The 72,089-nt window shown below is 37.3% G+C and overlaps 3 protein-coding genes across 9 annotated transcripts in view; all 3 read left to right on the forward strand.

Annotated features, from left to right (window-relative positions):
* Positions 1-14,984: 14,984 nt before the first annotated feature.
* ogt.1 (O-linked N-acetylglucosamine (GlcNAc) transferase, tandem duplicate 1) lies at positions 14,985-38,781 on the forward strand. Of its 5 annotated transcripts, none has more exons than XM_056472862.1 (23): positions 14,985-15,432; positions 16,839-17,019; positions 19,764-20,007; positions 22,308-22,376; positions 25,552-25,668; positions 25,750-25,829; positions 25,915-26,110; positions 28,481-28,621; positions 29,089-29,189; positions 29,285-29,438; positions 29,524-29,625; positions 29,708-29,887; positions 29,965-30,123; positions 30,200-30,289; positions 30,572-30,697; positions 31,163-31,333; positions 31,439-31,555; positions 31,646-31,810; positions 32,433-32,480; positions 32,703-32,855; positions 33,982-34,234; positions 37,743-37,866; positions 37,943-38,781. In XM_056472862.1, the coding sequence occupies exons 1-23, from the start codon at positions 15,396-15,398 to the stop codon at positions 38,121-38,123; spliced, it is 3,189 nt and encodes a 1,062-aa protein (XP_056328837.1). In that variant the 5' UTR covers positions 14,985-15,395; the 3' UTR covers positions 38,124-38,781. The 5 variants fall into 5 exon arrangements, with proteins under 5 accessions (XP_056328837.1, XP_056328838.1, XP_056328839.1 ...); XM_056472863.1 differs by having other exon boundaries at positions 16,869-17,019; XM_056472864.1 differs by lacking the exon at positions 32,433-32,480 and having other exon boundaries at positions 14,986-15,432.
* A 7,204-nt stretch (positions 38,782-45,985) lies between these two features.
* Positions 45,986-66,410, forward strand: LOC130241127 (UDP-N-acetylglucosamine--peptide N-acetylglucosaminyltransferase 110 kDa subunit-like). 3 transcript variants are annotated; one of them, XM_056472859.1, is made up of 23 exons: positions 45,986-46,092; positions 46,338-46,398; positions 48,320-48,500; positions 48,803-49,046; positions 50,369-50,437; positions 53,894-54,010; positions 54,092-54,171; positions 54,257-54,452; positions 56,056-56,196; positions 56,284-56,384; positions 56,490-56,643; positions 56,730-56,831; positions 56,914-57,093; positions 57,171-57,329; positions 57,406-57,495; positions 58,273-58,398; positions 59,099-59,269; positions 59,403-59,519; positions 59,629-59,793; positions 62,207-62,359; positions 62,599-62,851; positions 65,444-65,567; positions 65,644-66,410. In XM_056472859.1, the coding sequence occupies exons 1-23, from the start codon at positions 46,090-46,092 to the stop codon at positions 65,822-65,824; spliced, it is 3,168 nt and encodes a 1,055-aa protein (XP_056328834.1). In that variant the 5' UTR covers positions 45,986-46,089; the 3' UTR covers positions 65,825-66,410. The 3 variants fall into 3 exon arrangements, with proteins under 3 accessions (XP_056328834.1, XP_056328835.1, XP_056328836.1); XM_056472860.1 differs by having other exon boundaries at positions 45,989-46,092; positions 48,350-48,500; XM_056472861.1 differs by lacking the exons at positions 45,986-46,092; positions 46,338-46,398; positions 48,320-48,500; positions 48,803-49,046; positions 50,369-50,437 and adding an exon at positions 50,448-52,774.
* A 1,282-nt stretch (positions 66,411-67,692) lies between these two features.
* gcna (germ cell nuclear acidic peptidase) overlaps positions 67,693-72,089 on the forward strand; it is an 18,210-nt gene continuing 13,813 nt past the window's right edge. The window contains exons 1-7 of the mRNA XM_056472993.1: positions 67,693-67,786; positions 69,011-69,124; positions 69,210-69,381; positions 69,454-69,520; positions 70,049-70,098; positions 71,318-71,384; positions 71,483-71,559. Of these exons, the coding sequence (XP_056328968.1) occupies positions 69,035-69,124; positions 69,210-69,381; positions 69,454-69,520; positions 70,049-70,098; positions 71,318-71,384; positions 71,483-71,559 (523 nt within the window). The 5' untranslated portion in view covers positions 67,693-67,786; positions 69,011-69,034. The remainder of the gene's footprint in view (positions 67,787-69,010; positions 69,125-69,209; positions 69,382-69,453; positions 69,521-70,048; positions 70,099-71,317; positions 71,385-71,482; positions 71,560-72,089) is intronic.

The raw sequence follows: 72,089 nt of genomic DNA on the forward strand, positions 1-72,089 counted from the left end.
ATCCAAATTTTGCGTGATACTGGTGCTAGTCATTCAATTTTGCTTGCTGATACACTTCCGACTGATGAACAAACCTCAACTGGTTCCAGCATATTAATGCAAGGAATCCAGATGGGAGTTGTTAAGGCACCCGTGCACAGAATTCATTTACAGTGTAAACTTGTTAATGACTTTGTGTACGTGGCAGTTCGACCCGTGTTACCAGTTAAAGGCATTTCTCTTATACTTGGTAATGACCTTGCTGGTGGCAAAGTGATGCCAGACTGCGAAGTTTCTGATAACTCTCCTGTATCATCGATACCCGATGAACTTTCAAAAGCATTCCCTGAAACATTTTCTGAATGCGTAGTCACCCGAGCTCAGCAAAAGCACATAGACAAGGAATTTACTCTGGCTGATTCATTCATGACTTCCGATGACATATGTAGTGATGTGACAAATGTTGTTGATGAAAAGAAACCTGTGTTTGAAAAGTGTGTGTCTGATAATCTGAACCCTAACCTGAATTTGTCTAGAGAACAAATCATCAGTGCCCAGAAAAAGGATCAAACATTAGCAAAATGTTTCAAGTCAGTGGTTCCTCGAGAAGAGTTGGAAAGGAAACAAGTGGGTTATTTTCTTGAAGACTCCCTATTGATGCGTAAGTGGAGTTCAGCAATAGAGCAAAATGCTGAACTGAGTACAGTATGCCAGGTTGTAGTTCCTTCTGTTTACCGACAGCAAGTGTTGTTTCTTGCGCATGATCATGTGTTGTCTGGTCACCTAGGTATCACAAAGACCTACCACAGAGTCCTGAGGCATTTCTTCTGGCCAGGGTTGAAGCGAGACATTGCCAGATACTGCCGCACCTGTCGGACATGTCAGTACAGTGGTAAGCCTAACCAGGTAATTCCACCTGCTCCTCTCACTCCAATACCTGTCATGACTGAACCATTTGAAAGGGTCATTGTTGATTGTGTAGGTCCGTTGCCAAGAACGAAGGCTGGTAACCAGTTTCTGTTGACAATTATGTGTGCTGCCACACGATTTCCTGAAGCCATACCGCTACGTAAGATAACTGCACCCGTAATAATCAAAGCCCTAATTAAGTTCTTTGCTACATTTGGTCTTCCCAAGATTGTACAAAGTGATCAAGGGACGAACTTTATGTCGAAGGTGTTCAACCAGGTGTTGGAGACAATTGCTGTTCAACACTGTGTGTCCAGTGCTTACCATCCGGAAAGCCAGGGAGCACTCGAGCGGTTCCACCAAACTCTTAAATCCATGCTGAGAAAGTACTGTCTAGACACTGGCAAGGATTGGGATGAAGGCGTGGCTCTGATGTTGTTTGCTGTACGCGAAACGGTACAAGAGTCCCTAGGTTTCAGCCCAGCTGAGCTTGTGTTCGGACACACTGTCCGTGGACCCCTTAAGGTGTTGAAAGAACACATTGTGAACTCTGAATCAGGTAGCAAAACGAATATTTTACAATATGTAAGTCGATTTAGGGAACGATTACACGATGCTTGCTCTATGGCACAACTTGCACTCAAATCTACACAGAAAAAAATGAAAAAACGATTTGACGTAAAAGCCACAGCACGAGAATTTAAACCAGGAGACCAGGTACTGGTGCTTCTTCCTGTAATAAATTCCGCCCTGTCTGCACGATTTTCTGGACCTTATGTAATTGATCGCAAGATAAGTGATACTGACTATGTTTTACGCACACCCGATCGTAGAAGGAAGACCCGTGTTTGCCACATTAATATGCTCAAAGCATACCTTGTTCGTGAACGTAAGCTTGAAGAATCCCCAAAACCAATTGTGCTAATTAATACTAATTCTGCAATTTCTGTAGATTTGGATGAGGATGGCTTAGTATTGCGCAATGCTCCACAGCAGTGCGTTTCACTCCAAAATTCTAAGGTTCTTGAAAATTTGTCTGTGCATTTGATTCACTTGACAACTTCTCAGAAGAAAGACATTGAGAATTTGATTGCGAAGTATCCAGATTTATTTCATGACACTCCAACACAAACTTCTGTAGTCCAACATGATATTGTAGTTCATAACTCGACTCCTATTAAACAGCATCCGTATCGTGTTAATGCTTGTAAGAGAGAGATTATGAAGCATGAGGTGGAGTACCTTTGTGAGAACGGACTAGCTGTGCCAAGTTGCAGTCCATGGAGCTCGCCTTGTATTCTTGTCCCTAAATCTGACGGATCATATCGTTTTTGCACTGATTACCGTAAAGTGAATGCAGTGACAGTGCCTGATTGCTATCCCCTACCGCGCATGGAGGACTGCATTGATAATTTAGGATCCGCTCGTTTCGTAACAAAATTGGACTTACTGAAAGGTTATTGGCAAGTGCCTCTGACATCTCGTGCATCAGACATATCTGCCTTCGTAACACCTGATCACTTTATGCAATACAATGTAATGGCCTTCGGACTTCGCAATGCACCTGCGACATTTCAACGCTTGGTAACTACTGTGCTGGCAGGTGTTGAGGGATGTAATGCATATCTGGATGACTTGGTGATCTACTCTTCAGAATGGCCAGAACATATGTCTCAGTTATACACTGTGTTTGATCGATTGGCTAAAGCAAATTTGACATTGAACTTAGCAAAATGTGATTTTGCCCAAGCTACAATTACATATCTTGGAAAACAGGTTGGTCAGGGCCAAGTCCGACCAGTTGATGCAAAAGTAACCGCTATAACAGACTTCCCAAATCCTAATACCCGACGCCAACTGCGTAGATTCCTGGGAATGGCCGGATATTATCGAGGATTCTGCCGAAACTTCTCGAGTGTCGTGACTCCATTAACAAATTTGTTGAGCCCGTCGAAACAATTTAAATGGTCACCGGAATGCCAGCATGCATTCAACAGTGTTAAAGCACTCCTTTGTGAGACTCCAGTATTGGCAGCTCCAAACTTTGAAATACCTTTCAAAGTGGAGGTGGATGCCAGTGCTGTAGGTGCTGGTGCTGTCTTACTGCAGGAGGATGCAGAAGGAATTGACCACCCGATATGCTATTTCTCACGCAAGTTTAATAAGCATCAGTTAAATTACTCCACCATTGAGAAAGAAGCTCTTGCTCTGTTGTTGGCTCTACAATACTTCGAAGTTTATGTGGGCTCCAGTTCAACTCCAGTTGTAATCTACACTGATCATAACCCACTTGTTTTCCTGTCACGAATGTATAATCAGAACCAGAGGTTGATGCGCTGGTCACTGATTATACAGAACTACAACCTCGAGGTTCGCCATAAGAAAGGGAAAGACAATGTTGTGGCTGACACTCTGTCTCGACATGACTCGTAAGTTTGTTTTTCTTTTCATTTCTTAATTTTGTTAATGGAATGGAATTGACTGTTTTTGTGCATGTCTAGTTTTCTTTATTTCATTAGCAAACATATTTTGATTATATGTTTGTTCTTTAGTGGGGGGGTGTTACATGCCAGCACTTATTTGGTTATTTTATTGTTCATTATTGTGTCTCATCATGTGTTTCTGTCTGTCACCCAGTCCACTTCTCTACTTGCTCCGCCTACTCCCATCTCTGATTGGCTGTTTCACTTGTTGTTGCTACAACCAACCACAACTCCCCTGCTACCTGATTGGTTGCTACTCTGTCCAAGTTCCAGCCAATCCCGGCATGACACCTGGCCTTTAAAAAGGGTTTCAGTTTGTTAGTTCAGGAGCAGAATCTCTGACTCTATGTTTGACACTTTGCTCGACACTTTGCTCTTTTGATTGTTGTATTGTGGCTTGTTTGTTCGGTGTGCTTGGTTAGTGTTTGATAGTTTGTTATCCCCATTTATCAGTATTGTTCGTCATTGTTTAATTTACACTCTGTTATTGTTGTTCAAGTTTGTTGCTGTCTGTTCTCACCTTTTGATTCGCCATATCTTTCCTAACCTCATGTTTCCCTGTGAGTTTAGAAAGACTGGTAGGTAAGTACGTCACGTGACATACATATCAACAAGTAGATTAACATTTGTCTAGACACACCAGGTAAGAGGGTGTGTGCCAACCAGTGTATTTTTGGTTTAATGTGTTAGTCAGTGTAGATTAGATAGGACGTCATTGACGTTGAAGATTTCTTTTTCATATTTTTTTGTTTATTAGATTAGGTTTAGAGGGGATTTGTTGTGAATATTAGTAAGACTGTTTGGTTTTGTTTGGTTCTTTTATTTAGCACCGCCCATATAGCCAGTCTTTCTAACATTTCATTGTTTATTGTCTTTAACCTTGTATATTTTGTAAATACCTCACTCACTGATTCACCCTCAATTTTTGTAAATAAAATCACATATTTCTCCACTTATTTCTGCTGTCCATCCTTACTTTGTATCACAATTTGATTTTGAGTTTTGCAATAACCAATTCCTCAGTTAAATGTGCAACCCCACACTCCTAGACAAAAGGGGTTGTAACATAGCCACTAAACTGTCAAAATGAAAAAAATACTTACGTTTTCTCGTGAGATCAGGCTGCACTTTTCACATTTGGTAATTGCTGCACTGTATAAAATATCCATAAATGAGCAGTTGTCTGTATTTTGTGATTTATGCTTTTACTTTTTTATTTTTCCCCATTTATTTATGCTTCGGAACTACACTGTAAAGAATTTCTTGTTAAATTAACAGTAAGTTACTGGCAACAATTATCCAGTAACATTACTGTAATACTAATTACAATAGTATTAGATTTAATGTAAAATGTAATACATCATTTTACCGTTGTAGTTTTTTACTGAAACACTTATTACAGTAGAGGTGCGCATATTGCAAAACTGAAAACAGTATTTTACTGTACATTTTTACCATTCAGAACTACGGTATTTTAACGTTACTTTCAATATTACTGTATATTATTTTACAGTTATTAAATGTTATTTTATTTTATTTAATAGTGCTACTTTATAATGAGTAAAAATGTTGAAAAATTGCACAAGTGTTATTTTAACTGTTCAAGAAATACAAGAAAAATAAAGAAACTGAAACTTTAACTTCACAATTAAAGTTAATTGTGTAAAGCATGCTAAAACAGTGGCAATAATTCAATATAATAAAGCAACAGAACACTAATGAACAACTGATAATTAAAACCAGTGAACAATTAATGCATCAAAAAAATATTAAAATTTTAAAAACAGGTGAAAATACTGCTACAAGACAGAAAATGATGAAGGTCAAATGATGTTGTGGACAAGGGAAAGTGAAAAAGGGGCAGCAGCACTTCTGATGATCCTGTAAAAATGACAAGCAAAATTAATCACTGGAGTAAAAACTAATCATCCCTCAAATGATTTGAGTCATTCAGAAACAAAACACCGCACTGCTGTTTTATATATATAACATCATTTTTTATTGTTTTTGTTGGCAAAATACAGCTTGTTGTCAATTCACAATTACACTAACGTTAATGGGGAAAAGATCAGCGGGCATTGTTCTGGAAGATCGCTAGTCAAGTGTCCACACAGGTGTATAAAAAATAAAGTCTCATCTTAACTTAATGTCTGACTCTGTATCCCTTGCATATCTGATTCCATGACCACACTACTAGCGTTTCCACAAATAAAATTTAAAATATGTTTTTTTATGTTTAAAATAATGTTTATTGAATAAATACTTGCTTACCCATATATAGATGCAAAAAGTAACCAAAAGAAACTATTTTTTTAAATGTGAGGGATACTAAGCGTGTTTGGTCTCAGAGAGAAGAAAATGTTTACTTTAAGCATTGATCCTAATGAATCTATTTCTGAACTACATCCAACCTCGCCTCGGAAACAGCATTTTTGAGCTTTTAGACCAGGGGTGCTCAACCCTGTTCCTGGAGATCTACCTTCCTACAAAGCTCACCCGCAACCTTGATCAAACACACCTGTCTTTATTTACCAAGTGCTCCTTCAGATCCTATTTAGTTGCGTTTGATCAGGGTTGGAGCTAAACTCTGCAGAAAGGTGGATCTCCAGGAACAGGGTTGAGCACCCCTGTTTAGGACAATGAAAAATAAGACATCTAGATGAAATTTTATTTTCAATCATTTGCTGTAAAATTGAAATGACTTCTATTCATTGTAAAAATGACTATTTTACAGTAATGATTTATAATACTGTAAATACATATACATTCAGATAAATGGTGCTGTAAATGTAAATACATTTTTGCTGTAATTGATTTACAGTAAGTTACTGGCAAACTGAAAGGTAATATAAACGGATTTTTACTGTAGGACAATTATGCAGCATGTTTCTACATTTTAAAGATGCATTATAAAAATTACTATATTTTAAAGTAAAGATATATAATACTGTAAATATGTATACAGTCAGATAAATGGTGCTGTAAATGTAAATAAATTTTTTGCTGTAATTGATTTACAGTAAGTTACTGGCGAACTGAACGGTAATATAAACTGAATTTTACTGCGGGACAACTATGCAGCATGTTACTATATTTTAAATATGCATTGTAAAAATGACTGTACATTTTACAGTAAAGATATACAATACTGTAAATACATATACAGCAGGATAAATGGTGCTGTAAATGTAAATAAATTTTTTGCGAACTGAACAAAGACCTTGTAATAAACTGCCAGTACATTTTCTGTTAATTTAGAGACTAATTTGTCTATAATTTCATATGCATTATATAATTTCAAACTGCAAAATTTAATTTTAATTAAAAGTTCCTTTGTCCCTTTTCAACATCAAAAGTAGACAGAGCCGAGATCAAGGTCCCATAATGCAATTCACAACCATAAATAGACGGAAAACTTTGGGGAAAAAAAAAAACTGAAACTGTAATTAACAGATATGTTTAACAAACGTTTAACAATTTATTATTTTTCTTACAATAACAGAGATGAAAGTTTGATCTTTACAAATGCAGACAACACTGCAATTTGTGTAAAAATGAATTAAAAAAGTGAATTAACTTGGCTATTTGCCTGTCATCATTCTTATTCAAAGATACAGTGCTCATCATATACGAGTACACCCTCCAAAAATCTCTCATTTAAAGTAATATTTTCTATAGGTTGCTTTACAATATTATATTTGTGTATATACATTAGATTAGTCAGTACTGAAGCCAAATCTTTGAGCTTATCTAACAAAATAACTTACAATAATGGTTCAAAAATTAGTAGGCCAAATGTATATGTAAGGGAAAAATATCATTCATTCATTTTCTTTTCGGCTCAGTCCATTTATTAATCCAGGGTCGCCACAGCGGAATGAACCGCCAACTGATCCAGCACATGTTTTACGCAGCGGATGCCCTTCCAACCGCAACCCATCTCTGGGAAACATCCATACCCACTCAATCATACTTATACACTAAGGACAATTTAGCCTTCCCGGCATGTCTTTGGACTGTGGGGGAAACCGGAGCACCCAGAGGAAACCCACGCGAACGCAGGGAGAACATGCAAACTCCACACAGAAACGCCAACTGACCCAGCCAAGGCTCGAACCAGTGACCTTCTTGCTGTTTGTAATAGTTTGTAATATTTTTTTGTGCAATATTTTGCATGAATTTAAATGTATTATCTTTCCATTTCTAAATTTGTTTTGTGACTAAAATATTATTTTAATAAATATATCTGTTTTGTTCAAATGCACCAATATATATTACCCATATTTACTGAGAAATGGATAAATATATTCATTTTCAAAATGGGGTGTACTCATATATGCTGAGCACTGTACATGAGACATGCATTTATTTAATAAAAAATATTTTACACCAATTTGTTTCTACATCACCAAAAATGTTGTTCCTACATTAGTCCTTGAGCACTGTAAAAGCAGAGAGAGTACATGCTTTATAGACCCAATCAAAATTGTTCATCTAAATAAGTCTGGAGTCTAGACACTTAAATGCTTGAACAACTGCTTGGGGCAAATCTACATTACAACCTGTGCCTCTAAAAAAACATCACACAGTTTCCCATTCTAAAGCAATAAAAAAGTGCACTTCAAGAAAAAGCTTGAATTTAAAAGGCTGCCTTTTCCTACATACTTGTGTTGTTCAGGCAAACAAAATTCTAATAATATGAGGCTATAAAATGAGTAGACAGGCTGACATGTACATTAACTAGAGGCTACAGGCATGAATCAAACACAGAGCACCTGGTATTTAAGAACTCGCAGCTGGCAGCTGCTGTGGTTTTGCTTAATTTATTCCTCCTCTCCTGTAACAGTCTGGCACAATGAGAGCAGACATAATGTGATTTGTCAAGTTAAAACATGACAGCTGAATTACAGCTATGACCTTTAGCTGACTGTAAGTTGTGTTAATGAACGAGTTCAAGTTGTACATTGTGTAAACAGTTTATAATATTAAGTGATCCACCCTGTTATTTTTACATACACTGTAAAACCCAACAGTCAACTATAATCAGTCTACTATAACTCCAAATGAAAGGAGTGTAGTTAACTCAAAATTTACTGAAAGTTAATTTTACTCATTTGAAAAGAGTTTTGAAATCAGCGTTGAAGGTAATGAGTTAATTAAATACATCATTAATTCAACTTAAATGGAGTAAGTTCACAGTACTAGATACATTTTTTAACACAAATGGTTTGTAGCAATCGGTTTCCTCAAACAGTTTGAGTTGCCTTTACTTATTCTCTTCATTTATTGGGTTTTACTGTGCTCAAATTGCTTCATTTACTCAAATGGATTAAGTTCACAGTACTTATTAGGATTCGTTTCTGAACTTAAATGGTTTGTTGCAATTGGCTTTCTCAAATGATTTGAGTTACCTGAACTTTTTGGGTTTTACAGTGTAATAATCAGCATCAGAGCTTTTTTTTTTTACACAATGAATAGTTGTAATAGAAATGATTTGAGAATTGTTTTACAGAATTAAGACTGACTTTTTTTTGTCTTTTAGGTTTTTATTTTTTTTTTCAGAAAGAGTCCATAAAAGTCTGATGAAGCAGATATTGGGAGGGGTACACATTCCCAAGACCATGAGAGTAACATCACTGCCGCATGAAGTCATAAGTAAACGTTTTATTAGTGGGGTTTCACCAGACCCAAAGTATTAAAAGATTTTAGCTATAGTCATGATGATTTATAAAACAGAATTGATGCCTTAAAAAAGATTAGAAACATAGAGGCTTGAGGGACAGGAGACTCTTGTGACCATTTAGCAACCACTTTAAATGAATAAATTAAAGAACTCTGAACACATTAAGATTGTTTGCATTTCATGCATCACACATTTCAAAACATAAAAAGTTAAACCCAAAAAAATTCTGTTATCATTGACTCACCCTTTGTCAAACTGTTTGAGTTTCTGTCTTCTGCTGAACACACACAGACAGACAGACAGACAGACAGACAGACATAGATATTTTAAAGAATGACTTTCATAGTTGCTTTATGTGTAACTGGTTTACAGCATTCATAAAATGTCTGTTTTGTGTTCAAGACAAAAAAGAAAATCATAAGGGTTTGGAATTCTATATAGAATAACTAATATGCGAGTCATTTTTTATTTGTCGGTGAACTATCACTTTAACAAGATCAGTTTTCTATTTGCAAAATGCCCAGAGTTGAATATACCTGTGGTACAGCATTTCACATGGTTGGAGAACAAAGGATAATTATGAGCATTTTCAATAGTCCAGTTGCTGCCAAAACCAAAAACGCATATAGGGAATGGAACGCTCTTTAATAACGGGTCTTGTCAGTAGACGCCATTGCAAACAGCTGAATCAGAGGATCTTCAGAGGATCACTGCCGGTAAAAAAACAGCAGAGAACATCAGATTACAAAAAACATCTAGCATCATGGGTAACATAAGACTTTTATGATTTTCTTAAAACACTTACTGTCTATGATATTTTTTTCATTCAGTTGCACACCAGGTTAAACTCATAATAATAATTAAAAACTCACACACACACACACAATTACAACTTAACACAGCAAATTATTTAAAGCATCTTGCATTCTTGTAGCAGAGACAAGTTACATGCAAGATGAATAATTAAGTAAGTGAGGTCTTTTCATCCATATTGAGAAACACATTTGAAGTGTAACAGATTAAGAAAGGGAAAATGTAGATATGGGGGATTTGTTTTGTACATTTTTGATGGGATAAAGTCAAAAGAAAAACATGTAAACATGAGAAAGTCAATGCATCCCAGAAATTTTTAAAGAGAGAAACTCGAGTGGTGAGTAAATGATGAGGTAAACAAAATTTTGGGTGCATTATCCCTTTAAAGGGCCTTCAAACAGCAGAAACTACCAGCTTTATTTGCACAACAGGAACTGCAAAGAATTTTAATTCTAGAACTAAATTACTGTAGCTCCTACTTGGAGGAGGGTCTAGCTGTAGGGTCTAGGTGCAGATGTAAGCTGAGCTGCATGCAATGCTTTTAATGGGCACATCTAACCCCGCCCCTAACCCTACCCCTCACAATGACATCACTAGCTCCACTGAGTGCATTGTGTCTGAGATTGCATGTCTGAGACTTCGTCTCTTATCTTGCATATGCGAGTCTGCAGTCTGACACTTTTCCCTACTTGAAGGATGGTCTAACCACAATAGTAACTGCAGTGACATGTCATGTTATGAGACATATTCCCTTTGCCTGACCGTTGTGTTCATATCTCATCTTGTAGCACAAGTAGGCAATTGAGTAATCATTTTAGCTGTTTCAAGCACAACAATTAGAAATCTATGGTACATTTTTTATAAAGAATCCCACAGCACACAAGGAAAACAATGCCACGATCATGGCATTCTCTATATAATTGTTAATTTTGCTGAATGCAGTGCTTGATGTCACATCAGTTGCTATACTGATGATGGAAATGATATAGGAAAATGGACTGGGAAAGCCTGGTGTACCCATTAAATTATGCTACCATTCGAATGGTTCTGATGTTGGGGTAAAGGTTTAGGTGGGGTGATATTACATCTGCACATCCCACCTACATCTCATCTACATCAAAACTTACGCTGGTAGCACAAACTGATGGGTAGCATACAGGGCATCTGGAAAGTTTTCATAGCACTTTTTTCCACATTTTTTTGTTACAGCCTTATTCCAAAACAGATTAAATTAATTTATTTCCCCAAAATTCTACACACAATACCCCATAATGACAATGTGAAAAAAGACTTTTTGAAACTGTTGCAAATTTATTGAAAATAAAAAACCTGAAAAATCACATGTACATAAGTATTCACAGCGTTTGAAGCTCTAAATTGAGCTCAGGTACATTCTGTTTGCACTGATCATTCTTGAGATGCTTCAGCAGCTTAACTGGATAACAGATAATTGGACATGATTTGAAAAGGCATACACATGTCTTTAAAGGACCAAGGGTTGACAGTGCATGTCAAAGCACAAACCAAGCATGAAGACAAAAAAATTGCCTGTAGACCTCCGAAACAGGATTGTCTCGAAGCACAAAGCTGGGGAAGATTACAGAACAATTTCTGTTACTCTAAAGTTCCAATAAGCACAGTGGCGTCTATCATCCGTAAGTGGAAGATGTTTGGAACCACCAGGACTCTTCCTAGAGCTGGCCGGACACCTAAGCTGAGTGATCGGGGGAGAAGGGCCTTAGTCAGGGAGGTGATAAATAACCCCATGGTCACTCTGTCTGAGCTCCAGCATTCTTCTGTGGAGAGAGGAGACCCTTACAGAAGCACAACCATCTTTGGTTCAATCAATCATCAATCCACCAATCAGACCTGTGTGGTGGAGTGGACAGACGGAAGCCACTCCCATCCTGGGATTTGCCAAAAGGCATCTCAGACCATAAGAAACCAAATTTTCTGGTTTGATGAGACTAAAATTTAACTCTTTAGAGTGAATGCCAGGCATTACGTTTGGAAAAAATACCATGCCTAAAGTGAAGCATGGTGGTGGTAGCATCATGCTGTGGGGATGTTTTCCAGAAGCAGGAACTGGAAGACTAGTCAGGATAGAGGGAAAGATGAATTCAGCAATGTACAGAGACATCCTGAATTAAAACCTGCTTCAGAGTGCTCTTGATCTCAGACTGGGGCGACGGTTCATCTTCCAGTAGGACAGTGACCCAAAGCACACCGCCAAAATATCAATGGAGTGGCTTCACAACAACTCAGTGAATGTCCTTAAGTGGCCCAGCCAGAGCCCAGACCTAAATCCTATTAAGAGATCTGAAAATGGCTGTACACCGTCGCTTCCCATCCACCTGATAGAGCTTGAGAGGTACTGAAAGAGGAATTGGCAAAATTCCCTAGACAGGTGTGCCAAGCTTGTGGCATCATATTCAAAAAGACATGAGGCTGTAATTGCTGTCAAAGGTGCATCAACAAAGTACTAAGCAAAGGTTGTGAATACTTATGTACATGTGATTTTTCAGGTTTTTAATTTCAACATAAAAAAAGTGGAAAAAGTGAAGCGCTATGAATACTTTCCAGATGCACTGTATTCCATCATCAAGATGTGCTACGTATAGGTATACAGTATGTAAAGTGAACTGTTTTGAACAATTATAAAAATAAAATTATTTTTTGTCCTTTATGACCCCTACTAGAGTATCATTTAAAGCACATGGGTCTTATTGTAAGGGAACACATAATGTAGGCATAAGCAAAACTTAAGCAAACAGTTCAAGCAGAGGTCTAGAGATGCACAGAAATGGTGAGAAACTGTCTGTTTTGGTAGCACACATTTGCTCTGCTCACACTGTAGTAACCATGACAATGCAAATATCAAACTCTAAATCAACAGTTTACCTCACCTCACACAGCACAATAAAAAGTCTGGTTAAAATCTCAAACTGAAATAGATGTGGTCATTGTTTTATGGGCACATTGAGCTGATACGACCTGAAATATGTGGGTCGCCAAATCTGAGAGCAAAACAAATGCTGGAAAATGGCTTTGCTGTATTAAATACTGCTTGGCCAAAACTCCACTTTCATAGAGGCGACTCAATGAATCACGAGTGACCCTCTTTCCATTCACGCGTTACTTAAAATAGCAAAAGGCTGTGTGAAAGCCTGTGGATAAATGACACCGGACTCTTTAACAGGAGATCTAACCTGCCTCGGCCAGAGCTGGGCATGCACAAAGATAAAAGATGTCAGATACAATCGCTGAAAACACGGCCATGACATCACTCGTGCGCAACAGCTTTTCCCAAGGCAACAGCCAAGCACTATGACAGGGTAAGTGGGGCAAACTCGCACACTGAACCAACACACTCGAAGCAGCCTTTCTAGCAATGATGTCAACCCTTTCCCATACAGATCGGCCCCAGACCCTTGAGAAAAAAAGTTAATGAGCCTCACATCACAGACTGAGCTCTGTAGACATGTCAATCAGTCAGAGAGGCTGGGGCAGGATGTAAGGCTGAATTGATTCGGCTATGTTTACTTCCCTTGTTTTTGGAAGACATAAACCCTTGTCCACAGCAACAGAGGGTGACTTGGGCACAAAGTCAAATTAAACACAACAAACTCACAAAAGATTTATAGAAGCAAATCGGCATAGCAGGCTGAAATAATGATATAAACACACACACACACACAGAAGCTCTGATCACCCTGTCGGCAGAAAATTTTCTCTTATCCAGATATTTACACCAGTGCCCTCTGCTGTCTGCTTCCACTGTTACTGCTCCTTCACAATTTAGCCAACTTTGTGGAGATTTTTCTGTCAGGAACATACACATTTAGGGGTTGGACAATGAAACTGAAAAAGGCCATTTTATAGTTGAAGTGTTGGATAAATTTGACCAGCCTTGATTGAACATTTCACCAGCAAGAGTAGCAGAGTAATGCATACAACATTAAGGGTGATATCAGAGTTCAAATAAGGACAAATTGTTGGTGTGCGTCTCGCTGGCGCATCTGTGACCAAGACAGCAAGTCTTTGTGATCTATCAAGAGCCATAGTATTAAGGGAATCAGCATACCACCAAGAAGTTCAAACCATATCCAACAGTAGTAACTGTGGATTCAAGAAGAAGCTGTCTGAAAGGGATGTCTAGGTGCTAACCCGAATTGTATCCAAAAAACACAGCTGCCCAACTCACTAAATATTTAAATGTGCATCTCAACTCTCCTGTTTCCATGAAAAATGTTCATTTGGAGTTCCACAAGGTCAATATAAATGGCCGGGCTGCTATAAACCTTTGGTCACTTGTGCCCATGTCAAACGTTGGTTTCAATGGTGCAACAACAAAAAACAGACTGCTGCATGCCCAGAGTGAAGCATGGGGGTTGATCAGTGCTGTTTCAGTCTGCAATATCATGGCATTACCTAGGCCCAATACTTGTGCAAGATAGGCTTGTCACTGCCGCCAAGGACTACTGAACTATTCTGGAGGACCAATGGTCAATGGTTCAAACATTGCATGCTGAAGTCTGTGCTGTGTATCAAGTTGATAATGCACTAATATACATAGCAAAACCGCAGATAGAGTTGTTTGATAAACATGAAGGTGAAGTTGAACATGGCCTGCACAGTCACCAGAACTAAATATCAGTTAAGGATTCATGAAGTGCAGTTGTTTCACTGCTCCAGTAAAGCAAGCCAGTGGACAAATACATTGTCATGTACACAAGCATATATAGTTAGCCCAATTTACAAACATAAAATTTGTGTAGACATGCGAGTAGGCCTAGTGTAAACAGTTGCCGCCTAAACAATTTTCCCCATACACCCGTCCCACACGCCCAACTAAACGCAGCCATATTAAATCTATAGAGGAGGTCGCGTAATGATACAGTGCAAACAACACCAGTCCATTTACAGATTAAACAAATTAGTACTCGGGTTCTAGAATGCGAGTATTTTGTTTATAGCCAACATCATAACGCACAAAAATCGAAATTTAAATATAACATTTTTGTTTGATCGAATTTTGCTTAATTTCTCCCATGGGTCTACTTATTTAAAAAACATTCCAGCCCCTCCCTCCCCGAAAAAGTAGTCCCGGTCACGTCCGCCATTTCGGTGGAGACTGGAAAGCCATTGAATTGAACAAAAATACCGCAATGATAAAATTAAATATCGCACTCAAATCGGCAAGTTTCATTAGCTCTCTAGATTAAATGTTTAAGACTTGAACTCTTACTATTTGAGGAAGCGACGTCGAAGAAAAAAACAATTGAGTTTTTGCGCGTCAAATTCCGTGAATTTGTCCGCATCTTCATGCACGCTAATGTGTTAGCCTAGTAACGTTAACGTTAGCAGGACGACCACACGCTGTTTACCTAAGATTTTAGCTTTCCGTAGACTAAAACTAGAGTCTATAAATAAATTGAGTACATTTTGGGGCTTTTATCTTTCGCGTTTCCAAAGAAATCGCCACACTGTCCGCCGTTGCACAGGATCCAGTAAAGAGTGAAGGAGACATGGCGAGCTCGGTGGGGAACGTGGCTGACAGCACAGGTAAACGTGACAAAAACTAACGTTACTTCTTGGTTTTAAGTTAATATAAATATCGATGCAATGATCAACTACTTTTTAAAATTCGCCTATTGATGTATTTATTTATGACGTTGCAATACTGACCCCCTTCTCTCTCTGCATGCGTGTCATGAGTTACGCTGTGAAATTAAATGCCAAAGTAGTTTTATATCCAAATATGAACTGTATTAACAACGGTAGTACCATTAAGGTAGTATCATCTTTCATGTTTTTACCAAGACTAGGTTGTTGTTTACGGTCATCTAGTATTACAACGATGGTGAGTCAGGTGTTCTCGTAGAGGATGTCCATCCTCCTGCCTCTTCCATTTCATATGCTGTTTTCTTATGGATGTCGCTGTTGCAGTTTCTAAATTAGGTCTGTGCGCAATTCACAATTGAAGTAGCATTTGAAGAGCATAGCATAGCAATTTGAATGTAATATTGTGTCATAAATTCTAATTAAAATAATTATATATTCCTTACTATTGTACTTATTTTTAATATACAGAAGACCATTGCATAGTATGTTAAGTCGCCTAGTGTACGGGATATTTAAAGAAACAAAATGATTTTAATAACAAGTCAGAGTTTGAGAATTTTTTTTGTTCCAAATGTGCACATATAATTAATTTTGCAGGTCGTGTTGGGCATCTCATAAAAAAGCCCATATACATTTACTGCTTCTTGTCAAACTAATTCATAAATGTATGTAACAAGAGGAAATTCAATCATAACTTTACAATAAAATAACTATTATAACACTAATTATTAATATGTTGAACTTATTGGATTCTCGGAAGCTATGGAAATGAAAAACTTAAAAGAGGAAGTATTTTAGGACCATTGTTATTGTTTACATCTCTCAAAATGGTCTATACTCATGAATTGAAAGGATGCCAGTTTCTAAATTCTGAATTTTGCCCAACCCTGGAACACTCCTATGTATGTTTATCTGTCTTTGCATGTTCATATCACATCATACTCATTTATACCAAACCTCATCTGTTTTTTATTTTCATTCCAATTCATTCTTTAACACTTGCATTCAATATTTATAGCATTTAAGTTCTTAATTATTCATCGATGATTTAAAAACTTTAAATCATCAATTTCATTCACTTTAGATAATCAGTTGCTAGATAAATTACTTTTTATTTTTTTTAAATGATGACAGTACTTTGAGAGTGAAATCATCATTACATGAACCATCAATGTCAAAATAAACACATAAATGGTTCCACACCACTGTTAATTTTTAAACAGTACCACTGTTCTTATCTTTTTATTTTTATTTATTTATTTATTTATTTATTTATAATTTTTCCTCATTTCCATTTCTTCTAACGTGTTGTTTCCCCCCTCCTCTGGGTTGTGTTGGTGCTTCAGAACCAACCAAACGTGTTCTTTCCTTCCAAGGGTTGGCAGAGCTGGCGCACCGTGAATATCAGTCAGGAGATTTTGAGGCAGCAGAGCGCCACTGTATGCAGCTGTGGAGGCAAGAGCCGGATAATACTGGTGTGCTGCTGCTGCTCTCATCTATCCACTTCCAGTGTCGCAGGCTAGACAGGTGAGATGGACAACTTTGCTCTGTTGGAGCACGGTCTGTGGGTCTTCTTCACTGCTTCTCTGTGGGAAGATAGAGTGGTGGTCTGGTCTGGTGTTAAAGGTCAATTGATTGTTTTTTGGTCTGTTGTACTAATTCGGCATGCTTTCTTTGCTCGTTTTTTTTTCAAATGGTTGCAAGCCTTTTAATTAAAAATTAGGATTTTTCCTGGCTCAAAAAATACACTGTAAAAATTGATTAGTTAATTTTTTTTTTAATACTTTATTTAAAAGGATTTTTTTATACATTTGCACAAAACAGAAAAAAACAAAGAGTCAACAACAACAAAACAAAATATACAAACAAATATCCCCAACCCTACTTTCCTTTTTGTGGCTATAACAGAAGATATACATAGCTAACAGTCTGCAAACATAGTCCTCAAGCATCACACAAATGCACAGCAAGTGTACGTATAGGGTGCATACTCAATGTAAAAAACTGTAAAAAAAAAACTTGTAAAATCAATTAAAAATAGTAATAATAAAATTATTGACCTCTCGTCACACAATGAAACATTAACATTACCAAGAGCACTGTTTTATCCTAATATGAACACTTTCAAACAACGATTATGAACTAGATTAACAGGTGAATCAGTTTTTGAATTGTCTGTGTAATCACTAAAGTGATTATGTAATTGAGAATATGTTTAGAAACATAAGCAGTTACGAAGCAGTCTACTATGAGACATTTACAGCTGCTTGCTTATCGCAAGTGGCAAAACCTCCTGAACGAGTTTAGTAGCTTGCTGAGGAGAATCAAAGAAATGTTTCTGACACTTATGGGTGACTCGTAAACGTGCAGGGAAGAGAATACCGAATTCTAGATCGCTTGAGATTCCCGCTTTTTTAAAGATAAATATATATATAACATTAATGCACATCAGTAACTCGCCAGTAACAGAAGTTTCTCTGCCTGTAAGAAAACGTAGTAAATAATTGGAAATCCGGCGACCGCACTAATCAAACCCTTGGGAACAACTGTGGTCGGAACCAAAGTTCTCTGAACTCCTCTCAAGCGGTGGACTTCTTCATTCTGATTGCTTGCCGCCGAACCTCGTCATAGCTCATTACCATAAAGTTGACTTGATTTCAACTCTCCTCGATGCCCACACCGGCGAAGACGCGCCGCGCTGCTCCTCGCCGATTAACGCCACTTATCGCCGCCGGCTCTCATTGAAAATGAATGACTTCCGGCTACTTTGACGCTCTCGCCGCTTTCAGTGTGAATGTACGGTTAGCCACCTCCGCGCTCACGTCTGGATAAAAGTGAATCTGAAAGCCGGTGTAAAGAAGCTGTCCCTTTTCTCTTGCGAGGCTAAGGATCAGTTCACTCATTTGAAAGTGATGAATTCGAACAATAAAGGGTCTCGGGGGGTTGGTTTGACTTTGGTACGGGAGCCAGGGAGCGATGCACCCTACCACCGAGGGCTTGGGAAAACTGTCCTTCCCGAATACTTTAAGTAGAAGTTCTTTAATAAATGCAGTTGGACATGCGCCCTCAGTGTGCTCAGGAATACCAATTATTTTCACGTTGTTCCTTGAGCGATTTCCTAAGTCGTCGAGTTTCATTTTCATTCGTTCGTTGTCTTTGGTCAAAGCTGTGCATGCAGTTTCCAAAGAAGTGATGCAGCCATCTACGCCGGTTAATGATTCCTCGACATCTTTCAATTTTTCCCCCTGGATTTGCAGCTATGCTTTCACAGCTGAAATGAAAGTTTTTGGCTTGGAAAGCATCTCCACTCTGAGCTTCGACGTCTGATCTGATGCCCCCGAGAAGCTCGCGGTTGTCGTCTCCCTGTGTCGAAGCCGCCATACCCGCTGCTTGCACCTTATCCTCAGTTATTTCAGTGTTATTTTTTGTATTACCTCTCGGCATATTAGGTTATAAGCGCTGTCACAATGTTTTATCAATCTTGTGTAAAATATCAGATGCACTTAAAGCATGTAGAGAACTCAGATTAATCAAAGTGAATGAAAGTAATATTCAGAGCAACTGTGTGCGACTTCTTACTCCTCCATCATTCCGGAAGTCCCAATTAGTTAATTTAAATGCGTTTATGAGCTTGTGATCCCCTGCCATTTGTCAAAATAGTTCACCTATTGCCAATGTGTGGATTAATACTTAATGTGTGTCATTGTTTTAAAGGGCACCTATGGTGAAAAATCTACTTTTCAAGCTGTTTGGACAGACATGTGTGCATGTATGGTGTATAGACCGTCATATTGGGGTGATATAAACACACCCAGTCCTTTTTTCAATTTATCAACAAAAAAACGGTGGACCAATTTTAGCGGTTTTCAGATCGACCGCAACTTTAGGTAGGAGTGTGGTCCCCCCACCCACCGAATTGATTGATAGCTGCACGTATTAACATGTACCGGTAGTCACGTGTATAATCATAACAACAAGACCAGACGTACTGTTTTTATTTAAAAAATAAAATAAAATCATAAGAGGTATGATAGACTTTGCAAATCAAATTCAGTTTGCAGACATTTGTGGGTACAGACATCCATTGTGTGCGTTCTTGGCAGTTTTTTCCTGGATTTTTAATATTGTCCATATCGATATCGGAATTATGTCGTATTAATCGAAATTAAGAATTATATCGTGATATAAATTTTTGCCATATCGTCCAGCCCTAGTGCATTATAATGAAAATACGTTCAGTCTCATTCTTAAAATGTTTGCTTGATATACAGGTCAGCTCACTTCAGCACACTGGCCATCAAGCAGAACCCCATGCTAGCTGAGGCCTACTCTAACCTGGGCAACGTTTACAAGGAACGAGGTCAACTGCAGGAGGCCATTGAACACTATCGTCACGCTCTTCGTCTCAAACCAGACTTCATCGATGGATACATCAACCTGGCAGCTGCATTGGTGGCAGCAGGGGACATGGAGGGAGCAGTTCAAGCATATGTGTCTGCTCTTCAGTATAATCCTGTGAGTCAAGTGTTCTTCTGCAACTGACCATTCTTATCCAGGCAAACTAGCTTGTCAGAAGTAACTCATTTAGAAAACAAACATCGCACCTCAGGCGTTTGAGTTGCTATGTGCCGTTCAGTTTTATATTTAAATTTTCACTGTAATGTATCCATATTGAACTGTGGAGGTTGTACCGAACAGTTTAATTTTATACAGAGTAATGCAGCATCCCTATTATCTACATATCTTATATAAACTGCTGGCACATGATTTATTTCCATGCTGGAGAAATACTGAAAGGACAGATTTACTTGCAGTCTCATATACTGGGTCTCTTTCTCTATTGTATAGTTTTATACTATCTTGAATACACAGAAATGTAGTGTGATGTTATTATATTTTTAAGGGAGATCACCATACAGTCCCTGACAAAAGTCTTGTCCCTTGTGTACAAATTGACTTGGAAGTGTCACTGAAATATATTTCTTATCAAGATTTTTTTACAAGATATGGTACATTTTATTCCCAACAGCTTTTGTAATAATGTTTCAGTGCAAAACGAAACTGTCAAAAAGTATTCTAATATTCCCAGCTTTGTAAAGCCCATTGAGTCAATTTTTGCAAAGACATAAGTGTTGTCGCCTTGTCATATGAGCTTCACCTTTGACTAATAATGGATCAATTAGGTCTCAGGTGTGTATGAAAAAAAACCCAGTACACTAGACCTTCACATCAACTACAACTAGACCTCTGCAAACATGCCTAAGATTCACCCTGAGACTAAAGTGTTGATTATCAAGAGGCTAAAGACCAGATCCACTGCAGATGTGGCAGACACCTTCGAAATGTCTCGACATCAAATACAGAGGATAAAAATTTTTTTTTTTTGAGAAGCACAGGTCAGGCAGGACCAGCAAGACAGCTGCTCGAGAGGACCGTTTGTTGGCTCGAAAATCTAAGGCCAGCCCATTTTCCACTGTTGCAGAAGCTCCACGAGACCTGGTGACCTGAAGTCCTTGTGTCAACCAGAACAGTTTGTCAGAGTCTCGAAATGGCCTCCATGGCCGAATCAGTGCCCAGAACCCAGCACTACACAAAAGACAAATGAAAAACCGTATGGCATTTGCCAAGGCCCACAGCCTGCTAAATGGATGGACACTGGAAAAGTGGCAGAAGGTGGATTTTTCAGATAAATCTTCTTTTGAATTACACCACAGTTGCCGCAAATATTGCAGGAGACCTACTATCCAAGCCCGCATGGATCCGAGATTCACCCAGAAAACAGTGACGTTTGGTGGTGGAAAAATCATGGTCTTGGATTACATCCAGTATGGGGGTGTGTGAGAGATCTGCTGGGAGGAAGGCAACAGCAATAGTCTGAAATACCAAGGAATCTTAGCTACCTCTTATACTCCCAACCATAAAAGAGGCCAAATTCTGCAGCAGGATGGTGCTCCATCGCATACTTCGATCTCCGCTAAAAAAATTCCTCAATGCGAATATGATCAAGATGCTCCAGGATTGGCCAGCCCAGTCACCAGAATGAACATTATTGAGCATATGTGTTGTAGGATGAAAGAAGAAGCATGGAAAACGAAACCAAAGAATATTGATGAACTCTGGGAGGCATGCAAGACTGCTTTTTTTGCTATTCCTGATGACTTCATCAAAAAATTTTATAAATCCTTGCCAAACCGCATGGATGCAGTTCTTCAAGCTCATGGAAATCATACAAGATATTAAATGTGGATCTCACAGCACCACTACCTAATTTACTAACATATTTTTGTATTTGCAGTAAATTTGTTCAATTACCATATAGGCTACAGAACTTTTGTCTCGCCAAAATTTTACTTTTCTGTTTTGATTAAATGATAAATCTTGTTTCAGTGAAACTAATTTATTTCAGTGCATTAAACATCATTTGGGAAGCTTTTCGCTTTTCAAAGCTCTTCCTTACACCAATTGATTAATTAAAAGTCAGGTTAATAGCAGGTGTTTTCTACAAAATAGATAAGCGACAAGACTTTTGTCGGGGACTGTAGACAATGTCATAATTCTCCATCTAACTCAAGTCCTATATTTATTAAGTTTTTTTATCTTATATTGCAAATGTTGTTTTTTAAATAAATGCAATATGTTGTTTATTTTGGTGGGTTTTTTTTATATGAAAATGCAGTCTGTGTAAATATTTAGATTTGAAGTATGAAATGAGTATGCAGAGAAGTCTAGAAAAGTATGACATTTTGCATTAGATTACATATATGAATCCTGTTGTAAATGTTTGTATATTGATTTTCCCCCATCTTTTATTACAGGATCTGTATTGTGTACGGAGTGACTTGGGTAACCTGCTTAAAGCGCTTGGGCGCCTTGAAGAGGCTAAGGTATGTTTAAAGATGTCGGCCCTTGCACGTTTACTTTATGATTTCTTTTCTTTTTTCTTTTTAATTTTAAAACCTTAGCTTAACATCATAATCCCTGCCAGACTTTGTGTATCTGGCTTTTTTTTAAAGAAAGAGTGCTGCTCATTGTATTTTCCCACATCAGCATTCTTTATCATCTTACAGGTCTAGCCTAAGCATTTAACTAGAGCAGTGTGTACCCAGATCCATCAGGTCACCTGCTTTCACCCACCTAATCAATGCAATTTTTAAAAACATTTAGTAGGGTTATGACCCTTTTACTCTCCTCTCACTCATTTTGTTTTATTTTGTTTTGCTCATTTAGATGGCTAGATTAGAGACATGCCCACTTTGTCCAACCCCCTTTTTGCCCTCTCACACTTTAATGCTTTTCTAAGTCTGATCACTGCCCGTTCAGCCCGCGCTCTCCCACACAAAGGAAGAAAGGCTGGGCTCTTCTGTTTCTTACCAAAGGGGGGTTTTAAAACACATGCTGCAATTATGGCATTTTTTTATTCCCTGTAAAATCTTGGAGGGCTTTTCCTGGCATGGTCTTAGATAAATGAATGGACTGACAAAGGTAGTGATCTTTGTATGCAAAGAATAAGATGGCTTCTAACCCTAACCTTGCGGTTTTGGTCATTGACCAAGACCATTTATTTGCTTCAAAATTTGAAGAGTGGCCTTTTGACTGTTTGGATTTGGCTTTAGTTTGCCAGTATTATGAGGCCCTAGTTAATGCCCTTTTTGTGGCAGCAAGGCCAGTTGTGGTTTCAGTGGGTCTTTGGGGAGATAAAGTTAATGGTGTAGAGAAAGTTTTCCTCTTTTTAGTTAGAAGCCTTCTTATTTGGTTCCTCAGGAGGGTGAAGTGGGGTAGAGTCGAGGGTGCCAATGGCCCCCCACCAACTCTGTCGCTTCTAACCCCCCACGCGCTTGCTCAGGGCCTGTGGAGTGTGCGCGCTTTGAACTGTCTGCCTGACCCCTCAGTCAGCCCAACAAATGCTTATTAAGGGCTCCACAGTGCATTTGACTAGAACCCATAAGACATTGACCCTTGTTTTTCCACATTTCAACCTCACAATCCCCTGTCTTTTCCTTCAGATTGAGCTAACCGGGTTTGGGAGGGTTTATATGTTTCCAACACTGCATGAGCCCTGGACTGTGTCAGGCAGACAGATCACTATTTGCACTCCACTGCACGCGTCAGATATGATAGAGAGAGAATTATACACGCGCAGCAAAAAGCGATGACCTCTTTATTTCAGAGCTGTGGAGGCTTCTAGATGATTATGAAGTTCTTAAACCCCAAGCTTTTTTCCTTATCCATTGGCCAGGACTCAAGAAGGCAGGACAGGAAAAAGCAAACAAGTTATTAAACCATGTAAACAAAGAGTACAACAAAGGAAAATAAAAGATCATTGATTCCATTTTTTTCCCCCTGGATGTTATGATTATTAATAATTATCCCAGAGCAATGTGATCAGTTCTTTTGGGTAAGATCAAGCCAGTTCTCCTCCCTCCTGTACCTGAAAATGTGACTCTGTAATGGAAAGTTCAAATCTGTTTGTAAAACTCAACTGAAAGCCTTTCTTCACTCTTGACCCCTTGCAAACATATTTCTGTTTTTGAAACTGTAAAATCCCTTTCATTGCATGGGTTTAAACTTAAATCAGATCATTTTTCTTTTCTTTACTTTTTTTTGGACTTGTTTTGCTTTGTCAATACAAGTGTTGATGTCCATATGAAATGTCTTAATTGCCAACTTTTACTAACGCTCTTGTTTTCTTATTTTGTCTCTTTTGGTTTTTCCACCACTGATATTGTTATTTAGAAGGTTTCAGGTGGGTGACACTATTCCTGCGTAGGTGCGGTCCGGTGGACAGGAACACTAGGGCATCATCAGTCTTCTCCTCTTCCAGCTGCGGCCGCCCCCAGACAAAGTCCAAAAATATGGTAACGGGTTTGTAAGAGAAAAGAAAGAAAAACATCTACTCCAATGCCTGAGTTCTGTCTTGTGACTTTCTTTGAAGAACAAAAACTAGCCAAAAAAAAAAGTAAAATATAAAAGAAAGAAAAAGTTTTCCCCACTTAATTAAATAGAGAAATGGATTGGATGCTGTAAGCAAATAAAGCACAGTAAGAATCCCTCTAACTCTCTTACTTGTTGATTATTTTTTTTTCCTGTTCCTTTGGAATATGATTTATTTTTTCTCCTTAATTTGGAGTTGCAGCGTTCTGCTGAGCAGATGATGCGCTGTGAGCCTGCAGTGACGCAAGGGCTGCGCAGCGACAAAAAGCCGCGATGGAAAAGGCGCGCGCTTGAACTGCGATTTTCCCCTCCCCTCGACCCTTGGCTTACAGGTTGCAGACCTGCACACCCTTCTTGCTAGCATGGCACCCAGTGGCTACCTAACCCTAAATATAACATCACTGTAAAGACCAATTACATGATTATATTTCTTCAGTGAGCTACCCCATATTTCATTAATGGATTTGGCAGTGGGACCTTTCAAACACCCCAAAGGCTTTTATAGAGGGTTTTATAGTTTCTTGTGCTATTCTGGTGAGGAGTAAGATTGCTCCAGGTCTGCAGTCTGTGCCCAGAGCTTGTGTTGCCGCTGCGAAATGTGGGCGCTAGCGAAAAATGCGCAAGCCGTGACCATAATGCAGGTCACCCGCGTAGCGTTTTGCGCTTGCATTACAGGGACCTCCACCTGCATGCTGCACTTGCATTTAAGGTTTTGAAATACAATTTTGTCGTGAGGTTCTGTGATGTCAGATATCTACGTCATGGGACTTTTCTCCATGGTCAGTATGTTTTTATTTTTAAGTACAACATTAGAATTACAAAGTTCATTAAAAACTGCGTAACTGAAGAATGTAAGTTGGCGTGTAGGTGTTGGTTGGATTTGCGCAGCGTAGGAAAAGTGTGCAGCTTAGCGCGGCAGAAATTTGCGCATGCGAGCCCATGCTGTAGGCTCACTTTTTGCTTTTGTGAGAGTAGATACTAACTTTCTTTTTTCATCTGCCCTTTTTCTTTCTTCCATTTTATTTGATATTTTGTTTTGTTTTTTTACAACCCCTCCTCTGTCGACTCTTTCTTCTTCTTTCTACCTACTTTTCTTCCTGTTTGTTTTAAACTGTAAACCTGTTAAAGGCTTGTTACCTGAAGGCAATCGAAACTCAGCCAAACTTTGCTGTGGCCTGGAGTAACCTGGGCTGCGTGTTTAATGCCCAGGGTGAGATCTGGCTGGCCATCCATCATTTTGAAAAGGTTGGTACATATAACAATCTCACTTTGAAAAATAATAGGATTTAATGTAATGTTCACTGGGGCTCTTCAATGGGTTTACAGGCAGTGACACTGGACCCAAACTTTTTGGATGCTTACATCAACTTGGGTAATGTTCTGAAAGAGGCTCGTATCTTTGACAGGTAAAGGGTCACTTCTTACATCGTTATATTTTGATATCATATTCATTTACAGTCAGTCTCATGCTTGTCATTGGTTTCTCTGCAGAGCTGTTGCTGGGTATCTGCGAGCCCTCAGTCTGAGCCCAAACCATGCCGTTGTTCATGGAAACTTGGCTTGTGTGTATTATGAACAGGGTCTGATTGACCTGGCCATTGACACATACCGTCGTGCCATTGAGCTGCAGCCACACTTTCCTGATGCATACTGCAATCTTGCTAATGCTCTGAAGGAAAAGGGCAATGTAAGAAACTTTAGTACACCATTTTGTGCAATGACTGCTATTATGTTCTTAAGGTTTGGTGACATTATTGAAATTTAGCTGTTTAACCGCTGTTTCCATGCTGCACTGAAAAATGCAGCTCTGAAGCCCACAAATAGTCAGATAAAGAAATAGTCGGAGTTAAGTTTTAAATTAGCCTCATATACATATTTTAAACTCCCTTAAATGTACATTGTACTGCACAACATTTGGATTCATTCAGTTATCAATTGCCAGCGCTTGGTGAGTTGCATGGGAAAAAAAAAAATATATATATACTTTTTATTATTATGACTGAGTCTGCGGTTGAACTAAAAATGTACAAGATTCAATATCTTGGGATTCCTACTGGATATACAATATAAAATACTTTGGATGCTCCAATATGGATTTTTTGGATAAAATATTGATATCCGATAACTCTTAAGATTTGGAGGCCGATAGCCAATGTACTATAGCCGATAAATATAAATATTTCAAAATGTTATATTTTTATACAGTGAACAACTGATTTTATTTTTAAAACTTCAGAAAATTTGAACTGATCTTATGAACTGAATAGTCTACTCAAAGCAAAAAGAAGCAATAATTTCAAAATTGCAAGGTGATTATATAGACCTATATTCATGATTTTACATAAATTAGCAATCCATAAATAAATTATTTCTTTTTTTTTAAATGAAAGAACTTAGAACTGAAACCAGCTCAAATGTTTTTGAATAAAACGTGTAATGTACATATGTACAAATGTGTAATGTCCAAAAAAGTCCTTTGAGAGCCACCGTACAAGAAAACAGATTTACTTTAGTATATTTAATATTTAACATATTTTATTTATTATTTACTTTAGTAAATGCGGCATAAATTTGTCCCATGTGGCGTTTTAGATCATTTTGCTTAATCTAATATTTATTTTTAGGTGCTGCTTGTCAATCAGACAATGCTTCTATGTTCATTCTTGATGTCAATTGCCGGAAAAATGATAGATGAAAGGTTTATGACAAACCGCTGTGAGTTTGAGATTTTAACTGTAGGCGCTGTGTGACGTGTCATGCACAAGCATGCAAAGCGGAGTCAGATTTTGATACAACACCTGAGCATTGAGCACACATGACTTTGACAAACACAGTGCATAATATAAAGACAGAATGTTGCACAGGGTTGAGAACCGAGATGCTAGATACAGTGACTGGTGCACCTCTCGCCTGTTGCTGTAAAGGCTCTGACTGTGTGCGCGTGGTAAAACCCATCACGTGTGTGTGTTATAATCATTATAAATATGCCGATCAAACTGAATACAATCTTACACCCCCAACACATGGTAGGCAACATGTTGATAAGAACAAATAATCATGTTAGATTACTAACAACCGAACAAGTTGTTCAGCACCCCTTTGGTAATAGCATCTCTGCTATTATGTTTACACATGCAATATTTTTCCCGAGGTGATTTACACCAAAATACACAATGACACTCTATCAAACATATCTACAATGATAAGGAATATGGTTACTTACTGTGTTATTAATGCACAGCAATACCACACAAACAAAGGACAGACTTTAAAGGAATAAACAATGTGAGGAAAGCTCCGTTATAGTGCACTGGACAAGTCTGAACAAGTTTGACCAGCTTATGCACGAGGCAGGCAGTTCTCTACAATTATCTAACCTATTGGCTTAAAGATAATGGCAAAATTTTGATATTGGATCGATAACGATAACATTAAAAATAGCATTTATTGGCCGATAGCAATATGGGCGGTGATATTTCGTGCATCCCTATAAAATAAAGTAAAACCTTTTTTTTTATAAACAACGCTTTATAAGCCATTCTGGTTGATGTCTAGCGGAATGTGTTATTCTCTACCACAATAATAATAAAAAAAAAACCTTAAAAGGGACTTTGAAAGCTTTTTTATCTATTTAAATGTTGCAGAACTTTGGGATTATTAATAGTGAAATTTAGCATAATTTTTCTCTTTTAAGAGCATGACTAAACCATGAAAGTGATAATGAATGTAATAAAACAGAAGCTTGTTTGTACAAAAAAATGCCATTTTTTCTTCTTGCTTGGACTGACAAGGTTTCAAGGCAGGTGGTGTATTCAGGTAAATATGTAGTAAGGGCTATTTAGCAGTTCCCTCTATGTGAACGTTCAAAATGGAGGGGTAGGAGCAAGTGGAAGGTTAAGGGGCAGAATTGGGATTGGGCTTAAAATGATTGCAAAATCTTTAACATTTTCGCCCTTATTGAAATGGCTTTATTTCAGTATTTAAAATTTGCAGAATTACATTAAATATCACCACATCTTTTAAGTCATTGTTCGCTGATTATTTTTTTTCCTGTTAGGTTTCTGAAGCTGAGGAGTGTTACAACACTGCTCTGCGTCTGTGCCCTACCCACGCTGACTCCCTTAACAATCTGGCCAACATCAAGCGTGAGCAGGGCAACATTGAGGAGGCCGTGCAGCTCTACAGGAAAGCACTGGAGGTGAGTGGACTAATGAAGTTTGATGACTGCGTTTACATGGACATTAGTAATCTAATTATTTGCCTTAATCTGAATATGACAATAAAATGATTATCGTGTTTACATGAGTTTCTTTTTTTAATGTTCCTTTCATGATCCCATTTTACATCCCCATTTAAATGCCTGACAACTGCCATGTGTGCGTCCTGTCATAAAATGTTGCAAAAAGTACCACAAAGTGGTAATAGTTTGATTAAGGTGTTTGAATGTCTGTAGTGCAGTTCAATTATGCGACTAAAATAGGAATACTCCACATGGTATAGTTTGATTAGGACTGATTATGGTGATCAAAAATTGCTTTTTGCGTGGTAGACTTTATTATTAAAATCAGAGTATTGGTGTCCATGTAAATGTACTCTGTGAGACCCTTGCTTATTCAATTAATTTTGCTAAATATGTTGCACATTTTATTTTTGTTTTTTGTAAAGGTGTTCCCAGAATTTGCCGCTGCCCATTCAAACCTTGCCAGTGTCCTGCAGCAGCAAGGAAAACTTCAAGAAGCCCTCATGCACTATAAGGAGGCCATCAGGCAGGATTTTTTTTTAGCCACAGTCTTGCATGATTTTTTTTATTGGTGTCTTTTAAAGATTTCTTACTGTCTGTTTGTACTCAAACCCCAAACAGAATCAGCCCTACATTTGCGGATGCTTACTCCAACATGGGCAATACTCTGAAAGAGATGCAGGATGTTCAGGGGGCGCTGCAGTGCTACACTCGAGCCATTCAGATTAACCCTGCTTTTGCTGATGCTCACAGTAACTTGGCTTCCATACACAAAGTAGGTATCTGGTATAATACTCTTCATTTAAAGTTGTTTTTGTGTTGTTGTTTTGAATACAAATGGCAACATTTCTCCGTTAAAGGACTCTGGGAACATTCCTGAGGCGATTGCCTCTTATCGCACTGCGCTGAAGCTCAAGCCAGATTTCCCAGATGCTTATTGTAACCTTGCTCATTGTCTACAGGTATGCAGGCTTCATAAACTTGTAGATTTTTACTGCACATTTTGTGTCTTTGTATGATTTTGTGTTGTTCTCTGGTCTTCAGATTGTATGTGATTGGACTGATTACGACGAGCGCATGAAGAAACTGGTGAGCATTGTTGCTGATCAGTTGGAGAAGAACCGCCTGCCATCAGTGCATCCGCATCACAGCATGCTATATCCCCTCTCTCACGGTTTCCGCAAGGCCATTGCAGAAAGACATGGCAACTTGTGTCTTGACAAGGTGTGTTTATTACAAATCTTGACATTTATCTTAATTTTCTAAATGAGCTACAGTGCTATTTTTTCTTTGTTCAACAGATCAATGCTCTTCATAAACCTGCTTATGAGCATCCAAAGGACCTGAAAGCCAGTTCAGGCCGATTGAGAGTGGGTTACATTAGCTCAGATTTCGGGAACCATCCCACTTCCCATCTCATGCAATCCATCCCTGGCATGCACAACTCTGAGAAGTTTGAGGTGAGCAATAAGGTTGTTAATTTAATCGTTCTGTACTGTGGTGACCTTGTAATCTCATACTGTTATATTTTTGCAGGTGTTCTGCTATGCTCTCAGCCCTGATGACGGCACCAACTTCAGAGTTAAAGTCATGGCCGAGGCTCATCACTTCATTGACCTCTCACAGGTGAGGATATCTGTCCTGGGCTAATTCTAAGCAAAGCATTTAGCTTAAAATGGACAAGAAACTAGACACGAAACAAAAAACACGTACAATCTTATATTGTTTACAATGAAGACATTACAGAACTGCCTGAATCTTCCACTGTGATTGTACTTGTTCAAGTTTAAAAGAAGCTGATTCACTGCAATTTAGGAATAAGATAATGTGAGGGTTTTGTCTAGATATATAATTATTCACCTTTTTTAATAGGGTCTGTTATAATATTATATTTCCTGTTGTTATAAGATCCCCTGTAATGGAAAAGCTGCAGACAGGATCCATCAAGATGGAATCCACATCCTGGTTAACATGAATGGTTATACTAAAGGAGCACGCAATGAGCTGTTCGCATTGCGCCCAGCACCCATTCAGGTTAGTATTTGAAAGACAAGTTTTATTGAAGTCTTATTGAATATGTTTATTTAAGTTTATGCTTATACTGTTTGATTGAACTTTTTTTTTACTTGGTGAGTTACATGCTATATGCTGGAATTGAGAGGGAGACCTGTTCTATAGTTGGATGTAGGAGCCATTTGCAACATATTCCTTAAGTTCAGTAAATCCTTAGTAAATGTTAAAATGATCATTTATTTGCTTTGGACATGTTGTCAAACTCCTGGCCTCAGAATCATAAAGACAGCCAAAACTCTCTCTGTCATTGTGTATTACAGTTGCAATGTAAAATGCTTCCTTTATTCAATGTTTATTTTAAAATGTAATTTAAGATGGTATTACTTCAGTTGTCAGTGTTGCACGATCATTCAGACATAATTCTAATTTGGTTTTTAAAATATGTTTAAATGTTTAGTTGAATTCAATGTTTTATCAAACCTGTAGGCCATGTGGCTTGGATACCCGGGCACCAGTGGAGCTCCATTTATGGACTACATTGTCAGTGATAAGGCAACGTCTCCCATTGAGGTTGCTGAGCAGTACTCCGAGAAACTGGCATACATGCCGAATACTTTCTTCATTGGAGATCATGCTAACATGTTCCCTCACCTTAAGGTATTCAGTCTCTCAGCACTTACTAAAAAGCCATTAACATTAATTGAGTCTTTCAAATAACCACATGGTTAATTTTGTGTGTCTACATCTTTTCCCTCACTATAGAAAAAGGCTGTTATAGACTTCAAATCAAATGGGCACATTTTTGACAATCGCATAGTGCTGAATGGCATTGATCTGAAAGCGTTCCTGGAAAGCCTGCCGGATGTCAAAGTTGTGAAGGTTAGCAAAAACCTTTTTTTTTTTACCTACCATTCTGTTACCATGTAAAACAGACATGCTAATGTTTTCTTATCATTTCCCTTTTTTCAGATGGAATGTGATGGTCAAGAGGTTGCTGATAGTAATGGTGCCCTTTCCATGCCCATCATCCCTATGAACACGGCAGCTGAGGCCATCATTAACATGATCAACCAAGGCCAGATCCAGGTCACCATCAATGGCTTTACAGTCAGCAATGGCCTGGCCACCACACAGGTATGGCCCTCTAAAGGCCTTCAACGCTGGACTTCACATGGCTGAGGAGCTTTTTTCAGTGCTTTGAAATTTGGGTTCTTCCTACAAATCAAGGCTTTGGCTTGCTCTCAGACTGTAATTGGGTCCTGTCTGTGATTCTTAGTATAGCAGTTTGGTGCATAATTGACCATGATTAAAGACATGTTGTTAAGCCTTCAATAGTGGAAGGATGTTTACATGCATACACACATTTCCAATAAATTATCCTTTCAATTGCACAAGCACATATTGAAATGAATCTTCTGTTGATGTTGAACAAAATTCTGACCTACAAGCTGTTTTAATTGTTGTCGTTTTTTGTAGCTTTAACATCTCTTTTTATCTCAGTGCCCAAAGTGACAGCGTATAATTACATAAAGATATAGTTGTGCCTTTTTTTAATCGGAGATTGGTGATAATTTTGGCGTTTTTAATTTGCATGTGAGAGCCTAATAGAGCTATTGGTCAATAATTGATTCTAATCAGCCCAGATGAGTTTTCTTTTTTGATTATCTCCTGATTTATCCCATACTATGAGCAGATGTGGCAAAAAGACATTTTATAAGTAGGCAGAGTCAGAATATTACCACTTCTTGTTTTTCAGATTTTTACAGTGGAGGAGGTTGTAGTATCTGGGACTGTAGCGTTGCAGGTATGGCTTACTTAAGCTGGCTGAGAACAGCTTGCTTTGAGACAGGATGTGCAATAGCCATTTTTCCCTTCACTTTGGCCTTCACACTGCTGGTGTATGTGGCACAAACGTGGTGGCGGAGAAGTTGATCAGCTTGTAGGGATGAACAACACTGTTTTAGGGAGCATGCTTGTTTTTCTGAACGTAAACTAGTAATGTCTGTGTTTTAATTTTTCGATTTAGATTAACAATAAAGCAGCAACAGGAGAAGAGGTTCCCAGAACTATTGTGGTGACCACCCGCTCACAGTATGGCCTTCCTGAAGACTCTATTGTCTATTGCAACTTCAACCAGCTCTATAAGATTGACCCTCCAACCCTGCAGATGTGGGCCAATGTAAGACTTTTTTTCAGAATTATTTACAAAATAGTTGGCTGTAGTACATCATGACATTTGAAGGTATATGTGTGTGTATATAGGGCAGGCATGAAGCTTTACACTGATGCGATTGACATGACAATGACAGCCAATCACATCCAGCTTGCATTCATTCATTCATTTTCTTTTTGGCTTAACCGCTTTATTAATCAGGGGTCGCCACAGCGGAATGAACCACCAACTTATCCAGCAAATGTTTCACGCAGCGGATGCCCTTCCAGCTGCAACCCATTACTGGGAAACACTCATACACTCTTAATCACACACATACAATACGGATTTAGCTTGCCCAATTCACCTGTACCGCATGTCTTTGGACTTGTGGGGGAAACCGGAGCACCCGGACGAAACCCACGCAAACAAGGGGAGAACATGCAAACTCCACACAGAAATGCCATCTGACCCAGCTGTGGCTCGAACTAGCTACCTTCTTGCTGTGAGGCGATAGCGCTACCCACTGTGCCACCGCGCCACCCCACCTTTTATCCTGACACAAAAAAGCACAAAAGTAGTATTATATAAAGATTGGTCATAAAGCACAGGGTGATTACCAACCATGATTAATATTTGACATACTGCTATTCTCTGATACTGCATGAATGGGATTGGCTTGTCTGCACTTGTATTTTCATAAAGTGACCTGATTGGTTGACACCTGCATTGGTCCTTAAAAGTTTTTCAACTTCTGCAGTGAGCAAAGGACACAAACTGACAGACTCAGAATTCAGTTTGCGTCACTCAATTTTGGCTCAGATCAATGTTTTTGTATGTAGTAGTTTAATTTTGTGGCAATATGTGTGAAGGATTTTTTTAAACATATGTTTATCATACCTGATAACCTGATTTATATGGAATTGTCATTGGCAAGTAGATTCAAAATGATTAATGTGAAAAAAAAAACTAATTTGCAAAGTTAACACATTGAATCATTAATTGGTGTTCCTACATATCTCTAGTCAAAACACATTTTTTTATTGATGTCAGTTCAAAAAACCCTTTTTACTCTAATTCTAGAACAGCATGTACTCATTGTAAAACTGATTCTGCAGCAGCTCTACTCACTGTGCTCTTAATTTATTATTAGATCCTGAAGCGTGTGCCCAACAGTGTGATCTGGCTGCTGCGCTTCCCAGCCGTGGGTGAGCCCAATATCCAGCAATACGCTCAGAACCTGGGCCTGCCTGCTTCTCGCATCATCTTCTCTCCTGTGGCTCCCAAAGAGGAGCATGTACGACGTGGACAGTTGGCTGATGTGTGTTTGGACACCCCGCTCTGTAATGGCCACACAACAGGCATGGATGTGCTCTGGGCTGGTACCCCCATGGTTACAATGCCAGGTAATACAAGCTTAAACCACACTGAAACACTTTAGTACTGCATAGCAATATCATAGCAACCACCCAGATGACCCCAAAAAGCCTGAAGCATACTTTATGGCTCGTTTCCACTGACTGGTACGGTACGGTACGGTACGGTTTGGTATGGGTCACCTTTATCAGGCTTGCGTTTCCACTAACAAGGGTACCCTTTTGGTGGGCGTGGTGTATGACAGAAAGTTTCAGTCGACGTCATTCTCGCTCGAGGAAATGTCTACAATAAAGCTGTATGGGTCACTTACATATCATATGAGAAGCTCTTCTCACAAAACGGATGCTTTACACACATAAATACTTGTGTAGAAATGTTTATTACTAACTTTTCAATGAACATGAGTTGATTATAACTGCAGATCAAAGACAGTGCTAAACAGCCTACTGTAACGTCTGTAATTATATTAAATAACTAAATAAATGAACATATATGAACACATACAGCCCCTTACAGTCTCCGATATGTTACCAACTACAAAAGAACTACATATAGCAGACATTTCGCCGGTATTTAGGTTCAAAACAACACAAAATATAGCCTACAGTCAGTGAAAACCTCTTATCTGTGTATGTAATCTTCAGCAGCACATGTAGCCTTTGTTAGAGAGTAATTCCGTCATTCCCAGTTCATATTAGTCCAAAAGATGAAGATAATAAGTTAGTTTTACATGGCATTTTGTTCATGTTTGCTGAAAATGTGCTCCTTTTTTTCCGGCTTCTCCTTTGTTTTTCCCCGCTTCACTCTCACGTTTGTCAGTGTCTGACAGGATTGGGTTTCAAAAGCACGTCAATAATCAAACGCAGGTTATTATCATCAGCTCAAGAAGTTTGTTATTTCAGATATAATGTTAGACGCGCGCAAGAAAGAAAGCGAAACCGCTCGCGCCTCAGACTGCCTCGTAAAAAACTACGGGGCACAGGGTAAATCTGCTCTTCTTCTTTGATTTGTGGCTGTTCATCAAGACGACGACAAGGTTTGTTTGAGCCCAGATCGATCATGGCTCGTTATTATATGTATTTATAATTCCGCTAAAATCTCTCGCTGTGTATTTAAACATGGTGTTTTTTTTTGTTTTCATTCTGGCTTGTTGCGTAAGCGAATGACGTATCTCTGTAAACCAATAGCGTTCAGCTGCGCGTGTGGCTTCGCCTTTTGGTACCCTCGAAAGGGTGCCGAAAAAGTGGTATGGTACGATTCGGTTCGGTATGCTTTTTGACAGTGGAAACGGCCATTAAAGCGTACCAAACCGAACCGTACCGTACCACTCAGTGGAAACGGGCCATTAGTTTTACCTCAAAGAATACCATCAAATGCACAGCTGGATTTCATTATAAATGGAGGGTTTTGAAAATGAAAGCATGTTTATTCACAATTGCTTTCTGATTGGATAATCTGGAACTTTGCGTATTATTCCATGATTCGTCAGATCATATGAGCATTTAGCTATCGGAAGACAACAAGAAAGCATTAGCATTAGGGATGCGCCAAATCTTTAGCCCAAAAGAGATAAACGATTACACGATGAATCAATTTTAAACCAAAATTGCGATTTTTGAAAAGGTACGAGCTTCAAATCACAAAAGCTGCGATTATTTTGATTATTATTATGGCGAGGAAGGCAAACTAGCGGTACTTAAAAAGCACCTTTGACCTGTTTGCGTGAGGTAACGTTTTGTCTCCTTTCTTGGCTGTTAAAGTGATTCTTGTGGATCTACGCACACAAGCGTGTTAGATTGCAGTGTGAGTTTTCTCCACCGCGTCTATCGCGGATCTGTTGTGATAACTGCACGTTATAGACTGTAACCGTGGCTGTTTATCCATATCTGCGTCACTTATCGGTGAATAACATCAGAGCCTCGCTGACTGTTAGAGCTAATTGCAGCCCTTTCTGTTAAGTGAGGGAACACAGTGACCAATCACAGGTGTTTAAGAACTTGCTTGACAACCTGTGTCGACAAAGCTCAAAAAGCAAGTGGGATAATATTTACATTTGTTTATTTGATATAAACGCTCATGTTGTTCTATGCATGTACTTTAGTTTTGTTTGATACATTCAAAGAGAGTGTTCTCTATGAGCAGGTAAAATTAGGGTACAGTTTGTTTATCTGACTGCTTGTAATAAAGAACAAAATTGTATTACAAATAAATTATCTATTTAAATATAAGAATTCTTGTGCTGTGAAGCTGCACAAGGAAAGCATGTCAATGGAATGTATGGAAAGCATTGTCAATGTACAGGGAATGTCATGAAGTTAATATGAAAATGTCACACAATCAAAATTTAGAGGTTTTTTTACATGTACAGTTGAAGTCAGAATTATTAGCCCCCCTGAATTATTAACCCCCCTGTTTATTTTTTTTCCCCCAATTTCTGTTTAACGGAGAGAAGATTTTTTTCAGCACATTTCTAAACAGTTTTAATAACTCATTTCTAATAACTGATCTATTTTATCTTTGCCACAATGACAGTAAATAATATTTGGCTAGATATTTTCCAAGACACTTCTATACAGCTTAAAGTGACATTTAAAGGCTTAACTAGGTTAATAAGGTTAACTAGGCAGGTTAGGGTAATTAGGCAAGTTATTGTATAATGATGGTTTGTTCTGTAGACAGTCGGAAAAAAATTTGCTTAAAAGGGGATAATAATTTTTTCATAAATTAAAAACTGCTTTTATTCTAGCCTAAATAAAACAAATAAGACTTTCTCTAGAAGAAACATATTATCAGACATCCTGTGAAAATGTCCTTTCTCTGTTAAACATCATTTGGGAAATATTTAAAAAAGAAAATAAATTATAAGGGGGGCTAATACTTCTGACTTCAACTGTGTATATATAAGATTTTATATATAATTTTGTTAAATTGAAAATACTGTAGTTATTTTCTTACTTTGTCATGACAACTTTATTGGAAAAATGGTTTTAAATAAACAGTAACATAGTGTAGCGTACTTTGATTATGCTTGGTCTAACTTTGGTGCTTTTAAAACCACCACATCAAACCTGCTGCTTTTTTATGAAATTATAGTAAATCACATTTTAAATCTCAATTTTGATAAGATAAATTGCAGTTAGATTTTAATCATAAGGGAATCAATGTCATATACAAACGTAACTAGGCAAACCATAGTTGGAACACCCACATAAAACAAAACCTCCAGCCACTGGTGATAAGCAGCAATAAAGTTGCAGGTGGTTTGAATGGAGCCTGGCTAGTACCAAGAAAACAACCGACTTACTGTTTACACTGTGAAAATGTATGGGAAACAATTAAACTGAATATTTAAGACATGTGAGCTCAATAAATCTTTCCGTGGTAAAGTAGTAAGTGTAATGCATATTATAAGATTTACATATACACTACTCATTTACATTAAACTTTACCACTGGCCAGTGCACAGGAAAGCCTTTACACACTCTTTAAATTCCCTTTAAAATGAGAAACTGAATTTCATCCGTTGACACGCTGCAGGAGAGACGTTGGCTTCACGCGTTGCTGCCTCTCAGCTCACCTGCCTTGGCTGTCCTGAACTCATCGCCCAGAGCCGTCAGGAGTATGAAGACGTTGCAGTAAAGCTTGGCACTGATATGGAATTGTAAGTTCCTTTTGTCAATTTCTACATTAAAAGGTTTGTGAAGTACGCAATGAAACATGTTTTTCATTCTGCACAGCCTGAAGAAGGTGCGTGCCCGCGTCTGGAAGCAGCGTATCTGCAGCCCGCTCTTCAACACCAAACAATACACCGTGGACCTGGAGAAACTTTACCTGCAGATGTGGGAGAATCACGCTAGCGGAGGCAAACCTGACCACCTGGTCAAAATGCAGTCTCTGGAGACCAGCGAGAGCACCTGAACTAAACTTTCCATTGCATGAGCCATCCATCCCCTGTCCCCTGTATGTATCAGTCACAGATGGACTCTATGGAGCTACAGGTGAGCAGCGTCACTATGATCCCAGACAGCTTTTATTTCCATCAGCCAGACTGGACAGCGGGATGCACAAAGACTCAGACCCCTTTCCCATCAGCAAACACTATCTATGTTGTTTGATTTTTTTTTTTGTTTGTTTCTGAAGAACTTCTCTGTAAATGCAGTGGATAACGGGGTCCTAAAAAACCTAAAAATAGATAGGGTTTTTTTAAAATGAGGTTATGTATTGCTTAACCTATTTTAGCTCTGTCATGACTTAAACGTGGGTCAGGGATGCATACTCTGGATCGCCAGATTTTTTTTTTTCCCCCTCAGATGAATGCCAACGTTGTTTCCGTATGCTATCAATAGAACATAATTTTTTTTGAAAACATACTGTGTGACCACGCTGACAAAAGACCTGCTCAAGTACTGACTTTGATTTTTCTTTATTTTTTTATGATTTTACCAGGAAAGGTTTAGGTAAGTATGTTCTGGTTTTGTACACTGTCTTCCTGTTAACTCGTTTTATTTATGCTCTGTCAGTGTCAACTCAAGGCTCTTTACGTAAACTAAAATAAAAAGATGTGACAAACCTTGAAGAGTTTAGCATAATTGGTAGTTCTTTTTATGAAGTAGCATTATGGAATTAACAACAATACAAATGCAGGTTATTGTGATCTCTATTGTGCAGAGTGACTAAATTGTGATGTGCAGCCAATTGTAAATGTAAACTCAATTCAGTTTATTGGGTTGCGTAGGCTGTGGGGAATAATTAATTAAAGAGCTTTATTAGCAAGAATAAGCAGAAATCTAATTGTCATCAGAGATCATCGACAGAGATCATCATCTCAACAGGTTTTATTTGTCTTTTTTATTGAACATGCACATACAAAAGTTACAACAGAATAGGTACAGTAATGTGTCAATGTACAATGATAAACTGAAGCAATAGATTAATGTAGTGTAATTTAATAAATGTTTGACTTTTGTTGTTGTTGTTGCTATCCGCCTGTTAAGTCGTGACATAAAGATTCCAGGTCTAAGCCGCTAGTCATCTGAATTGAGAAAATATTTGTTTTTAGTAATATCACACATTAAAGTGAATTTTATATAGAATCATGGTGTACACAACAGTCTCTGGACATGCTGCATCACAGACACCAATAATTTAACAGTATATAAAAAATGTATCACTTGCTGGCCATCGGATATTAAGCATGGTTATACATATTGCGTTCATAATTTTCGAAAGTATTATATCGCTTTAACTTTCATTAGTACCATTTGTTGAGCCTCCCCATAAAGTTTGATATAGCGCTTGGACCTGGAAGCTGCTTCGCGTGACGTCACACTTAACAAGCGTATTTCAGGTGGTTGATTAAGGTCATTTTTACTTCTTTTCAGTTTTTTTTTGTTGTTTTTTTTCCCAGGAAATGTTATTAAAAAGAAAACAGTAGATGTATGTGATACACTGAATGAGAAATTAAGTAGAAATTGTTATTGACTACTATATGTTCTGGGCATTTTAAGCCATTTTAATGCTCATTTTAAAATCTAAAGATCTAGTCGATACAGTAATAACAAATACAGACCTTTCTGTAAATCTAGCAATCACCTGAGATCAGGTCTTCACACTTTTTGCATAAAGCCGTTTTGAATATTTACCCAGCTAAATTTATATTTAGTTTGATCAAACTTATGCTACATGGCTAACCTGCTCTGGAGCAGGTTTTATTCTAGGTTGGTGATCGCAAACCCAAACTGGACCATGATATACATAAATTCATGTATATCTAATGCAAAAGATGTATATCCATCTAAAAGAAAATAAGGTATTAAAGCAATCTAATTCTAGAAACAATTGTATACTGTATATACTGTACTAGATCAGGGGTGACCAACCTTGTTCCTGGAGATCTACCTTCCAGAAGATTTCAGTTACAACTCATATCAAACACACCTGCCTGTAATTATCAAGAGCTGTTTAGGTCCTTATTAACTGGTTCAGGTGTGCTTGATCGGGGTTGGAGCTGAACTGTGCAGGAAGGTAGATCTCCAGGTACAGGGTTGAGCACCCCTGCAATAGGTGATTAAAAAGGAACCCAAAATTAGAGCTCATGAAAACTGGAGCAGAAAGTAAACTAGAACTTGACCAAAATATAAGTAACAAAAGGAAATAAATCCTCAAAGAATACAAACTAGCAGAGACATGTGGGAAAGAATCCCAGTGTAAAGCTGCGGTCACACTGGACTTTTCTTCCTATAGACTTTCATTCATATGCACGCGAACGCTTTTCAAAAGTTTAAAGCTTGGTGAACTCTGACCTGCGAAATCGCATCAGTTGACTGCGTGAGAGCAATCGAGGATCAAAACATGACCTCTCTACAGAAATTTTAAATATGGACCAATCGCTCGCTTTTTAAAATGTCTAATCACCTTGTTTAATCCCACCTCTTTTCACAGCAACATACGACAGAATTTCACATGCTCAAACTCTAGTGTGACCGCAGCTTCATATGAGCAGAGCACATAACAATCAAGGGAACACAAATGTCCAAAAATCTTAAAATGCTACCTTCAAAGAATTTATTCTAAGGTAGGAAAATATCAAGGGATGTTTTAATCATAATTTAGTGTCTCTTCTTGTCTGAAGGCAGCTCCGATGTATCCTTTGCTGCATTTGATATTCCACAAAGCAATCATTTCTATTCTTGACACGTAAAAAGAATGTCTTAGAGCAGGGATGTCAAACTCAATTCCTGGAGGGCCGCAGCCCTGCACAGTTTAGTTCCAACCCTAATTAAACACATGATCAAACTAATTGAGTCCTTCAGGCTTGTTTGAAACCTACAGGTAAGTGTGTTGGAGCTGGTTTGGAACTAAACTGCAGGGCTGCGGCCCTCCAGGAATTGAGTTTGACATCCTTGTCTTAGAGCTTTTTGATGGTTATCTTTGTGCATATATATACATTTTTGACCTTGCATTTTAACTTTTCACTTTCGATGTCATCTCTAGTTACATAAGTGTCATTTTCAAGCAATTGTTGAACTAAACAGCCTACTTTCTTCATAAAAGAACAGATCTTTTAATCATGCTGCCTCAAGTCCGTCAAAAATATTTGTCATCTGCTCCGTCCCAGCTAATCACCTCACCAGCTAGCAGAGGTCTTCATCACTGGAATATTGTCTTATGTTTCGGGACTCCAAATCCCATAACCCCTTACCTGGTGCTGATTGCTCAGCACCTGATGGCAGTCTTCACTTTCACATAAGTACAGCCTCTAATCTCATTGTGCATGTCATTGTGAAGTCTTGCAAACATTTTTGAGCGTTCTCTTGTATTTCTGGACCGTTTACGTTGCAAACTGGACTGTTTCTTTGAGTGTGATTGTTTGCTGCATGCCCTGACCTCTTGTTTGTTTACTCGTTTCTGATTATGTGCTGCCTGCCTTGAACATCGTCTACAGTCTCGTTTCCTAGCATTCTTTATGTGCCCCGACCTATGCCTGGACTGTTTACTTTTGCATTATTACTCCTACCCATTATAGTAGGTTTTACTATACTACTCTTTCCCAGCTTGTTGTACTGTAATAAAGAAAGCTTGCAAATGGATCCTCAGCCTCCCAAGTCACTATTACAGAAGACTTCACCACACAAATTGATCCAGCAGTTATTGTGCGGTTGTCTACTGAAGTATCTGCTCAAGCTCCACCAGCATGGGTTGTCTGTAGAAATTTGATAACTCTCCAACAAAATGTATGGGATTATAATTTTCATTGTTCATTACTCAACAACCCATGATGTATCTTACAAAGGAAAGTATCTAATTTGTATACTTGTTAACCATGGACAAGGCACTGGATAGGGTGACCGCCTTTTGGGTCCGCTCATTGGCAGCTCAAACTGGGTGGCCAGAGGACACTACAAACACTTTCATCTTTGCCTCAGTTCAGAACTTCAAATGTATTCGTCACTAAAAAGGAGGGGAACTTGCTTGAATAGTTCATTGAAATGTCATTTCACATTGACATTCTGCTCCATTCCTGTTGTCTTCATCAACACTTAATGTTCACTGTACACGCATCACCCTCTAATGTCAAGCCTATGCAGGTTGGGAGAACTGATCTGACGCAAGAGGTTTTTTCAAGAGGCGGTTTCAAAAAATGTACTTCTCAATTGTGGTCAACCTGGGCATATCAAACGTACATGTCCCATCAAACTAACCCGTAGAAACAACCCAATGAGTTCTGCTACCATTCAATCTGTTAACCAGTGTGTGAATATTTGTGTAACACTATTTTTTTTTGTAAACAGAAAATCATTACCAAAGCCTTGATTGATTTGCTTGACGCAGGTAATTTCATTGATTACATTTGCCAAAACGAATGCCATTCCTCGAACCCTCAGTCACCATCTTTTGACACTTGCAGCATTAGACTGTCACATTACTCAACCTCTCACTCAGAAACTAGGGTAAAGTCTAGATCGGATATGCGGCTGGCCGGAAGTGCGATATGCACATTATTAAAGCAGCATTTTTTTATGACTATAACAATAATTAATATTTTTACAGTACCTCGATGGTTGAGTTTAGGGTTGGGGTGGGGGTAGGTGTTAAAAAATACAATTTATTGGGTAATGTAATAGATAACCAAAAAATAATCTGTATAACTATTGTTTTTCCGTTACTGTGACTGGTGGGTTTAGGGTTGGAGTGGGGGTGGACGTTAATAAAATTCAATAAATGGGAAATTTAATAAATAATAGAAATAAATCTCATTAACTTCCGGCCACAAATATATTTGATATAACAACAACCAGAAACTAGCTCACTACACACTAACGACATCATATTTTACATCGTTGAATCACCCAAACACCTGGTAATTTTAGGGTTACCCTGGCTAGAACAGCATGATCCCATAATTCTTTTAAGACCTGAAACCAAAAGCAGCCATCCCTATTCTGAGTTTAATTTTACATTAGGCTATATGTAGATAAAAAAAACATTTATTTCTAGCTATTTCCAGAGCCCTTTAAACCCCCACCCTTGTAATTCGCACCCTGTACTTCGTCCATAACTATGAATCAGGCAGAGGCGAGTGATTCTTAGTTTGACTTTTCAGTGATCGTCTACTCTTTCCTGTCGATGACCTCTGACCTACTTTCTGCTGAATCTGAATTTCTGGTTTTGAATTTTAGAATATTGAATTTGATGTTCTGAATTTCTTCATCTTAAACTTGAAACTGTATTTTTAACTGGATATCTGCACTCTAGTTTGAAAAAACGTCTATAAACAGTTCAGCCTTGAAAAATTCAGTTGACTTGCATTTCAGATTTTCAATATTCAAGTTATGAAATTCTAATTAAGAAATTCAAATTTAAAACTATTTTCAATGGCATATAAAAATTCTGATCAATTAAATTACAATTGTCAATAATTCAAATTAACACAATTCAAATTCAGATTGTTTTGGCATATTATTAGCTCCATATGGGGTTACCAAACAAGGGCAAAAAGGCGGAACATCAGTGGAGCTACAGCTGCCTGCTAGCATTTTGCTTAGATGAACTTTACTTTGGGAGAAATGCTTAATACTTCATTACCTGCCAATTGTTTGGGTTCTGACCACATGCTTGACTGTATGCTAAATCAATAAAGTGTTTAGTCTTTTAAAAACACTTGGAGGCAACTTGAATGGTTTGAGAGCACAATTAAGTGCACACAGCAAGCCATATTATCTGATAATTGTAGGAAAATTTGTAGAAAGTTCCAAAATGCAGTTGACTGTGTAAAGCCACATGAAACAAAACAAAAATGTGATGTATATGCCGAGCTCAACTAAATAAAAACGAAACAGATGAGTTATTAAAAAAATCACCCCCCTTACAGTTGTCATGAAGGGTATATTAGCTATATGCACCAAAACCAACTGTTGTACCAGGCTGGAAACATGTCTTTATCAGCTGTAAAATTGGCCAATTTACCATTGCAATCAGTCAACATCTGGAGTTTATGGAGCCAGCCCCGAAAGGCGAGTCGATGAATTGCAGTTTCAGTTACTTCCGTATTGGCTTCCCGACGGAGAGTGGGACGGTTGCCGCTTTAAACAGACCCGAGAATAGAGGTGAGAAGTCGTCCTCATTTATAACATTTATATAAACAGGATTATCTTTATAATGAAGTAATAAATTGTGGTTATGTAAATGAAATTACGAATAACAAATGTAGCAGGACATTAAATTGCTTACTGTTTATTTCTTTGCATTTTAACTTTGCAAACTGAAATCATGGGTCTCAAGTTTTTTCAAACGAAGTCCACCATTTCAGCTCCTTCATACAATTAGGTATTTTGTATTCATTACGTTATTACATTTTAGAAAATATATTACTGATATATTTTGTGTCGTCAGGTAATGTTTTTATTTGTTAGTGAAGCCCTTGTGTTAAATAGTGATAAAACTGTAACTTATATGTGGATAATATGGATTAAAACTGTTGTTTATGACGGACGTTGTCATCCGTCATTTCAGAAACCTCTAAAGTTGATTTTGCTTGGGGTTTTATATAAATTCATTTACAGTTGCCCTTTATTTGCTTGTCAATGTAATTATCAATAACAATCAGACAGTCGTGTTATAAATAGACGAGCGTGGTCGCTGTTTTTATGATAAATTCATGGTAGGAGCTGAATTCTTATATCTGGCTGTTTTTATCTCAAAGACTGATCTTATAGACCATATGTCTCAAACTAGATTCCTGGAGGGCCACAGCTCTGCATAGTTTTCCTCCAACTTTAATCAAACACAGCTGATTCAACTAATCAAGGTGTTCAAGACTACTAGAGACTGTTAAGAAGATGTGAGTTGAAGGAGCTAAACTATGCAGAGCTGCAGCCCTCTAGGAATTGAGTTTGAGACCATTGTTATAGAGCTTTTTCACAATGACGTCACTTTACTTCCCCCTATCGGTAACGCAGTGTATTTTTAGTTCCGGTTTACCTTTTTAATAAATTAGATACTTTCTGGAAAATTCACAACTTAATATATTAACATTGCACTGTGTGATTTTACACTATTAAAGGGTCAAGACCACCCCCCATCTTTCAGTTTAAGCAGAGCATAGAAGTGATTCTTTATATATGATTCTATGCTAACTGTGGACAATATCCATCCACAGTGGAAGACTGCAAGTGTTTTTGCTTGCATTAAATCACATTTAAATGACCAAGTCTTTGTATTGGAACTGTGTTGTATTGTTGGTAAATTATTACACTTACTATAAAATCAGTTTGAAATAACAAAACAAGCATTGTCTTTCATATCCGTAGTAGCCTAGGCCTGGCTACATCACTATTGCAGGTAAAAACATAGAATTGTGGTCAAAATATGCATGCCAATGGATATCCTTTCAGCATAAATTCAAGCGTGCTGGCACAAACAAAATATCAGAGTTTCAAGTGTGCACAGAAATGCCACAACATCAAGAATATTTTGTTTACCAACCATTGAAACAACACAATTTACACTGAACCAATTTTAAAGCCTTACATATCATATTTACAGAAATATTAAATTTGAACTGGAAAAATAGGTAATCTAGTTTAAAGATGCAAAACATCTCTTAAAGCTATTTTCGAGTTTCTGCGAGAAACGAGACTGTATTTTGAACCATTTGACTTGCCGTAAAACCCGCTACAACCAGCTGTGCTTCTAGCGTACGTTAACTATGACGGTCATGCGTTTTTCCGTTCAAAGATACGAATGGTAACTGGGCAACTACGCAAGACGCGTAGTTTGTTTGCGTACAAGGGAACAAACGTTCAGAAGGAAAAGACTGGCTTCACCGGTTACATCCGCCATTTCGCTGGAAACTGAAAAGCCTTGTTTTGCCCAAAATACCGCAATGGTAAAAATACTGAACACAAACTCGCATTTTATCAGCAGTTTAGACTAAAGGTTTAATGTGTTGTCTTTTAGAGTCACCCATGTAACGTTAACGTTAGCTGCACGAAGACCACCTGCTGTTTAAAATACAATTTCAGCGTTTCTTGCTATAATATCCAAATCTAGTTGAAAATAACTAAATATAACAAACGTGAGACCTTTATATTTTGCATATCCTAAATCGCTACACTGTCAAACGTTGCACAGGATCCAGTAAAGAGTGAAGGAGACATGACGAGTTCGGTGGGGAACGTGGCTGACAGCACAGGTAAACAACACAAAAACTTACATTTGACTCCACATATACACAGCTGTAGTGACGATGATATGTCCATCTTTAGCTTTAGTAGTTTTTTTATTTAAAGTATGTTTCATTTATAACTTAATGCTGCAATTTCTGACCTCTCCTTCTTGTAGGCAAAGTGTTAAATAGGAGATTCATATTCAAATTTTAAATGCAGATATAAACTGTTTTTAACTACGTTATAGACAATAAAGTAAAATCTTCTTTATTAATTATAACATAAGTAGTTTGGTTTAGCTGCAAGCTAATATTATTATGGTGAGTCAAGGGTTCTTGTAAAACGCAGAGAATGTAAAATAGAATTGTCTGTAGTAGTTAAAGTTTGAGAACCAAGTAATTGCGCCTTTGAATAGAGATTGCAGAGGATGCAACACAGAAAATCCACTTTCTCATAATTTACTCAACTTTAACTTGTTTCAAAACTTCATGAGCATTGTCTTCCATAGCATTTGTTTATTATCCTACTGTAGACAGGAGTGGTTACAGGATTTCGATGTTTAGTAAAATATCTGTGTTTGTGTTCAATATTTGTGTTCAAACCCATAAACTTATTCTGTTACTGTAACAGAAAGTCACAAAGGTTAGTACTTAAGGTTGAGTAGTAATAAAATCATAACAATAGAATAATAAAAATAAGTGTTTTTTGTAGAAAATGATGCAAGTACATACTAGTAATTGTATGAATCGTGATGGTGGACACACACAGTTTCACAAAATGCTGTAATTTAAAATGGAGCCAAATATATCCAATCAGAGGTAAAATTAATACGGGCATAAATATAAATGTATCGCATATGTTTTTTAGACTAAGAAAATACCAGTTGTCACCTTAGTAACTTGTGAATTGAAAGAAAGTTTGTTAAAAATTCTGAATTTTCTCTTTGTAACATTTAAGTTAATTTGTACTTCACATGTTCTTATCCCATCATGCTCAGTCAGGATTTATGATGTGATACAACCTCTTCTCCAGTTTACATTTACATCCCCATACATTTAAACACCTGCATAAATATTTATAATTTTTATTATAAATGTTTAAAGTAGTATTTATTTTTTCAAGTTAACCATTTTAACCATTTTAGCTTTCAGTTCTGATCAGCTGTTGAGTTTCTTGGACAATTTTTGTTTGTTTGTTTTCGTGATTTATAGTATATCAAAATTGCGACTATCCTTTGAGGAACCATTAGTGCTGGTGTTATAAAAATGGCATAGATAGGGTTGCACTATGCTGGATAGGCAATGTTGTTTTTAAATATTGCAATAACTCCTATATAACATTTTCTTAGAAAAATGCTAATATTATTATTAGATATGTTTTTAAGTCATTTATTTATTTAATGATATAAAAAATAAACAGATAAAAGATATTTTACAGATCTAATTGATTCTAATTCAAACAAAAAAGTAAAGATTACAAACATTTAGTCTTTAAAACACTTTATTTGTGAAAACCTCAACAGATATTCGGACTCTGATTGGCTCTTGTCATTTTCCTCTCTCATTTTGACTCCCACTATTAGTGTTGGATTTTCAGCTCTGGCTTCACCTATTAGGGCTGCTCCAGCCAATAACAGAACTACTGAGTTAGGTGGGGATAAAGATAGTAAAGCCCCATCTGATTATTAATGTAGATAACCAATGTATAAAATAAATGTAATTTATCACACATGTCTGCAATACATATATTGCATATACCGTTGCCACTATATTGATAATTTTTGCGAGTTATTGTGCAGCCTTAATAACATTATCAAAGGGTTTTGCACTGAACAGTTTTTTGTTTGTTTGGAGTTTTATTATTTATTTTAATTTAATTTTTTTTACATAATTTCCATTTCTTCTAACATGCCGTTTCCCCCTCCTCTGGGTTGTGTTGGTGCTTCAGAACCAACCAAACATGTTCTTTCCTTCCAAGGGTTGGCAGAGCTGGCGCACCGTGAATATCAGTCAGGAGATTTTGAGGCAGCAGAGCGTCACTGTATGCAGCTGTGGAGGCAAGAGCCGGATAATACTGGTGTGCTGCTGCTGCTCTCATCTATCCACTTCCAGTGTCGCAGGCTAGACATGTGAGATGGAAAAACTTTCTGATTCTCTGTTTTTCTTTGGGAAGAAGGAGTGCTATGACATTATAATAATGGCTTTGTAGATTTTTCTTTATATTGAAAATATAGGTTGCGCCCTTTTTACAAAACAAATTCATGCAAGTTAACATGCAAACCCCTTTTTAGTTTTATAATTCATGTTCTTAGGATATTGCATGTGATTCCAAAGAAATTGTCATTGTAAAGTTTTAAATTGTACATTTTAATCGCAATATGACTGAATAAAAAAAAAAACATTTGTCTAATTTACTTGAAATCGCATGTAGGTCATTTCAGTTTAGCACTCTGGCCACCAAGCAGAACCCCATGCTAGCTGAGGCCTACTCTAACCTGGGCAACGTTTACAAGGAACGAGGTCAACTGCAGGAGGCCATTGAACGCTATCGTCAAGCTCTTCGTCTCAAACCAGACTTCATCGATGGATACATCAACCTGGCAGCGGCATTGGTGGCAGCAGGGGACATGGAGGGAGCAGTTCAAGCATATGTGTCAGCTCTTCAGTTTAATCCTGTAAGTTTTTTGGCCAGCCTGGTTTATGTTTGTGTGCCTGAACTCATTCTTGAACTGGAGCTTGTCATGATATAACTGAATGCAAGAAATTAATAGTGACACAATGCTGTTATGTGTTGTTTGCCTCACTTTAACAAATTTCAGATGTTGTACATCAGTTTATTTGAGCGCTTGTTTGCTTTGTAATGGCACTGTGAGTGATACCATTCAACCAGCTCCTATAATATATAAACGGCTCGTACAGTTTTGTTCTTTTAGAAATTTATTTAAACTGCTGATTCGTTTTTTTTCACACAGTCTTTTTTATTAAATTTTTTAAACATTTTATTATAACATATTTACTCCCTTGGTTGCTTTGAGACTAGATAGACTTGAATGGATAGTGTAAGTGCAGAAAACAAGTTTTTTGGATTATCAAACTTGTCTGCATTTTGGATCTTTTTTTTTGTAAACTTGTCATTTTCTCATCATTATTATTAGCATAATAGTATACAGACTCGGAATGTAACAAATATTGACAGTTTGATTTTAAAAGTGTTTATAATATTTTAAATATGGTCTGAAACTTAAAAAATAATGAAGAAACTTAAAAATATAATGATCAGGGTTCACACGGTCATGGAAAACCTGGAAATGTCATGACATTTTGACATGGCATTTTCCAGGCCTGGAAAAGTTTTAGAAAAGTCATGGAAATGAGTTTAACTAATATTTGTATACTTGAAAAAGGGCTGCATGAGGTTGGAAAAATCTGACATTACCATATTTTGTATTTCTGTGATGTATATTGCGATGTGAATACAATTTCACCAGATTTAACAGGTTTATTTCGATTGATAAGGGGGATTTTGTAGGGGAGTGAATCTCAAATAATATATAACAAATAAATTACAAGAATGGATAGATAAAATATTGCAAAGACAAAAGTGAATTATAGTTTTCAGGTATTCACTATTCTGGTACAGATATTGATTAAGCAACACTGTATAGTATTCATTGTATATTATTGAATCTTTATTAAAGTTTTTATTAATAAAGTTAGCTTTATTAATAAAACTTTATTATTAAAAAATGATTGTTTCAATAGTAAAGGAGTTATTAAATTATCTTCTTTTTGTGTTCAGTTTAAAAAAAAAGAATGCTTGAAACAAGTGAAGGGTGTAATGAAAATGGTAAATACTTTTTGGGTGACATTACATGAATCAATAGGTCATGAAAATTTACTTGAAAGTTCTGGAAAAGTCTTGGAAAATCTAGTAGAATTCTAGTAGTAAAAATGTGTATGAAATGTGAATGATTATTGTTCTTTTTTTATTTTACAGGATCTGTATTGTGTACGCAGTGACTTGGGGAACCTGCTTAAAGCACTTGGGCGCCTTGAAGAGGCAAAGGTATGTTGAAAAATATCGGCCCTTTAATATTTATGTAATGATTTTTTTTTCTTTAAAATCATAGCTGTAGGCCATTATCACCATTTAGCCTATCATTTAACAGTTCTAACCTCAGTAAAACTAGAACAGTGTGTACTCAGAGCCATCTGGTCACCTGCTTTTCTCCCACTAAAACAGGGGTTCTCAAAGTTCCAATGCAAAGTTCTGAATGTGAACTTTCATTAATGTCAAAGGCCCAGAAAAAGATTAGTTATAACAAAACGTATGAAAAAACGTATGTCTTTTGCATTAAAAAATACATTAATAACCAATGCAAATGTGACAAAATGACACTTAATGTTAGTGTCAGCCATTTTTATGAACAAAACACAGTCAGTGTTTGGTCAGATAAAACATGATGCAAAATATCATCACGCATTCATACACTCTCATTGGTGAGGAGTTTTGCCCTATTATGGCAAATGTCATACGCTGACTGGTTGTCATGAACCTTTAAACATTGGCTTCGGTTTTATCTTGGACTCATAAAAAGAAAGGGTACAAGTTTAAATTGCACTTATAAAAGTGGCAGTCCACATTTTAATACCTTACTCACAACAGAAATATTAAATTGAGCCGAGTCTAGATTGAATTCTCTCCATATCTGGACTGGAGTCTGGACTTTGAGAAGCCCTGCACTAAAAGTCTTGTTAAGCTTAAAAAGGTTCAAATTTCCCTTCTACTTTAATACTTTGTTGTATTCATTTAGATGGCAAGGTTAAAGACACACCCCTCTGTTCAACTACTCTAATGTTTCTGAGTCTGAATACTGCCCGTTACCCCCATTCACCCCCATACAAAAGAAAAGAAGCTAGGCTCTTCTGTGTCTTGCCAAACAAGGGTCCTAAAACCCATGCCACCTTTCTGGCATGTTTTCCTTCCCTTTAGTCTGTTGGATGAATTTTGCTGGCTCGGTCTTAGAGAAAATAAAAGAACTGATGAAGGTAGTAATCTTTGCTATGCAAAAAATAATATGGCTTCTAACACACCCATTAAATTCTTGTAATTTGTGTTATACAAAATCATTTAAGTCTTTCAAAAATTAAAAAAAGGTTCATTTGCATTTGGCTTTAACTTTCCAGCATTACAAACCACTAGTACACACCTTTTGTGGTTTTGGTGAGTCTTTGGGATGTTGACTTGATATTGTAGAGAGAGTTCTCCAACTGTTAGTTAGAAGCCTTCTTATTTTGTGCCTCGGGGGTGAAGTGGGGAAGTGTCAAGGGTGCCAATGGCCCCCCACCAATTCTGTTGCTTCTAACCCCCCCACGCGCTTGCTCAGGGCCTGTGGAGTGTGCGCGCTTTGAACTGTCTGCCTGACCCCTCAGTCAGTCCAAGAGATGCTCTTCAAGGGCTCCACAGTGCATCTGACTAGAACCTGAACCTTTTGCATCTTCACTTTCTCCCATTACTACATCAGATTACAAGGTTTACCATTCAGATTGAGTTAACTGGGTTTGGGAGGGTTTATATGTTTCCAACACTGCATGAGCCCTGGACTGTGTCAGGCAGACAGATCACTATTTGCACTCCACTGCTCGCGTCAGATATGATAGAGAGAGAATTATACATGCGCAGCAAAAAGCGATGACCTCTTTATTTCAGAGCTGTGGAGGCTTCTAGATGATTATGAAGTTCTTAAACCCCAGGCTTTTTTCCTTATCCATTGGCCAGGACTCAAGAAGGCAAGACAGGAAAAAGCAAACAAGTTATTAAACCATGTAAACAAAGAGAACAACAAAGGAAAATAATCACTGATTCCTTTTTTTCCCTCTTGGATGTTATGATTAATAATAATTATCCCAGAGCAATGTGATCAGTTCTTTTGGGTAAGATCAAGCCAGTTCTCCTCCCTCCTGTACCTGAAAATGTGACTCTGTAATGGAAAGTTCAAATCTGTTTGTAAAACTCAACTGAAAGCCTTTCTTCACTCTTGACCCCTTGCAAACATATTCCTTTTTTTGAAACTGTAAAATCCCTAAAAATCCCTGTAAAATTGCATGGGTTTAAACTTAAATCAGATCATTTTTCTTTTCTTTGCTTTTTTTGGACTTGTTTTGCTTTGTCAATACAAGTGTTGATGTCCTTATGAAATGTCTTAATTGCCAACTTTTACTAACGCTCTTGTTTTCTTATTTTGTCTCTTGGTTTTTCCACCACTGATATTGTTATTTAGAAGGTTTCAGGTGGGTGACACTATTCCTGCGTAGGTGCGGTCCGGTGGACAGGAACACTAGGGCATCATCAGTCTTCTCCTCTTCCAGCTGCGGCCGCCCCCAGACAAAGTCCAAAAATATGGTAACGGGTTTGTAAGAGAAAAGAAAGAAAAACATCTACTCCAATGCCTGAGTTCTGTCTTGTGACTTTCTTTGAAGAACAAAAACAAGCAAGAAAACTATTAAATAAAAGTGTAAGAAAAGTGTAATGCGTAATGTATAGTAAAAACCTTCTGACTCTCTTACGTGTTGATAATTTTTTTCTCCGCTGCTTTTGAATATAATTTATTTTTCTCCTTAATTTGGAGTTGCAGCATTCTGCTGAGCAGATGATGCGCTGTGAGCCTGCAGTGACGCAAGGGCTGCGCAGCGAAAAGCTGCAATGAAAAAGCAGGCGCTTGAACTGCGATTTTCCCCTCCCCTCAACCCCTGGCTTGCAGACTGCAGACCTGTTTGCCCTTCTTGCTAGCATGGCACCCAGTGGCTACCTAACCCTAAACATGAAATTGACATTGACCCTTTCATAGTACTAACTCCAATGAATAGCCTTTTAAGGCCTTAGTAGATTTCGCAGTAAGATCTCATTTCTATTGATGCCCCAAAGGCGAGAGGGTTTCGAAGTTTAGTGTGACAGTCTGGTGAGCAATTGGATCATCCCAGGTTTGCAGTCTGCACATTTTGCTAGCGTTAGCGCAGGCAAATGCAGGTGCTAGCAAAAATAGCGCAAGCAGTGACTACAGTGCAGGTCACCTGCCTGGCATTATGCGCTTGCATTACAGGGATCTCCACCTGCATGCTACACTTTCATTTAAGGTTGTGAAATTGAGTTTTATTATTTAATTTTATTTATAAGAAAGTGTCTTGTGACTTTTCTCTGCATCAGTTTGCTTTTTTATAGTCTTAAATGCAATATTATAATGATGAAGTTAATTGAAAACTGCATAACTGAAGAATGGAAATTGGCATGTAGGTGTTGGTTGGATTTGCGCAGCGTAGGAAAAATGTGCAGCTTAGCGCAGCAGAAATTTGCGCACGCAAGCCCATGCTGTAGGCTCACTTTTGTTTTTTGCGAGATTGGATGATTAATCTATTTTTTGTCTGCTCCTTTTCTTTTATCTTTTGATTTCTACTCTTTTACAACTCCTCCTCTGTCCACTACCTCTTTTTTTTTTGGTTTTATTTTGTTGTAAATTTGTTCAAGGCTTGTTACCTGAAGGCAATTGAAACTCAGCCAAACTTTGCTGTGGCCTGGAGTAACCTGGGCTGCGTGTTTAATGCCCAGGGTGAGATCTGGCTGGCCATCCATCATTTTGAAAAGGTTGGTACATATAACAATCTCACTTTAAAAAATGATTGGATTTAATGTAATGTTCACTGGGGCTCTTCAATGGGTTTACAGGCAGTGACACTGGACCCAAACTTTTTGGATGCTTACATCAATTTGGGTAATGTTTTGAAAGAGGCTCGTATCTTTGACAGGTAAAGGGTCACTTCTTACATCGTTATATTTTGATATCATATTCATTTACAGTCAGTCTCATGCTTGTCATTGGTTTCTCTGCAGAGCTGTTGCTGGGTATCTGCGAGCCCTCAGCCTGAGCCCAAACCATGCCGTTGTCCATGGAAACTTGGCTTGTGTGTATTATGAACAGGGTCTGATTGACCTGGCCATTGACACATACCGCCGTGCCATTGAGCTGCAGCCACACTTTCCTGATGCATACTGTAATCTTGCTAATGCTATGAAGGAAAAATGCAATGTAAGAACCCACACTTGCGTTCTTGCTTTTGACAATGGACACATTGCTACAGTTGTGAAGGCTTAATTTTATCAGTGAATTTTTGAGGACAACATAAGCCAACAGTAATCACTTTCAAATCAAGAATTTCATTTTCATGAAAATTTCACCAGCTTGAACCATTGCAAAATTTGTGTTGGGAACTTTTCATCATCAAGTAAATGTATACCTATTAAAATGACAATATTTCACTCCCGAACATTTACTGTAGTAAATATGACCACACATTTTAAAATAGTTCTGATTTTAGTTTTTAAAATGTCTGTTATCAATTACTTACCCTCCATGTGGTTCCAATCTCCTAAAATCTTTGTTTGACCTGAGAACACAAATTAAGGGTGTACTCGCACTAGGTTATCCGAACCGTTCCCGGGAGCATTTAACCCCATATCCCAATTTGTTGGAGTTTGTTGAGTTGGCTGGCCCTGGCCCAGTTGGAAGTGGTGAGCCAGATTGCATTTCGGTATGGTGTGAAATTGAAGACGCAACCTCACTTTTAAGGAATGTTTTATATGAATGTATTAATCATTCTTACTTTTCAGTAAGCACAAACTGTCATATTTTATCAAATGGCAAACCCCTTTTAAAGATTTGACTGTGTGTCACTGCATCCCAACTGACTCAAATAATACAAAAGAATGTAACTAAAGCAATCTCCATTTAATTGAGCGAGAGCGCTTCTCTTCATGTTAAACTGAACAGTCGCATCATTGATGGCATAATCAGGCTCAGGATGTAAAAAAAAAAGTGCGGGCTGCTGCGGGATAGGGGAGGAGGGACAATTGCACACAGGCTCAGTTTAAAGTTCATCCTAAGATGTTTTAGATGAGATCTCCCTCAAACTCCATAGACTGCAGTGGTCAAGCAAAGGAACCAAAAACAGTCAAAATATTCTATGTGACTTCAGAGATTCAACTGTAATCATTCAAAGCTCCAAGAACACTGTAAAAAAGCTGTAAATGTGGTGCGCATTTACTTTGGGCAGTACTACATATTGCCATTATGGCCACCAAGTCGATGCCAAACAACTAGTGCTGACGAAACCAATGGTGTTGTCGGCTTGCATCTGTACAAATGTGTGAAACACACCGAACCAACTGGCCAAATCGACACTGCACAACAAAACCCAATGGCTGACTGTAGACTTGGTGTGTCCTGGCCCTTGGAGTCAGCAGAGTATTGCCTGTAGTAAATGTGTACCCTGATCTGATACAGAAGACTTTGGTGTATGAAGTTGTTGGTGTTTTTTTGTTGACACACAAAGGTGTTCTTTGATCTTCATATAATTACAGTTGAACCACTGAAATCACATGGATTGTTTTGACCTTGTTTTTGGTTCCTTTTCTGGTCTTTGTACATCTCAGGACCATTGCGTTACTCTCTGTGGAGGATAAGGGAGCTCTTAAATTTCAACCTTAATTTGTGTTCCAAAAATGAACAAAGTTCTAAGGGGATTGGAACAACATGAGGGTGAATAATTAATAAGAGCATTTCCAATTTTGGTGAACTTAACCTTGAGGTCAACGAGTTCCACTGTCCATTTACTTGTATGTTTTTTTGTTAGGTTTCTGAAGCTGAGGAGTGTTACAACACTGCTCTGCGTCTGTGCCCGACTCACGCTGACTCCCTTAACAATCTAGCCAACATAAAGCGTGAGCAGGGCAACATTGAGGAGGCCGTGCAGCTCTACAGGAAAGCACTGGAGGTGAGTGGACCAGATAAATCCACTTGAAAACCTCAACCGATTTGTTTTAAATAACATATTGTATATTTTGTTTTTCTTTTTGTAAAGGTGTTTCCAGAATTTGCCGCTGCCCATTCAAACCTTGCCAGTGTCCTGCAACAGCAAGGAAAACTTCAAGAAGCCCTCATGCACTATGAGGAGGCAATCAGGCAGGATTCTTTTTTTTTTTGCCACAATCTTTTTTTTTTTATTAATTTTTTGTTGGTGTCTTTTAAAGATTTCTTACTGTCTGTTTGTACTCAATCCCCAAACAGAATCAGCCCTACATTTGCGGATGCTTACTCCAACATGGGCAACACACTGAAAGAGATGCAGGATATTCAGGGGGCGCTGCGGTGCTACACTCGAGCCATTCAGATTAACCCTGCTTTTGCTGATGCTCACAGTAACTTAGCTTCCATACACAAAGTAGGAATCTTAAATGAATACCCTTTATTAAAGTTGTGTGTAGTTTTGTTGTTTTGAATACAAATGGCAACATTTCTTCATCAAAGGACTCTGGGAACATTCCTGAGGCGATTGCCTCTTATCGCACTGCGCTGAAGCTCAAGCCAGATTTCCCAGATGCTTATTGTAACCTTGCTCATTGTCTACAGGTATGCAGGCTTCATAAACTTGTAGATTTTTACTGCAAATTTTGTGTCTTTGTAACATTTTGTGTTGTTCTCTGGTCTTCAGATTGTATGTGATTGGACTGATTACGACGAGCGCATGAAGAAACTGGTGAGCATTGTTGCTGATCAGTTGCAGAAGAACCGCCTGCCATCAGTGCATCCGCATCACAGCATGCTATATCCCCTCTCTCACGGTTTCCGCAAGGCCATTGCAGAAAGACATGGCAACTTGTGTCTTGACAAGGTGTGTTTATTACAAATCTTGACATTTATCTTAATTTTCTAAATGAGCTACAGTGTTATTTTTTCTTTGTTCAACAGATCAATGCTCTTCATAAACCTGCTTATGAGCATCCAAAGGACCTGAAAGCCAGTTCAGGCCGATTGAGAGTGGGTTACATTAGCTCAGATTTCGGGAACCATCCCACTTCCCATCTCATGCAATCCATCCCTGGCATGCACAACTCTGAGAAGTTTGAGGTGAGCAATACGGTTGTTGTTTAGATCGTTCTGAACTGTGGTGATCTTGTAATCTCATACTGTTATATTTTTGCAGGTGTTCTGCTATGCTCTCAGCCCTGATGACGGCACCAACTTCAGAGTTAAAGTCATGGCAGAGGCTCATCACTTCACTGACCTTTCACATGTGAGGATATTTGTCCTTGGCTAATTCTAAGCAGACCTACACAATTCTTGACAATCTCAGTTTTTGTCAAAAATTGACAAAAGAAAAAAAAACCCACAATGTTTTGTAAGGAAGAAATTACAATAGTGTTAAAAATACTATAGGCTGAATGTTCTTCTGTGATTGTACTAGTTTTAAGGGTCACACTTTATTTTGATGGTCTGTTGAATTTAAGTTACATTGCATCTACATTGCAACTAATTCTCATTAGGTTATAAGTAGACTGTTAGGTTGGGGTTAGTGTAGGGTGACATGTACTTGCAAAGTTTCTTATAGTCAGTTAAATGTCTGTTGAAAGTATCAACAGATATTAAGCAGACAGTCTATTAATACTCAAAATGCACCATCAAAATAAAGTGTTACTATTTTAAGATGCATAATTTGAACCACTGTAACTTAGGAACAATATAAAATGGGTGTTTCTTCTAGGTAAATAATTTTTTCACTATTAATGACCTGTGTAAAGTTGCCGAACTACAAAATTCAAAACAAGGGCAGTTGTCTTTACTGTCTGTCCTTACTTCATTTGTGCTGGTTTGTGCCAATTAAAGTTTTGTTTGAGCTTCTTCTGGTATTATGTAATGAATATTGAGTTAAAAGCAATGACGTCACCAGCTCCACCACTTTTTAAACTGCGTTGAAAACCTGCCACAACACTCTTTAATCTTTTTCCCTTTTGCTTTCTTCAACTTCAATGGGGTCTGTTTTAATATTATGATGTTTTTCTGTCTTTATAAGATCCCCTGTAATGGAAAAGCTGCAGACAGGATCCATCAAGATGGAATCCACATCCTGGTCAACATGAACGGTTATACTAAAGGAGCACGCAATGAGCTGTTCGCATTGCGCCCAGCACCCATTCAGGTTGGCGTTTAAAAGAACCTTTATTGCATGTCATTTAGTTAAAGAAGTGTGTGTGTATGTGTGCTTGAATATGAGAGTTATGTAATGTGGATTGAATGGGAAGTCTGCCTTTTGTAACAAATTCCAACCAGTTCAGAAAACCCTTTGGATATTATTCTCTTAAAACAGGCATGCCCAAACTCGGTCCTGGAGGACCGATGTCCTGCAAAATTTAGTTCCAGCCCAAATCAGATACACCTGGGCTAGCTAATCAAGCTCTACTAGACTTTCTTGAAATATCCATGCAGGTGTGATAGGGCAAGCTGGAGCTAAAATCTGCAGGACACCTGGCCTCCAGGACCGAGTTTGGGCACCTCTGCTTTAAAATCTTATTTCACTTGGTTTTTCAATAGACCATAAATAATAAAGACAGCGAGAACACAGTTGTTGTTTTTTTAAAATATAAAATTGAACGGTTTTATTCTTATTTTTCTATATTCTAATATTATTTTATACTTCTATTCTATATACATGTAATTTGTTTCTGTGATGGCAAAGCTGACGTTTCTGAAGTCATATGATAATGTCTTAGTTGCTACTCTTGATCAATTTAATGTGTTATTGTTAAATATTATAAGAGTGTATTTTATTGTATTGGATTGGCTCCTGATCATATATAAAGATCTGGCTGAATAGTAATCGTTTCCCCCAATATTTTTAGGTCATGTGGCTTGGATACCCGGGCACCAGTGGAGCTCCATTTATGGACTACATAGTTGGGGATAAGGTGACTTCTCCCATTGAGGTTGCTAAGCAGTACTCAGAAACTCTGGTGTACATGCCAAATTCATTTTTTATTGGGGATCATGCTAACATGTTCCCACACCTTAAGGTAAGATTCTTTTTTTAAATGTCTTTTTTTATTGTGTGTGCACAAAAAGTAGCACTAAAATGGTTCTGCGGCATCTTTGGAAAAAAATTAAGCTGTGAAGATTCTTATTCTTTTTTTTTTTTTTCCCCAATAGAAAAAAGCAATTGTCGACATCAAGTCAAATGGGCACATTTTTGACAATCGCATTGTGCTGAATGGCATTGATCTGAAAGTGTTCCTGGAAAGCCTGCCGGATGTCAAAGTTGTGAAGGTTAGTAAAAACATCACTTAAAAAATAACTTCAATAAACATCTACTCCCAATTCTATTACCATATAAAACAGACATGCTAATGTTTTCTTATCATTTCCCTTCGTTCAGATGGAATTTGACGGTCAAGTGGCAGCTGATAGTAATGGTGCCCTTTCCATGCCCATCATCCCTATGAACACGGCTGCTGAGGCTATCATTAACATGATCAACCAAGGCCAGATCCAGGTCACCATCAATGGCTTCACTGTAAGCAATGGCCTGGCCACCACACAGGTATGGCCCTCTAAAGCCCTCAGCAGTTGTCAGACTGATGCATTCCCTACCAAGTTTTTATGAATCATAAACATTTTCTATGAGGTATGCACACTGTTGCTGCCATAGGATGGAGCAACTGTGACGTCACCTTGTAGGCCAATCGGCTGCTAGCATAAAACTGGTTCCCTTGATAAAATCCCCATAGTGTTTTTCTATAGTCTTTTTAAAATTTGCAAGTAATAAGCTCTGTGTTCAAACAGTTCATTACACTTGCACGTTTTGTCCAACCGGATAATCCTCACACGAAAATATAACTTTTATCACTTTTGGATCTTAAATGCAAATGCAAGAACTGAACAGTTAACATTAGGCTATAAACGGACTACAGTGTCTTCGGGGCGAGATGATGTGTTCGCTAACCGAAGAGCAAAACAAAAAACCATCCAACTAACTGCTACAACAAGCTGTCTGTATAAACATACACACATAGACGCACAGCACCACGCTCTCTCTCATTCACACACATATATACACACACACACACCCACATACATAGACAGCACCAAGCCAACGACGCACAGCTTCACGCTCTCTCTCTTATTCATTCACACACACACACACACGCATAGACAGCACCAAGCCAGCGACGCACAGCATCACGCTCTGTCTCTTATTTACACACACACACACACACACAAAGACGGCACCAAACTAGCGACACACAGCATCACACTCTCTCTCATTCGCTCAGACACACGCACACACACACACACAAATAAACAGCTGAGAAAAGTAAAAATGCATGCGCGCTCGCTCGGGAGCAATATTGTTAGACCACCCGCTCCCTTTCAAATTACACCAGAGTTACCGACCGCTCCCGCGCTTTATTTGGAAATGCAGACCTCTAGTTCGTATTTACCACGTCTCCCTTCTCGTTCGGTCGAAACCCGCAATACTGCCAAACTGCAGAGGTTGTGTTCTTTTCCGAGACCAGGTTACTTGGTGCACGACTCGCCATCTTACCTCACCCCTCTCTTTCCGCCACACTGTCCCGTGATGACAATCATGCATATGCATTTTTAGGCATTAAATAAATATTTAATACTTGTCTCCTATGTAAGTGCATTGTTTTTATGACGGTATAACGATATTGAAACCGAAACCATTGCTATTTTTAGATCCCGTGGTATACCATATTACCGCCCAAGCCTTATACGTGCCATTTGGATAGTTTTTTTTTTTTTTCATGGGAAATACATTTGTTTTGCTTTTTACAGTTGTTGTAAAAGTTTTAAAACATGTCATGGATGTTTTAAAAATGTGCGTACATAATATTATCATAAAACATATTTAAATAAGTGTATCGCGCGTGTCATACAGCCCACTTACCTTGATGAGGCGTGATTGACAGGTCTATCAAAGCCTGCCTGCAAGTTCCTTCATGGGTAGAGAACAAAATTCAATATTCTTTTTTGTTGCAGCGCATCACATGTAAAAAAGCAGTCCATACAGTCATAAATTTTGTTTTTTATAAATTTTGAGGAGTTAATTTTGCAGTTATGATAGAATTAGATGTGTTCAGATGAATAAAAAACTTTGAAAAAATCAATTAATCACGTTAAAATAACTTATGATTAATATTTTATATTCTATTTTACAAATTGATTCACACATTTGCCTTACTAAGAGCAGGAAAGAGACAGGCAGCACTGGTAAGCAGAATCTTCATGAAATAGTTTTTTTTTTTTAAATAAATGATCAACAAATTAATCTGTCATGACGGTCTCTACAAATGAAGGCATAATCTGCACACAATACCAATTCCCAATTAGAAAATATAAAAAATATTATTAAATAATATTTGTAAAAATGTTTAAATTTGAAAAATCCAAATGCCTAATGCAAGCGGGCTGCGTTCAAGACTGTTCAGCGGGATGACATAATATTTCCGACAGCGCCTGTAGTTCCATTTAGCAACTTGATAGCAACTATCTTTTTAAAGAAGCGTAACCGATGTAAAAAATCAAGAATGGATTGGATTGTAACTGATGTGTTTTATGTTATAAAATAAAATGTGAAAGTCTTGAGTTTGTGGTAGCCACAAACCTTATTTAAGTAATTTAATCGAAATCCCATTAGAAAAAACCTATTGACTTTGGGATGAGGGAACCGGAACTGCTAAAATTCTAACTCTCTTTTAGGTTTTTGCATACAAATTGATATCATAGTTCCTCCACTCTATTCAGCATCTTTTTGCGTTGCTTAGCAATGTGCAGAATACTATGTTAAGATATAAAGCATGTCCTGTGCGCGACCACCTAATAAATGTTTTGAGCTGGAAGACAAGGGAAATTAGCAGGATCTCATCACTGCACCTCATGCTTGTTTCAAACCTGAACAAGTAACATCTGTGTTTTACTCTTTTGTTTAGATTAACAATAAAGCAGCAACAGGAGAAGAAGTTCTTAAGACAATTGTGGTGACCACCCGCTCACAATACGGCCTTCCTGATGACTCTATTGTCTATTGCAACTTCAACCAGCTCTATAAGATTGACCCTCCAACCCTGCAGATGTGGGCCAATGTAAGATTCAACTACTTTTCTGTCATTTACAAACAGCTTATGACTGGTTGACATAAGGTGCATATATACATGTTTTCCCTCTACCAGTTATATACCGTGTATCTTACATCATTTGTGAGTATAGTTGTTTGTGTAAATCAAAATTGAGTTGAATTTTACAGTGGATTAACTTAACTAAAGAGCATTGTAAAACTGAATTTGCAGCAGCTCTACTCACTGTGCTCTTAATTTATTATTAGATCCTAAAGCGTGTGCCCAACAGTGTGATCTGGCTGCTGCGCTTCCCAGCAGTGGGTGAGCCCAATATCCAGCAGTACGCTCAGAACCTGGGCCTGCCTGCTTCACGCATCATCTTCTCTCCTGTGGCTCCAAAAGAGGAGCATGTGCGACGTGGACAGTTGGCTGATGTGTGTTTGGACACCCCACTCTGTAATGGCCACACAACAGGCATGGATGTGCTCTGGGCTGGTACCCCCATGGTTACAATGCCAGGTAAGACAAGCTTGGATCATACAGAAACACTATAATCATCATTCTAGCCACCAAAACTTAAATAGTTTAACTCAACCTTTTAAAGTGTACTGTGAAGTAACAATAACTTACTAACTAGATAAAAAAGTGTACATTTACTTGACCTGTAGGCCTATAACACAAACTGATGCATTATCTTTTCTTTATATTCAGGATAGGCCTGGACAATATACCGTTTCAGCATCGATATCGCAATGTTATCATTCACAGTAGTCACATCGCGAGTACATGCTATGTTAAGTCTGGATTATAATTTGGTTTTTGAGGCCTGCGACTGTGTGAGGGTTTTAAAAGCATTCAGGCATAATAAAATGTACAGTTTGTAACATTTCAATAAAATTAAATGTTATTTACTTGTTGTTTAGATCATAACACGAAGACGATGCAGTATTATTTTACATTATTATTCAATAACTGTATACCTGAATACAGCTCAACTCTTCAGGAAAACAATAAAACACTGTTTATTTAATTTGTAGCTTTTTGTTTATTGTATTTATCTATGCTTGTAGTTTACTATATTCTATACAGTCCCCTACAGAATCATCCCAATTAGGGTGGGCGATATGGCAAAAATGCAATCTCGATAATTATTTTCTGTATTGAATAATAACGATATATATATTTCGATATAAGTTGTTATTGCTTCCACATTTAAAAGAGTACCCCAACAATGACTAAAGCCACAAAAATTAGAGGGGTTTATTAAATTCCATATTTTCAGCCAATAACTTTTCAGTGGCTGGAAATTTGGTACATCTCTAATATCAACACACTTTTAGATTCCTATCGTTGCACATTTCTGCTGTGTGATTGGCTCTTAGATCAATATAGAGTAAAAAAGTCCAGAGCTTAGTCCAGACCCAATCAATCTAAAATAATCAATTCTTTCCAAATAGTTCAAATTTTTAAATATTCAACTCATCTTGTATTCATATTGCAATAATATCGCAGAATAAAAAAATATCGCAATGTTAGATTTTTGCAATATCGTGCAGCCCTAATTCAGGGTGTATACAAAGCACCAAGGAGGAGGGCTTATTCAAAATTTAAAGTGCCCATGCTGGTGCACTTCTTTTCCGGAAATATCAATTGCATTTAAATGAGCTTAATATTTGCAGTACTTTTAAGCACAAATTATAATTAAAAAAATACATTAATCTTCAACATGACGCAGGTTACGAAGTAAATTCAGATGGGCCTGTTGATTCAGATGGTTCTCTCTTTGAGAACCATTGGTTTAGACTGCATGTCACTGATGTCACTGCACAAGCTGCATGCATTCTATCTGTGCGGAATGAACTTTACAGTTTAATGTACCAACTATTGGACACTTGTTGCTGGTTAGCCAGGGATCAGAGTGCATAATCTAATTGTTAAATGTGTTTTATGTAAGTTTTTGACACTTCTAAAGCATAAAAATGCCATGATATGTTTGCAGATATTTAAGAAACATGCTAGGTAAACATACTTGTTTATCTATCGTCAGTTATTCTCTGACACAGAATGCATTGTTTTTGTTTTGGTCTGTGTAACTCAGTTTGCCTTGGTGAAGAAAATAGCCATTTTATTTCAGCCATGAAGGCTACCTCAATGTATCTGGTGCGGCAAAAATGTCAGGAGCAGTTTTTTTTTTAAATGAGTTTTGTAAGTTATAGTAGGTTGTATTTAATTAGCGAATAGTACAAACTTAAGCATTATCTGTGCAGCTTACAGTGTAAAGTTTGATTGCTGGGCACTCTCCTGTTGGTGTCATCAATCTGGCAACCTGTGTTTGTGTTGACTGGTCAGAGGTGGGACTGGTTTCCTGTTTACACAGACTTTGCATTTAAATGCACCAACCTGCTTTTAGTTGGCTTATTATAGATGCATATAAAACTGATGTTCTCACATTAAATTAATCTCATATTTTAAATAGATAGTTTATGATTGGCAAAAAAGTATTACTCAAACAAAAAAGCACTTAAACACCCTTAAAAGAAAATGGCAGTGATGTAAGCTATATTTTAAATTTTTCAGGGTGTAAGGTGGAATAATTTCCACATCCTACTTTTTTAAAGAACATCTTTATACTCATTTATTGCTCTTTTTATTGAAACTAAATAGTGTCACAGACTATAAAACATCCCCAAATATAATAAAAGTTTATCCTTAAAACTAAAATCGAATTCTTTACAATTGAAGATTATTTATGATGTCTTTTGTACAAGTAAGGAATGTTGGAGTTTTTTTTTTGTCTGCGTGCAGGAAGCATGATCAATGTAATTACGTAGTTCTGATTCTTTGAAGTACATTACTTTTTTATGTACTACGAAAGAATGAACTACTAAACACTGGAACAATTCAGTGAAACTTGGCAGTCCAAGAATATTTATGGCACATGCAATCTAACCAAGCAGTTTGAAAAATCTGGCAGCACTTGTATAGTATACAATTGTAATTGGAAAAAAGTTAAATCAGCCACTTCACTGCGTGACTTATGCACAAGCAAACATTTGAAATTTTCTACCAATCAAGAAACTGAACATCATTCATTCACACTGTGTTCTGCAGGAGAGACGTTAGCTTCATGTGTCGCTGCCTCTCAGCTCACCTGTCTAGGCTGTCCTGAACTCATCGCCCAGAGCCGTCAGGAGTATGAAGACATCGCAGTAAAGCTTGGCACTGATATGGAATTGTAAGTTCCTTTTGTCGTTTTCCCCTCTGAGAGGTTTGTGAAGTACACAATGAAACATGTTTTTCATTCTGCACAGCCTGAAGAAGGTGCGTGCCCGCGTCTGGAAGCAGCGTATCTGCAGCCCGCTCTTCAACACCAAACAATACACCGTGGACCTGGAGAAACTTTACCTGCAGATGTGGGAGAATCACGCTAGCGGAGGCAAACCTGACCACCTGGTCAAAATGCAGTCTCTGGAGACCAGCGAGAGCACCTGAACTAAACTTTCCATTGCATGAGCCATCCATCCCCTGTCCCTGCTGCACTGGACAGCAGGATGCACAAAGACTCAGACACATTAACATCAGAAAACTCTCTGTGTTTTATGACTCCACTGATTTTGTATTATTGTTTGTTTTCTGCATCTTTTTCTATTTAAAGTGATTATCGGCACAAATAGGGTTTTTTATTTAGCTTATGTGCTTGACCTATTTTAGCTGTCACCATAAACAAAATCTGGGATGCATACTTCGGATCACCTTTTCCCCTGGTAATATTTTGTGTGTGCTTTCAAAAATGGAAATAACATATCATTTGGAAACGTGCCTGTGTGAACAAGCTATACAGTGGAGTGACTTTGTACACACTGACAAAAGGCCTGCAAACTGCTCTTTTATTGACTCTTGACTTGTTTTTTCTTTTTTCCTTTTTTTAAAAAATGATTTTACCAAGAAAGGTCTCGGTAAGTATGTTCTGGTTTTGTACACTGTCTTTCTGATAAGATATTCTTGTTTTGTTTGCTCTGTTGGTGTCTATTCAAAGCTCTCTATGTAAACTAAAATAAAGAGACAATGAAACCCTGAAGATTTTCATATTGCAGTGTTTTTTTAACATTTATTCATTTCTTTTTATAAGCTAATCCAATATGACATTGTTACTAATATGCTAAATGGTTATTGTGATCTATTTTGCTGTCAAGAAAAGTTGCTGTTATGTTTTATATATTCATCATATATTCATTTTACAGGACACAATCAGCACTAAGGCAGTGGAAAATCAGTGCTGATAGTGTCTTGTAAAATGAATATCTGATGAATAAATCAGTGAAGTGTTTCTGTACAGGCACCAGAACAAATGTCAGCTTTGTGTGATACTGGACCTTGACAATGTTGCATTAACAGGGATTTTGGACACTTTCCCCCCCAAACTAGCAATTCCCCGGCTCATTCAGATCTCTATGGTTGTATTTAAAATAGAGTAAATAGCCTTTGGAAAGTTCAAATAATGTTCGCATACACTACAAAGTTATGTAAATAGAAAAAATGTAATAATAATGAGTAGAAAAATAAAACGTAATCCACAAGCTGTCTTTTCTAGTTATTTGTCATACACAACACTTTTTAAATTTAAAATATATTGTTTCTGATTCACATTGCCTTATATAATTGTGCATAAACCTATGTCTTTTGACTTTTTTGTATTATTTCATATATATATATATATATATATATATATATATATATATATATATATATATATATATATATATATATATATATATATACATACATACCCTTACAAAAAAAAAAAACACAGGAATATTATGCAGATTTCCTACAGGATTTTCAGCTCATTTACCTGTAGGAATACATGCAGGAAATTTATGCAGGATTATTCCTGTAGGAATTACAATCCTACAGGTCTATTAAAATATACAGTTCCAGCAGGATTATCGTGCAGGACAGATATGAAGTTAGAGAAATTTCACAATGAAACAATGTATTTTCACAATTTTTTATTAAAATTGTTTAAAAAAAAAATGAAAATCCTGCAGGATTCCTGTAGGCTATTTTTGTAAGGGTGTATATATATATATATATATATATATATATATATATATATATATATATATATATATATATATATATATATATATATATATATATATATATATATATATATATATATGCTGACTATGCATATAAAGACAAATTCGTTGAATTTAAGGACAAATCCTGTAGATAAATCTAATTTTGATGTGGAGTTATTCCGATTTCTGCCTGATCTCTCGAGCAGCGCTGCTGAGACCGGAAGTTTTTTCCCCTCAGATGACAAATTCCGGTTGGCAAAATTTGAACGTTGTTATCTATCCACGCACATACAGTCGTAGCTGACTCGCTGATGGTTTAAAGCTCTGGCTGTTTTAATGTCGGACGCGATACGTCAACATTGTTAAAGAGGTAACCTTACGCTGATCGAGCAATATATGAGCTTAAGCCAAGTGTCCGTTTGTTGTCTTTAGCGTTTGTCACATGGTCGATTGTTTAGAGAAGAACCATAGATCTCGCAGACTTAGGTAATGCCTAGAATGTGTTAAATTCGAATCGTACATTAATTGTTTTATTAGGAGTGTGTGTATTCATTATTCGATTTTAGAGATATAACGTTATTATATCCTCACGAGTGAGGAATGGACGTCTAGTTGTTGCGTGTTTAAAATGCAGATATGACAAAAGTTGATGTCATGTCAGTTGTCTGTTTGTCAGTATTTTTACAGGCATTGGTCAGTACCTACAGTTATTGAGGTAAAGTTGGTTTTATATTCGCACATTTATTCATTTTTGAGCAGGGACAACAAGGCATGGTTAACCACGCTACTTTTTCAGTCTGAAGTCGCATGCAAGTGAACTGATCGAAAAACAATATCAGCACTATTTATCAGCACTGTAAACAATGTAGTACTTTGGTAGTCATTAGCTGCTAATATGATTTCCATATTTAAAATTTGCGAAGTATATTTTTCTGAAATTATATTATTAGGGAGAAACTCTGAATGTGCGAGTATAAAAACAACTTTACCTCAATATTTGACATGAATGTGTAGACCGTCAAACTAAGGTTAAATTAGGACTGTACAATATATACTTTCAGCATCGATATCGTAAAGTGCACATAAACAAGTTTACAGGTTTCTTTTTTTTTAAGTCCCATGACTGTAATAATTTCAAAGCCAGTTTAAAATATACAGGCTCAAGAAAAACATTAAAATGTGTAGCATCTTTAAGTAATATTAATTGTTTTTATGCATATATTAGATGCTATTTTACTATACAATGCTATTTTACATTTGTTTATTCAATTTGTTTGCCTAAATACTACTAGACTTACAGACAACTGTAAAATACTGTTTATTCCATTTGTATCTCTGCTCTACTGTATTTAACAGTACTTATGATTGGTTGATTATATTTTTATGCAGATCCAATCAATCTAAATTATACTCAGTATCGCAGAAAAAAAATACTTAACATCAATTGTTAACCAATATCAAGCAGTCCGTAAACAAAATGCGTAGTTAAATAATGATTATAAAACTTACTTGTTATTTCAATGTTATCAATCTAGTTTAAAGCAAACATCGCATTGTTCATTGTAACTGGCTTTTTTGTATGGGAATTGCTCAGGATCGGTAGTTTTCCGAAGCAACAATGGATCCTGGCACTTTATCACTATTTCAGAGAGTCTCCACAAAGCTGGGATGGGACAGAGATGGTGGTCTTGATGACGCTGAGGAAAAGGTGTAGTACTTCAAATTAACATACACTTCAATTACATAACAACCCATTCCATGTCGTCTCATTACAACCTGTGCCTCAAATGCAGTTGAGGAAGAGCCTGAAGAAGACCAGACGTCCAGCTTTGGCCAGTTCTGATTCAAGCGCAGGTCCAGCACAGAGACTGGAGCTGTCCGACTCTGACAACTCCTCAGGAAAAGAGAACTGGTCTCATAAGGAACACGTACTGTTGACTTCAGATGATGAAGACTTTGAGAAGTGTATGTTTGGTTTGTGAAACTCTTTATGTCCATACATAGACTCATGCTAAATATTTCTTTTTCATTTTTCAGTTCTTGCTTCAAAGGCTACTCCAAAATCTACATTTAAACAGTCTGCTTCATCTGCTCAGAAACCAAGGTGAGAGTTGTTGGAACACGCTTTATCTAACTGTTATATCATACATTTTACCAGCTGTTATACAAACTTTAAGGGACTGTATTTTCAAGTTGTATCTATTTATTTATTTATTTATTGATAAAATGTGTGCTTTGTACACTTTTGCTGAAAAGATATCATTTTTAGGTGCTGGTTTTTGATAATTTTGTCAAATCTTTCATGACCTCAGAATAATTGAATATTTAAACTGAATGTATCAAAAAGTAAGGGTCTGTATTTAAAAAATCCTAAACATTTTTATTAAAAAGCAATCAAAGTGCATCACATTTACTGCTGTTATTTTAATGTTCACTGATAAATAAAGTGGTTTGTAAGTGACTTCAGAATGAGAAGTGCTTCATACCTAAACAGCACGCATCAATACTATTGCTTTTTTTGTTTGCAAAATATCAGTGTTATCCAGACATTAGAGCTTGTGCTACAGTATATGGTGACATATAGTAACTGAAAAATATGAAGTGAATAATCTCAATTTCTCTTTTCCTTTAGAGAACCAGCTCCAGTTCTGTCTTCAGAAAGTGATGATGAATTTGAATTGTGTAAGCTCATTTAACTGCTTTCAGTTTATATACCTCATTTTGATAATGACACGATTAATCGTTTTTAAACTGAAATCGTGTTTTGAAAAGGTGCGATTTTTCAAATTGTAAAAGCTGCCATTATTGCGATTATTACTATGGCGAGGGAGGCGAGTGCGAGAAATTAAAACGATTCAACTAACGTTACTTAAGCAGACAACCGATACAGTAGAACCCACGAGCCCCTATTTCACTAAGGTGGAGAAAATGAAAGCTGTAAACTCCATCTCTGCTCTGCTTCTCTCACTCCCTCTCCCTGTGGACCTTTGCATGAGGTAACGTTTCGTCGTTTCGACTGTAACAGCGATGGGAATGGGTAGATCCACACACTCACACACACGAGCGTGTCTGCAGAGCAAGTTTTCTCCACCGTGTCTATCATAGATCAGCTGTGATAACCAAGCATTATAGGCCGCGGCCATTTATTTGTGTCCTCGTCACTCATCGATGAATTACACCAGTGCCACAGATGTTTAAGAACTCGTTCAAAAATCATGTGGGATAATATTTACATTTACTTATTTGCTATAAATTCTCATGTTGTTCTGTGCCTGTACTTGAGTTTTGTTTGATACGTTTTCTAAAATTAAAGATACAGTTCATATATCTGACTGCTTGTGTTACAGAACAAAATTGTATTACAAATATTATATAAATATAAATGTACTTATAAATTATACATTTAATACAAGAATTCTTGTGCTGTGAAGTAAAATCTAAAATTGTAATCTATAACAATGTAAAGGTTTTATTTATATATATATATATATATATATATATATATATATATATATATATATATATATATATATATATTTTTATATATTATATATATTATATATATTTTTATATATTATATATATTTATATACTTATATATAATATTTTATCTATAATTTATTTTAAAACACTGTAGTTATTTTCTTATGTCATGACAACTGACAACTTTATTGGAAAAATGATTTTAAATAAACGGTAACAGTGTAGCGTACTTTGATTATGCTTGGTCTATCTTTGGTGCTGTTAAAACCACCACATCAAACCTGCAGCTCTTTTATGAAATTATAGTAAATCGTATTTTAAATCGCACAACGCAATTTTGATCCGATAAATCGCAATTAGATTTTGTTTTATCTCCAAATCTTGCAGTCCTACTTGACGATTTGTATTTTTATTTCCAGTTTTAAACCGAGTGAAAACACCAAAGGCTAAAGTCCAACCGCAGTCTGTGAGCAGCAGTGATGAAAGGTCAGTGTAACAGATCTTGCTGTACGCTAGTTTTTGTAGTATATGATCATGACATCATCTGTTATCATCAATCATTAGTTCTATTCTTCTCCCCTAAGTTTGAAACGCTTCATAGTGGACAGCATGTCATCTGATGATGATTTTGTCACTGAGAAGAAGCCTTCTATTTATAAAGGTAAGATTTTCTTTAAGTGTGATTTATAGCACCATAAAATTAAAATTGACATTTCACATTATTTTATATTTGATTTTATATTAAAAAATGATTTACTCATTCACACATTTTTTTTGTAGCTCACATGCCTTTGAATTCTTTAATCGAAAGAACTCTCCATCTTTATTGACTTCTCTGATAAATGTCACTCACTACAATCATCTAGTCAGTTCTTAAAATCATGTTCGACTATCACAATGAAGAACATAGACCTCAAACCTTCTTTGTTCATGCCATGTTTAAACTTAAAATCTAAGCAGAATAATAACCGTGTATGTATGTATACATACAGCATTCTCAAAATATTGAAATTTTGCTGTTCTGATATACTTCACATTTACTTTACATACCTGGTCATCTTAATGTTTTTTTTTTTTCATTATTTGAATGAATCCGTTAATCCATTTCTCAAAACTGATCTGAGCAAGTCATTCACGAATCATATTTCTTTTAACGGATCGTTTACAGCAAAAAAGTGGAAATGCTCCCCA

Source organism: Danio aesculapii, chromosome 14 (genome assembly GCF_903798145.1).
Source record: "Danio aesculapii chromosome 14, fDanAes4.1, whole genome shotgun sequence".
Lineage (NCBI taxonomy): Eukaryota > Metazoa > Chordata > Actinopteri > Cypriniformes > Danionidae > Danio > Danio aesculapii.

Bases quoted from the DNA above. Each gene is read 5' to 3' on its own strand.
- ogt.1 (XM_056472862.1), top strand. From the start codon at position 15,396: ATGGCGAGCTCGGTGGGGAACGTGGCTGACAGCACAG. The intron at 25,830-25,914 runs GTAAAGGGTCAC...GTTTCTCTGCAG, and splicing joins GAGGCTCGTATCTTTGACAG to AGCTGTTGCTGGGTATCTGC. The intron at 30,124-30,199 runs GTGAGCAATAAG...ATATTTTTGCAG, and splicing joins ACAACTCTGAGAAGTTTGAG to GTGTTCTGCTATGCTCTCAG.
- LOC130241127 (XM_056472859.1), top strand. The intron at 49,047-50,368 runs GTAAGTTTTTTG...TTTATTTTACAG, and splicing joins CAGCTCTTCAGTTTAATCCT to GATCTGTATTGTGTACGCAG. The intron at 56,832-56,913 runs GTATGCAGGCTT...TCTGGTCTTCAG, and splicing joins ACCTTGCTCATTGTCTACAG to ATTGTATGTGATTGGACTGA.